At 42.0% G+C, this 55643-nt stretch overlaps 2 protein-coding genes across 2 annotated transcripts; both read right to left on the reverse strand.

The window, feature by feature from the left end:
* Nucleotides 1-6011: 6011 nt before the first annotated feature.
* Nucleotides 6012-20691, reverse strand: LOC124019120 (zinc finger and BTB domain-containing protein 20-like). Its single transcript, XM_046334495.1, has 6 exons — nucleotides 20161-20691; nucleotides 19630-19760; nucleotides 15475-15648; nucleotides 13128-13289; nucleotides 12694-12805; nucleotides 6012-7430 (listed from the first exon to the last, which is right to left on the reverse strand). The coding sequence occupies exons 1-6, from the start codon at nucleotides 20441-20443 to the stop codon at nucleotides 6472-6474; spliced, it is 1821 nt and encodes a 606-aa protein (XP_046190451.1). The 5' UTR covers nucleotides 20444-20691; the 3' UTR covers nucleotides 6012-6471.
* A 14334-nt stretch (nucleotides 20692-35025) lies between these two features.
* LOC124019118 (zinc finger protein 205-like) lies at nucleotides 35026-49259 on the reverse strand. Its single transcript, XM_046334494.1, has 7 exons — nucleotides 48780-49259; nucleotides 40643-40773; nucleotides 40309-40464; nucleotides 38384-38548; nucleotides 37941-38049; nucleotides 36640-36767; nucleotides 35026-36223 (listed from the first exon to the last, which is right to left on the reverse strand). The coding sequence occupies exons 1-7, from the start codon at nucleotides 49036-49038 to the stop codon at nucleotides 35345-35347; spliced, it is 1827 nt and encodes a 608-aa protein (XP_046190450.1). The 5' UTR covers nucleotides 49039-49259; the 3' UTR covers nucleotides 35026-35344.
* Nucleotides 49260-55643: the final 6384 nt, after the last annotated feature.

Here is a 55643-nt window from a genome sequence, read left to right on the forward strand (position 1 = left end):
GAAGCTCTCAACCTGCTCCACTACAGCCCCGTCGATGAGAATAGGGGATGTGCTCTGTCCTCCTCTTCCTGTAGTCCACAATAATATCCTTTTGTCTTGATCACGTTGAGGAAGAGGTTGTTGCCCTGCACCACACTGTCAGGTCCCTCACCTCCCTGTAGGCTGTCTCATAGTTGTCGGTGATCAGGCCTACCACTGTTGTGTCATCAGTAAACTTAATGATGGTGTTGGTATGAACAGGGAGTACAGGAAGGGACTGAGCACGCACCCCTGAGGGGCCCCCATGTTGAGGATCAGCGTGGCGGATGTGTTGTTACCTACCCTTACCACTTGGGGTAGCCCGTCAGGAAATCCAGGATCCAGTTGCAGAGGGAGGTGTTTAGTCCCAGGGTCCTTAGCTTAGTGATGAGCTTTGAGGGCACTATGGTGTTGAACGCTGAACTGTAGTCAATGAATAGCATTCTCACTTCGGTGTTCCTTTTGTCCATGTGGGAAATGGCAGTGTGGAGTGCAATAGTGTATCATCTGTGTACCTGTTGGTGGCTTATGCAAATTTGAGTAGGTCTAGGGTTTCTGGGATAATGGTGTTGATGTGAGCAATGACCAGCCTTTCAGCATTTCATGGCTACAGAGTGCTACGGGTCGGTAGTCATTTAGGAAGGTTACCTTAGTGTTCTTGGGCACAGGGACTATGGTGGTCTGCTTTTAACATATTGGTATTACAGACTCAGACAGGGAGAGGTTGAAAATGTCAGTGAAGACACTTGCCAGTTGGTCAGCGCATGCTCGGAGTGTACGTCCTGGTAATTAGTCTGGCCCAGCGGCCTTGTGAATGTTGACCTGTTTAAAGGTCTTACTCTCATCAGCTACGGAGAGCGTGATTACAGAGTTGTTCGGAGCAGCTGATGCTCTCATGCATGTTTCAGTGTTACTTGCCTCAAAGCGAGCATAGAAGTTATTTAGCTCGTCTGGTAGGCTTGTGTCAGTGGGCAGCTCTCAGCTGTGCTTCCCTTTGTAGTTTGTAATAGTTTGCAAGCCTTGTCACATCCGACGAGCGTCGGAGCCAGTGTAGTACGATTCGATCTTAGTCCTGTGTTGATGCTTTGCTGTTTGATGGTTCGTCGGAGGGCATAGCAGGATTTCTTATAAGCTTCCGGGTTAGAGTACCGCTCCTTGAAAGCGGCAGCTCTACCCTTTAGCTCAGTGCGAATGTTGCCTGTAATCCATGCCTTCTGGTTGGGGTATGTACGTACAGTCACTGTGGGGACGATGTCCTCGATGCACTTATTGATAAAGCCAGTGACTTATGTGGTGTACTCCTCAATGCCATTGGAAGAATCCCGGAACATATTCCAGTCTGTGCTAGCTAAACAGTCCTGAAGCATCTGCTTCATCTGACCACTTTTTTTATAGACCGAGTCACTGGTGCTTCCTGCTTTAATATTTGCTTGTAAAGAAGGAATCAGGAGGATAAAGAGTTATAGTCAGATTTGCAAAATGGAGTAATCAACAGTTGCTTCAAAACTGGGGATTTCGTGGCTAATTCAGGTAAAACAGTAATTCTGCCCATAGATTATGCATGTATGAACTACACATTGACACATGGACAAAAGTAGGTCCCTTCAAATTAGTGGATTCGGCTATTTCAGCCACATCCGTTGCTAACAGGTGTATAAAATCGATAGACAAACATTGACAGTGGAATGGCCTATACTGAAGATCTCAGTGACTTTCAACGTGGCACTGTCATTGTGGTACCGGAGCGCCAAATCTAGGTCCAAAAGACTTCTTAACTGCTTCTACCCCCAAGCCATAAGACTCCTGAACAGCTAATCAAATTGCTACCCAGACTATTTGCATTGTCCCCACCTCTTTTACGCTGCTGCTACTCTCTGTTTATTATCTATGCATAGTCCCGTTAACTCTACCTACATGTACATATTACCTCAAATACCTCTACTAACTGGTGCCAGCGCACATTGACTCTGTACCGGCAGCCCCTGTATATTGCCTCGCTATTGTTATTTTTTACTTATCTATTTTTACTTAACACTTATTTTTCTTAAAACTGCATTGTTGGTTAAGGGCTTGTAAGTAAGCATTTCACTGTAAGATGAATTCGGTGCATGTGACAAATTTGATTTGATTTGACACCACCTTTTTAACAATTCAGTTCGTCAAATGTCTGCCCTGCTACAGGTGCCCTGGTCAACTGTAAGTGCTGTTATTGTGAAATGGAAACATCTAGGAGCAACAATGGCTCAACCACAAAGTGGTAGGTCACACAAGTACACTGAATGGGAACGCCGAGTGCTGTTGCGCGTAGCACTGCCTCTGGAAGCAACGTCAGCACAATAATCTTGGTCGGAAGCTTCATGAAAATGGTTTCCATGGCCGAGCAGCCACACACAAGTCTAAGATCACCATGCTCGATGCAAAGCATTGGCTGGAGTGGTGTAATGCTTGCTGCCATTGGACTCTGGAGCAGTGAAAACGCATTCTCGAGTGATGAATCACGCTTCACCATCTGGCAGTTCGACGGAATAATCTGGGTTTGGCGGACGCCAGGAGAACGCTATCTGCCCGACTGCTTAGTGCCAACTGTAAAGTTTGGTGGAGGAGGAATAATGGACTGCCACTGCGAGGACAATCGGCTGTCCGTCCTGTCTCCCTGTAGCGCTATCTTAGGCGTCTCGCAGTACGGACATTGCAATTTATTGCCCTGAAAAACATCTGCAGTCCTCATGCCTCCTTGCAGCATGCCTAAGGCACTTTCAACCAGATGAGCAGGGACCCTGTGCATCTTTCTTTTGGTGTTTTTCAGTCAGTAGAAAGGTCTCTTTAGTGTCCTAAGTTTTCACAACTGTGACCTTAATTGCCTACCGTCTGTAAGCTGTTAGTGTCTCAATGACTGTTCCGTAGGTGCATGTTCATTCATTGTTTATGGTTCATTGAACAAGCATGGGAAACAGTGTTTAAACTCTTTACCATGAAGATCTGTGAAGTTATTTGGATTTTTAAGAATTATATTTGAAGAACAGGGTCCTGACAAAGGAACATTTATTTTTTTGCTAATTTTCTATTGTGATTTTTTTTGTTTGTCATTAATCTACACAAAATTTTACCAATGCTTACAAATTAATTAGTTAGTTGTTGCATAAGTATTCACCCCTTTTGTTAAGGCAAGCCTACATTAGTTTAGGAGTAAAATTTGTCTTTACAAATCACATAAGTTACATAGATTTACTGTGTGAAATAGGGTTTGACATGATTTCTGAATGACTACCCCTTCCTCTGCCCCCCATACATCTGTAAGGTCCCTCAGTCAACTATTGAATTTCAAGTACAGATTCAAATGCATTAAGGAAAGAAATTCCACAAATGAACTTTTAACAAGGTACACCTGTTAATTGAAATTCATTCCAGGTGGCTACATCATGAAGCTTGTTGAGAGGATGCCAAGTGTGCAAAGCTGTCATCAAGGCAAAGGGTGGCTACTTTGAGGAATCTCAAATATAAAATATATTTAGATGTGTTTAATACTTTTTTGGTTACTACATGATTCCATATGTGTGCTCAGTTGGTAGAGCATGGCGCTTGTAACGCCAGGGTAGTGGGTTCGATCCCCGGGACCACCCATACGTAGAATGTATGCACACATGACTGTAAGTCGCTTTGGATAAAAGCGTCTGCTAAATGGCATATATTATATTATTCTACAATGTAGAAAAATAGTAAAAATAAAGAAAAACCCTTGAATGAGTAGGTGTGTCTAAACTTTTGACTGGTACTGTATATTAGGTTATATTGTTCTTTAATCTTAACAATAAAAAATTTTTAAATCCACTTTGAGAGTATTTTGTGTAGGTTATTTAGAAACCCAAATACTTATGATACCCACTATGTCAGCTTAATAATGGTTCCCAGATATTCCCTGTGTATGTCTCAAGCCACACTGCTACGATTTCTTCACATTGTGGACACTCCTATGTCTGATAAGGTTAGTCAGGAAGGAGAAGCTCTTGTAACATAGTTTGCACTTGAAGGGCCTCTCATTGGTGTGAACGGTCTCGTGCATCTTCACATAGTTCGCCTCAGTGAAGCGCTTGCCGCTCGTGGGGCAGGCGTACAGTTTGTCAGCGTCTGTCCTAATGCTCAGCCTCCTACGTTGTGACCCAATGACACCAGAGGGGATAGAATCAGGAGCCACCACACTCAGGTGGTTAGTCTTTGAGCTCCCTCCTTGACTTCTAGTCAATGTTTGGAAGTTGCTGGGATTCTATACTGTGTTATCGGCTATGTACCTCTTGTGGTGAATACCCATCCTGACCCTGTCTGTATTGGTAACCCTGAGGTAACTGAGGAAGGCTAAACCCAGGTCTAGGCCCAGGGTTTCTATGAACCCAGTCACGAGGCATTAAAACATATCCTGAAGGAGAAGACAGACTTGCTGATAGACTACCACCAGGGGGGTCTCCCACCACTCTCTGTGAAGGTTGAAGCCCAGGGTGACCTGCTCTGTTCATCATGGATACTGTGGTGTTTGTATCATAAGAACAGGAGGGTCTATCTCTATCAGCCCCAGGTCCTGCTTCATCCCTGCAATGAGACTGTGAAGAGAAGGGTCTGGATTGCAGACTGGATCCCTGACTGGAGCCTCTGTCTCTGATGGCCAGCAGGACTGAGGTTGTTCAGTCCACCTGTCCACTGGTTGTGTTCTATGTAGTGGTGGAGTCTCTGTCCCTTGCGGTTGGTTCCTGGTTCCGACTCGGAAAGGAAAAGCAATGGCTCCTGATCCAGCGTCCTGATTTGGGGTCAGGGTTTGTGACCAGACACTTCGTAGGTCCAGTCTCTCCCACCAGCAACAACGGACTGCAGACTGTATACACAAATGGGCATTCCAATGTAAAAAGACCCATGAGCACTGACGTGACATTCATAAGAGCATGTCAAATTGAGTGTCAAATGAATGCTGAGAGTATATCTTTTTTAAATTAAGGCATATATGCATTTTTCAAAAAATGTCCATCGTTAAAAAATGGCAATGGGCAGAGGCTTTGATTTCTGGTCAAACAGATGGATAGAGGGTCTTAGACAACAATATCTACCAGAAAAAAAGTCTTCAGGTTTTAGAAATACATCAAGCCACAATCATGCTGAAGTAAAGACCCTGCTAACTAACTTCAACACTTATATTTTGTCTTGGATAACTTTTTCTGTACGTTTAAGAAACATTGCCTTGTAATTCCGTTTGCAAAACCCCACATATCTTTGGATATTTACTAATTTCTTTCCCTCATGAGAAGGATAATGAAAGTTCACAGAAGTTACAAGTAAAAGTAGACCTACCATTAGTTAGTGTTTTTACTGATATCAAGTTTATGAATTACAGGATTTAGACTTGTAATTGTGTTTCAAAAATGGTAATGGATTAACTGCAATTAAATTGGCTACAATTGGAAATCACAGTAGTCACACACTACAGTTAGGTCTCTTGCTACTGTTCTTCCATCCACTGGCATACTGTTTATTCTTTCTGTCATCTGGTGGTCAAAGCAAGACTGTGAAAACAGTCTGGACTAACCCACCCTCTCCTCTCCTGTCTCCTACTATACCCTCTTTCCATTTACTGTTACAAGCATCCTCACCCAGTGAGCACCAAGCAAAACCGGATGTCAGTGGATGTGGAAAACTAGTTGAAATTTTGTCAGTCTGCCCTTCTGAAATTGTTACCAAACAGTTGTGTTTCTGTAAAATATTTGGTGGAAATTGTTCAAATTAGTCCTTATGCATAGAGTTGTGTGTTTGTTCAACTTTGAAATCAGTGTTTTTTGTTTTGTAACATCTTGAAGTGGAATTGCCCAAATTGAACAGAAATACATAAAGGTGTATATAAGAAACATGACATTATAAAATGTTAACCAGTCAAGCCCATCTCTAACACTGATTCAAGTACCCAACAATATTGGAGTTTATTAAAAAATGTCCATATGTTTTGGTTCGACTGAGATAAGGGAAACTCAGTCCCTGCAATGATACAAAAATAACCAAGTCAGCACAGAGTCAATTTTGTATTTAATTTCAACAACACTCACAACTTTGAAGTACATGTATTGCACAAAACGATACGTGACAAGTAGAATAACTGTTCTCACTATGCTAACACTTCACCCTCGCTTTGATGAAATTAATTTTAGAATACTTTGGATAAAATTCAACATTACACACATCTTTACTACTTTATATCAAGTAAACATGAATTAAGGCACTATCCTCATGTCACTATAAACACCAGCATCAACTTAAAAAGGGACATACTTATCACTCTTAATCAGTGAAGCATTTTATCACACCAACCATCACCATATCTACTCTGCCTCATACTAATTCTTTCCCCGGTTCACTTCATCCAGTTGAAGTTCCCTATACATCCAAAACCAACTAAATTGACGACAAACAAATGAACTAGTTCTACATTACATGAGCCGTGTGCATTTTCTGCTGGTGTATCCTCAGGTAGCTTCTCTCTGAGAACCTCTTCCCACAATGCGTACAGGCGAATGGCCTCTCTCCTGTGTGGATCTTCAGGTGCATCTTCAGCTGGTGCTGGTGGGAGAACCTCTTCTCACACTGGGGACAATTGTAGGGTTTCTCCCCTGTGTGGACCCTCTGGTGCCTCTTCAGGCTGGACGAGTGGGAGAAATTGGCCCGGCATAGGTGGCAGCCGAATGGTTTCTCCCCCGTGTGCATCCTCTGGTGGATCTCCACCTGTTTAGGGAAACTGAAGGCTTTCCCACAGAACGAACACGGGAATCGCTTCTCTTTGGCGCTGCCACCTTTACTGATTCCATCTCTACTACTCTCATTTGTCAATGGGCTTGTGTAGCCATTTAGTGTTGAGGCACTGGCATTGTCTGAGTTCTGGTTTAACATTAGGAGAGTGTGAGGAGCATGAAGGCCAGGGAGTGTCTGTGTTGTCGCAGGGTCCATGTTCCAGTTGATAGATCCTATAGACGGCAGGCTGAAGGCAGCACCTGTTAGGGGGTTAACCTGAGGCACCACCAATGTCTCTGAATCACGACTATAGGAGCAGGATGGAGCATCGCTAGAGTCTGTGTCTGTTCTCTCCCTCCGCATACGGACACCTCCCTGTCCCCGCAGACCAAGTCTACGCCTCACCCTTGTCTCAATCAGTCTGTTGTCATGGAGACTAGGTTCAGTTGTTTTGTGTTGAACTCTCTGTTTCTGGTTAACAGTGTTGTTCCCCAGCCCAGAGTTGAGGATGCTGTCCCATCCACTGACCTCCACTATGTCATCTCTGGTCCTGGCCTGCTCAGTGATGTCATCCCCCGGGCCCTTGGCTGCACCAGTCTGGGTCTGCGAATCCAATATGGCCGCCCAGTCTCCTCTGTTATCCTCCAGCCAATCACCTGCAGGAAGGGGTTACAAAATAGACTTCTAAACATGGCAGAGATAACTCTACATATGGAGAAGAAGAAAAAGTTAATTACCTGGTCAAGTTCATACATTGTAACGTGTGTTTAAAAAAATATATTTTCTACATTGTAGAATAATAGTGAAGACATCAAAACCATGAAATATGGAATCATGTAGTAAACAAAAAAGTGTTTAACAAATCAAAATATATTTCAATAGCCACCCTTTGCCTTAATGACAGCTTTGCACACTCTTGGCAGTCCCTCAACCAGCTTCACTTGGAATGCTTTTCCAACAGTCTTGAAGGAGTTCCCACATATGCTGAGCACTTGTTGGCTTCTTTTCCTTCACTCTGCGGTACAACTCATCCCAAACCATCTCAATTGGGTTGAGGTGGGTGATTGTGGAGGTCAGGTCATCTGATGCAGCACTCAATCATTCTCCATCTTGGTCAAATAACCCTTATACAGCCTGGAGATGTGTTTTGGGTCATTGTCCTGTTGAAAAACAAATGATAGTCCCACTAAGCGCAAACCAGATGGGATGGCGTATTGCTGCAGAATGCTTTGGTACCCATGATGGTTAAGTGTGCCTTGAATTCTAAATAAATCACAGTGTCACCAGCAAAGCACCATTACACCTCCTCCTCCATGCTGAGAACCACACATGCTGAGATCATGCGTTCACCTACTCTGCGTTCCACAGAAAGATACAGCGGTTGGAACTAAAAATCAAACATTTTGACTCATCAGACCAAAGCAAAGATTTCCACAGGTCTAATGTCCATTGCTCGTGTTCCTTGGCCCAAGCAAGTATTTTCTTCTTATTGGTGTCCTTTAGTAGAGGTTTCTATACAGCAATTCGACAATGAAGGCTGATGTTGAGATGTGTCTGTTATTTGGGCTGCAATTTCTGAGGCTGATAACTAATGAACTTATCCTCTGCTGCAGAGGAGACTCTGGGTCTTCTATTCCTGTGGCGGTCCTCATGAAAGCCAGTTTCATCATAGCTCAATGGTTTTTGCGACTGCACTTGAAGAAACTTTAAAAGTTCTTGAAATGTTTCGCATTGACTGACCTTTGTCTGAAAGTAATGATGGACTGTCGTTTCTCTTTGCTTATTTGAACTGTTCGTGCCATAATATGGACTTGGTTTTAACCAAATAGGGCTATCTGCTGTATACCCCCCTACCTTGTCACAACACAACTGATTGGCTCAAACGCATTAAGGAAAGAAATTCCACAAATTAAATTTTAACAAGGCACACCTGTTAATTGAAATGCATTCTAGGTGACTACCTCATGAAGCTGGTTGAGAGAATTCCAAGAGTGTGCAAAGCGGTCATCAAGGCAAAGGGTAGGTATTTGAATAATCTCAAATATAAAATATATTTGGATTTGTTTAACACTTTTTTGGTTACTACATGATTCCATAGGTGTTATTTCATAGTTTTGATGTCTTTACTATTATTCTACAATGTAGAAAATGGTAAAAATAAAGAAAAACCCTGGAATTTTATTTTATCAGGCAAGTCAGTTAAGAACAAATTCTTATTTTCAATGACGGCCTAGGAACAGTGGGTTAACTGCCTGTTCAGGGGCAGAACAACAGATTTGTACCTTGTCAGCTCAGGGATTTGAACTTGCAACCTTCCGGTTACTAGTCCAACTCTCTAACCACTAGGCTACCCTGCCGCCAAATGAGTAAGTGTTCAAAAACTTTTCGCCGGTAGTGTACATTTGATTAATTCCATCTTATGGAATGAAAAAGGGTCATCACACAGTCATTTAAAAAAAATGCATCTCATTGATCTTTTAGATAGAAATTATTCACCAATATTAAATTGCCATTTAGAGCACAAAAAAATCAGATTTGCTTATATGAATAAATACATTTATAGCCTGTGTCAAAATTCAGCATTTTGACATTCCCCTTTGTACATTTTAACCCACATTTCTATAAGTTTTCACCCTCATTAAGCCCTAGTTATTGTTTTGCTTTGACAAAGTAATTACTGAAGATTATTATTTGTTTCATGTGATTTTTACCTTAATTTTAACGTAAATAAATATTATTTTCAAAAGACATTGAACATCTCGTCGTGAAATCATAGTGTAAAATCAGGTGAGCTGGTTATTCTCTTCATACTCTGAGCAAGTCGAGCATAACATGTAAACCCTGTTACCTATTGTTATGGGATTTTTATGAATAATGACTAAATGATGTATACATTTAACGTAGAACTGTAACTAATTGAATTCTATCCTGTCTGATGAAGAATGTTTGTACATAGCCAAAGAATAAGTGTTAACAGACAACTTGTGACCACAGTGAAACTAACAACAGGAGAGAGATGTCTGATCCCCATCCAGGGAGGGGAGAAACCGTTGGGCAGTAGATTGTGTAACATGTGGTAGCATATGATAAGCAATATGTATGTGTTGGAATGGAATTGAAAAGCAGCTTTGTCATTGTCAGAGAGGAGGGACATTTAGGACGCTATATGTGATATATAAACGAATGTACATGGGATTATGACCAGAGCTCTCGAGAATAAACCTAACTGACTATTGTGGACTGGTCTCTATCTGTTTCATTTCAACCAGAACCTTACAACTTCTGGGTCACAGACTGAGAATTTTAATTGAAGTTCAGCTTATGAACTATGAGAATGTATATTTCTCCTAACACCTATAGATAGACAAACATTTCTAGACAGTTTTTTTTTTAAAGCTTGCATTTAATTTCCCCTTCCTGCTGTACACAACAAGCGTCCATTACCCTAGGTTGAAGAACCACATCGGGGAGAAATGAGAATTTGGATCAGGAAAGTTTCCTCTCAAGACCTCTACAGGCCATAAAGCTGAATAAAATTATACTTTACCGGTTGTCTGTGTGGTTGGTCCTTTTGCAGGTAGGAATGTATATTGTTTGTATTTCCGTTTTTTATTTTCAATACTGATGCAATTTGCAGGTGACAAACACTTGCACAATGTGCCAGCGCCTAACCTAACGGCAAACACTACCAGCTGATTGCGATAAAACGTGCTTCATTCGACTATTGTCTACATATTGTGCATCACCTGCAATGTGTTAAACTGATTGAAAATACAAGCGACAGAACCTACCGGCACCACAAAAAGTTGGGTAAACAACACTTCCTTTTGGATACCTTATCTCCACCTCCTACTCCCAAAAGGACCAGCAGCATGAACAACCGGTAAAGTAAGTGTAAATATAATTTGATTCAACATTCTGCCTTGCAGAGACTATTTCTTTAAGACTTATATCCATGGAGTAACCATGGTAACTGTCTGATTTTAGGCAACCATTCCCTGTCAGGGGATTCATGGCTGATTTAAGATGAATTTATCAACCCTGTTACTGTATTTGGCACTTAATAGCCTTTTCTATTTGATTTAACCCTTGTCTTAATTGCAGAGAAAATCCCCTAAATTATATTTTTTCAACTTGAAATTGTATTACTTTTCCTAGAGTGACCCCAACATTAGAAAAAGTGAAACATTGCCTTTGTTCATATTTCCATGAAAGCTGTACACCACTAGGGTACAAAGATTGTCTTAGGATAATTTTTGACCTGGCAAGTTATAAAACCATTTACACACCAGAAAAATCACAAAGACACACACAATGAGAAATTGAGATTATGTGTGCTACTTATTGAACTCAGCCAGCAGCTCGTGAAGAGGAAGATCACCATGGTTGGCACAGTTAGAAAGAACAAGCCTGAGCTCCACCCCTGCAATCCTCACAACAAGGGGGAGAGAGGCCTTCTCGTCAAAGTTTGCCTTCACCCCCATCACCACTCTAGTTTCTTATCTCCCAAAGAGGAACAAGAATGTGGTCCTCCTGAGCACACTGCACAAAACAGCTGAGATCAGTAATCGTAAGGACAGGAACCAGCCATCATACTGGACTACAACCACCACAAAGGAGGCGTGGACAACCTGGACAAGGTGATTAGAACTTAAAGCTGCAGGAGGATGACTGCCCGCTGGCCCCTGGTCATCTTCCATAATATCATTGATGTGTCCTCATACAATGCCTTTGTGATATGGAGCAAGATCAACCCTACCTGGATGCCTAATAAGCAGAACAAGAGGAGTGAGCAGCTGGAAAAGGCACTTGTAACCCCACACATTCAAAGAAGGGAGCGCGTCCCCACACACCAGCCTCTGCTGCGCTTGTGAAAGCTGTTCAGGGGGCTGAATCTTGTCCTGATCCACCTGAGGCTGCAGCTGGGGCAGGCAAGAGGAGGAGATGCCAATTCTGCCACCCAAAGAAGGACTGTAAAACAAATACTATGTGCTGCACATGTGAGAAATACATCTGCAAAGTCCATGCACACACACTTGCATACTGTCCTACATGTGATAATTAGGGTTGATTGATTTATGTTCTTCACGGTTTTGTATCTATCTTATTTTATTCTTATTTATTGTTGTTGTTTATACACCTTGTGGGTGGGGGCAATAGTTAAAAAATGGGAGAAGACTAGTATTTTGTAGTTGAATTCCTCATTGTACAGTATATAAGAATATCACTATGTTGCCAAAAAGGTTCAAGATGTATTGTTGCCCTTCAATAAAATGCATTCAAAACTACTTTCTGCACATTTCTGCTACTTTCTTAGGCTATACAAGTGCTATCTCTTGTATGTATGTTTACACCTATGCAGTAACTTTAGCAATAATAATAATAAACCTCTACTTTAGTAAAGAAAACAAGTATGACAGGTGTGTTGTAATAAAAACGAGTTGTGTCCACTGATTAAATGCAGTCTTTCTGCATTGTCAACAGGGATAACTCAGATATTCACAAAGTTTGTGATGAAAGACAGGTTGTTTCTTCATGCAAAATAGATTTGGGGTTTAAAATTCAATAAAGATGCTTTATTTTAGGGGTTTAGTGAAGGCGGGTCATTTTTTACCCTTAGGACAAGGGGAGTATACAGAATGTTAAGACTACACAAGGGTTAACCTCTTGAGATGGGGACAAAGTGTTTTTTATTTAATTGAATATGTGCTCATTAGTTTTTACACCAAGTTACACTACTCAAAAGCCACCTAATTGGTGAAACGACCTAATAGCCAGAAGCATCACTATTCCCATTGAAGAGCTATTAAGAGGCAGTTAACCCACTGTTCCTAGGCCGTCATTGAAAATAAGAATTTGTTCTAAACTGACTTGCCTAGTTAAATAAAGGTCAAATAAAAATATGTATTTCTCCCTTACCTTGCTCCCCCATCTTTAGTCCACTCAGCAGGTCAGTGCTCTCTGGTGCATCTTCTGTTGTCTCCTCTTTGACCAGCATCAGATCAGGCTTCCCATCCTCCATGTCTACTGACTGTAAGAGGTACAGAAAAACATTGTGTTGGATCAAGAAATCTGATATGAGCATCTTCTGATTGGGAAATGAGGGACTGCTATGAGTACTATGCAAAAATGTTAGTTGATTTGATTACTTGACGGTCTTTAATGATTTGATCATTCAAAAGACATGGTCCCACACTTAAGACAAAAAGTGCAGATCTAGGATCTGTACATATAATCTTATTCATTATGACCCAAAAGGCAAAACTGATGCAGATTAGCACTCACACTGAGAAGCTTTGTGGATTCAGGCCCTGACCTAATACTATTCAGACTCTAGTTTACATTGGGCTCACCTCAGTGAGACTGTAAGTGGTCCTGTGCTGCTCAGCTGATTCCTCTGTGGGTTCAGGAGAAGGTGTAGTCTGGTTGTCCTCCATGACCATGTTCCCCTCAGGGTTCCCCAGACTCTCCTCACACCCCTCCTCCTTCACCAGCACCATCTCTGGACCCTCCTCCTGGAAGAGACAGGTGATACTCTCAGGTTACATACACACAGGACATTTCTGGAAGCATTTTAATTTATGTGACATTTGAGAAATGTACCAGACCCATATGCATTGGGTGCGTAACCTGATTAGGCCGGTCCACCCACAGTGCTCAGAATAACAGAAATCACATTTAGACTATGGTAATTCATCTCAATAGAACATCCTTCTTACCGAATTCCGATGCGCACTTTGAAGATGTTAGAACTGTCCACATGTACTTTTCTTTCAGCCAACAAGATGAGTAACCAACAGCAGAATCACTAGCCTATGTCAAGACTACACCCCACAGTAGAAAAGTGTAACTGTTCTATTGGTCAGCTTGTCGTTCTGTGCGAGTAAGAAATAGCCTATTCCAAACAGACTTTGGGACACTTGTGGGATGAAAGATCCCAAATTCATACAACCAGTACGCCTAGGCTACATAAGAAAAACATTCAATCGCAATGAGGCTGATACAACAGATCAGAACGTTTACCATAAAATGTTGATAAACTATTATTTCTTCACATTATAAGCACAGCAATGTACACAAGGCAGTGTGCAAATTGTCGTTCCATAATGCAATTAGCGGGACAACACAAGTCATCAAAAGTGCACCGCACATGAGCGCGTTACAACAGTTTTGAAGTCACTATTAAAAAGAGCTACTGTTTTAAATTCTCAACTGGTAATTGAAGCGAGCTTCCCATTCAGCGCATCACACACCACTTGCAATGTGTGCTGGAGGCATTATGCTGTTTGAAACATTAACGTTTTACTTCATATTATGAGGCAAGCTTTAGGTGTATTTAGTAAGAGTATATTGGTTATAAAGTGCTGTTGGGTTTATGCAGAATAGGGTGAGATCAGATGTGATGTATACTGAAGAGAGTCTCAATGAAAGTGTTAGAATGAAAAGTCCCATTTTGTGTTTATTAAACAAACAAGTGTTAAATACACCATATGAAAACCACACATACACGTCTCAACAAAAAATCTGCATGAACTTGACGAATTGCATTCATTTTCTTTTGAATGGAAGTAATGAAATAGGCATTTGTGACCACCATATAGCTTACTAAGTACAAACACAATACGGTAACAGATTTTTAGGCTAAAATATCACAATGTCTAGATGCAATATTCTACCCAGGAATATTCAACACTGAAATCTGTTACTCTCGGTATTCCAAATGCATCTGTGGATGTTTTATGCTGACAACAATGACAATTAATCTTTGTCTTTAATGCAGGATTTGATCTACATGTCAGAAGACCTTTCTCCCGTGTGGACCTTCAGGTGCATCTTCAGGTTACCAGCCTGGGCGAAGCGCATGTGACACTGGGTACAGCTGTAGGGTTTTTCCCCCGTGTGGACCCTTTGGTGCCTCTTCAGGGTGCAAGCCTGGGCGAAGCGCATGTGACACTGGGTACAGCTGAAGGGTTTCTCCCCCGTGTGGACCCTCTGGTGAATCTCCACCTTCTGGGGGCAGCTGAAGCCTTTGTTACAGAACATGCAGAGGAACCGTTTCTCTTTACTATTGCCCGATGTGGTGCCCCCTCCCTGAGCCTGAGCTCTAGCCCTTTTGTTTGAGTTCAATGCCTGATCAAAAAGGACGCGACCGTGTGAATCGGAAGGTGCTATCGACGTGGACACTGGGTCGCAATCCCTGAAAGTGAGCAAAGGGGAGTGGGTCACGACATTTCGATTTTTTTCTATGCTTTCACTATAGTCTAAGAAGTCACTGGTGTTGCCTTGCGAGTGTCCTTCTCTTAAATGAGTCTCGTCTGCATTCCATGTCAGAGGCGCATCACCCTCCACTTTTACAGTCACCTCATCTATGACTATAACCTCCTCTTTCTTATCTAGGGACCCTTCAGAGTAGACACTACCACTGTACCGGTCCATTTCCCCTCTCATTGGATTAGTCTGTGTATCTAAGCCCACAGGCATGTCACCAGGTATCATCTCTGTCGCTGTAGCATATGAACAGGACGGATCATTGCCAGCCTGTAACGCATCACCTGTGTCCTGATGGGATAGAACCGTCCTTGGGCTACCATAAAGTAAATACTCTGAGCGGGGAGCAGGAGGACAGCCCAGTTTCCCGAGCCCCATTAAAGTCTCGGTGTCTGTCTCTGACTTGAGGCCGGCGTTCAGCGTTCCACTGACCTCCGTGATGCTGCATCGGTTCCTGGGCTGCGCTGGGGCAGTGGTGGTGTCCTCCATGGCTACAGGGGGCGCCACTCCAGTCGCTGCTCCAGTCTGGATGTCTCTGCTGTGCCGCGGGTCCTCCTCTCCTTCAGACCTCTCCAGCTTGACCCCAGGACCTGCAGCATCTGCATCCTGACACAAGAAGTATGTGTTTTTTAATGGGCTTCACGCTTATATCATCAAATTCATGAGAACGTGGTCAAATAAGATAGTGTCTTCATAAAGTACAGTGGGGCAAAAAAGTATTTAGCCAGCCAAAAATGTTGCAAGTTCTCCCACTTAAAAAGGTGAGGCCTGTAATTTTCATCATAGGTACACTTCAACTATGACAGACAAAATGAGAAGAAAAAAATCCAGAAAATCACATTGTAGGATTTTTATGAATTTATTTGCAAATTATGGTGGAAAATAAGTATTTGGTCACCTACAAACAAGCAAGATTTCTGGCTCTCACAGACCTGTAACTTATTCTTTAAGAGGCTCCTCTGTCCTCCACTCATTACCTGTATTAATGGCACCTGTTTGAACTTGTTATCAGTATAAAAGACACCTATCCACAACCTCAAACAGTCACACTCCAAACTCCACTATGGCCAAGACCAAAGAGCTGTCAAAGGACACCAGAAACAAAATTGTAGACCTGCATCAGGCTGGAAAGACTGAATTTGCAATAGGTAAGCAGCTTGTTTTGAAGAAATCAACTGTGGGAGCAATTATTAGGAAATGGAAGACATACAAGACCACTGATAATCTCCCTCGAACTGGGGCTCAACGCAAGATCTCACCCTGTGGGGTCAAAATGATCACAAGAACGGTGAGCAAAAATCCCAGAACCACACGGGGGGAACTAGTGAATGATCTGCAGAGAGCTGGGACCAAAGTAACAAACGCCTACCATCAGTAACACACTACACCGCCAGGGACTCAAATCCTGCAGTGCCAGACATGTCCCCCTGCTTAAGCCAGTACATGTCCAGGCATGTTTGAAGTTTGCTAGAGAGCTTTTGGATGATCCAGAAGAAGATTGGGAGAATGTCATATGGTCAGATGAAACCAAAATATAACTTTTTGGTAAAAACTCAACTCGTTGTGTTTGGAGGACAAAGAATGCTGAGTTGCATCCAAAGAACACCATACCTACTGTGAAGCATGGGGTTGGAAACATCATGCTTTGGGGCTGTTTTTCTGCAAAGGGACCAGGACGACTGATCCGTGTAAAGGAAAGAATGAATGGGGCCATGTTTCATGAGATTTTGAGTGAAAACCTCCTTCCATCTGCAAGGGCATTGAATATGAAACGTGGCTGGGTCTTTTAGCATGACAATGATCCCAAACACACCGCCCGGTCAACGAAGGAGTGGCTTCGTAAGAAGCATTTCAAGGTCCTGGAGCGGCCTAGCCAGTCTCCAGATCTCAATCGCAAAGAAAATCTTTGGAGGGAGTTGAAAGTCCGTGTTGCCCAGCAACAGCCCCAAAACATCACTGCTCTAGAGGAGATCTGCATGGAGGAATGGGCCAAAATACCAGCAACAGTGTGTGAAAACCTTGTGAAGACTTACAGAAAACGTTTGACCCCATTGCCAACAAAGGGTATATAACAAAGTATTGAGATAAACTTTTGTTATTGACCAAATACTTATTTTCCACCATAATTTGCAAATAAATTCATTACAAATCCTACAATGGGATTTCATGGATTTTTTTTCTCATTTTGTCTGTCATAGTTGAAGTGTACCTATGATGAAAAATACAGGCCTCTCACCTTTTTAAGTGGGAGAACTTGAACAATTGGTGGCTGACTAAATACTTTTTTTTGCCCCACTGTATGTATACCTCTTGACTTATTCCACATGTTGTTGTTACAACCTGAATTCAAATGTATTAAATTGATTGTGTTTCCTCACCCATCTATACACAATACAACATGTTGACAAAGTGAAAACATATTTTCTAGAAATGTTAGCAAATTTATTGAAAATGAAATACAGAAATATCTCATTTGCATAGTTATTCACACCCATGAGTCAAAACATGTTAGAATCACCTTTGGCAGTGGTTACAGCTGTGAGTCTTTCTAGGTAAGTCTAAGAGCCTTGCACAGCTCGATTGTACTGTATAATATTTGCATATTATTCTTTTTGAAATTCTTCAAGCTGTCAAGTTGGTTGTTGATCATTGTTAGACAGACATTTTCAAGTCTTGCCATAGATTTTCAAGATGATTTAAGTCAAAACTGTAACTAGGCCACTCAGGAACATTCAATGTAATCTTGCTAAGCAACTCCAATGTATATTCGGCCTTGTGTTTTAAGTTATTGTCCTGCTGAAAGCTGAATTTGTCTCCCATTGTCTGTTGGAAAGCAGACTGAACCAGGTTTTCCACTAGGATTTTGCCTGTGCTTAGCTCTATACCGCTACTTTTTATCCTAAAAAAACTCCCTAGTCCTTGCCGATGACAAGCATACCCATATCATGATGCAGCCACCACCATGCTTGAAAATATGAAGAACGACACTCAGTGATGTGTAGTGTTTTCCCCAAACATAACGCTTTGTATTCAGGACATAAAGTTAATTTCTTTGCAGATATACAGTTCCTTCAGAAAGTATATAGACACCTTGACATTTTCCACTACAGCTTGTAGCGTCATACCCAAGAAGACTCAAGGCTGTAATCACTGCCAAAGGTGCTTCAAAGTACTGAGTAAAGGGTCTCAATACTTAAGTAAATGTGATCAGTTTAAAAAATATACATAAATTAGCAAAAATGGCTAAAATCCTGTTTCTGCTTTGTAATTATGGGGTATTGTGTGTAGATTGATGGGGTGGACAATTTAATCAATTTTTGAATAAAGCTGTAACCTAACAGTATGTGGAAAAAGTCAAGAGGTCTGAATACTTTCCGAAGGCACTGTGCGTTGGTGCCTTACTGCAAACAGGATGCATGTTTTGTTATATTTGTATTCTGTACAGGCTTCCTTCTTTTAACTCTGTCATTTACGTTAGTATTGTGGAGTAACTACAATGTTGTTGATTCATCCCCAGATTTCTCCTTTCACACCCATTAAACTCTGAACTGTTTTAAAAATCACAATTGGCCTGATGGTGAAATCCCTGACCAGTTTCCTTCCTCTCAGGCAACGGAGTTAAGAAGGTTGTCTGTATCTTTGCAGTGACTGGGTGTATTGATACACCATCTAAAGACTAATTAATTACTTCACCATGCTCAAAGGTGCACTTCTTTGCGAGGCATGGAAAAACCTCCCTGGTCTTTGTGGTTGAATATGTGCTTGATAATCACTGCTCGATTGAGGGACCTTAAAGATAATTTTATGTGTGGGAAACAGAAAAAGGCTAGTTATTCAAAAACCATGTTAACCTCTATTATTGAACACGGAATATGTCCACGCAACTTGTTAAGCACATTTGTACTCCTGAACTTATTTAGGCTTGCCATAACAAAAACTTTACTCAATACATTTCAGCTTTTAATTTTGTATTAATTACTAAAATATTCTACAAACAAAATTCCACTTTGACATTATGGGGTATTGTGTAGAGATCAAAATCTAAATGTAATACATTTTCAATTCAGGCTGTAAGTAGTAAGACACATCGGCGAAAGTTATTAAAGTCTCATTTGAACTACAACTCAGCAGCCTTGTTAGCGTGCCTGCTCAAGTTGAAGACTTACAGGACGATAAAACCTTTAAATTACAGTCCATTTGATGTGCTTTATATTAGATTACGCTGGAGCAATTTTACTGAACATTGCCAGCCAGTACTTTAAGAGAATGATAAACATTCAATTTTTCGGGCTTTGTGCTTCTTCTTGGTCGTCAAATACGTTGCAAACTGGCATAGGCTAAGTAAATCACCTCAGATACACATACATTTGATTGAGATATATATATATATATATCAATGTAAATTTTAAGCAAATTCGTAACCTACAAAACGAGGGACCATGGATAACAATGTTGAAGGGAAGTCTTTCAAGCTCCCCTAAGACAGATATCTGAAGTGAATAGCTGAGGGGAGCCTTTCTGAAACAAACGGGCCACATTTGATTTACAAAACGACTGTAATTTTTAATGCAACACTATTACACTAACCTCTATCATGATAACGTGCTGGGTTGAGGTTCCACTCCCCTCATCAACTGTGATTGGTTGGTCATCTCGCCATGCATTGGGTCCCACTGGCTTCACAAAATGTATTTGGCCTCCAGTGAGATGTCCGTCACCTGAAAGAGTGATTGAGGAGATGAGGTGGTTTGATTAGCGACTGTCTATGCTCAACAGTATATTCCCACTATTGACAGTTGACACTGTCTAGAATTGGCAAGAATATAAGTAATCACTTCTCATAACTGCTTTATATTCTATTTATTGATTAATGTATTATATTCCATGCATCACATTGTTTTCATTGAGTAAATAGGAAATACAGTATATCAAGACCTGGTTAGAATATGAAATTGTGTCTTTGCGCAAGATAGCTAAGTTTACTATTGCATACTATCCTACACATGACCAAGACCGAATTCAGGGTAACACTTCTGGACACAGAGGGGAACGGGCACTGAGCTACTGTATATATGAACAGCAACAGGCCGCACAGCCTCCGCCTTCTGCAAAAAGTACCTTTTGCCATTCCTCTGTATTGGTCGAGGATCTTGCCACTACTGGGACGACTGGCGAGGACGCGCTCTCGCATTGTCCTGTCGGCGCGCTCCCGTGCCACCTTCAGTTCCTGTAGCTGTAATTTCCTGCGCAATGCCCTGTTCTGTTTCTGGCTTTCAGAAATTTCCAAACGAAACACTGCATAGTCGTCATCTACGAGTTTACAGATCTCTGCCACGGCTGCATTCGCCAGCACCTCCATGATGGAGGCTATTTGCGTGTGAAAAACCATACAGTTAGCCATTGTTAGCAGCTAGCGTTACCTATAACGTCTATCAACCAAGTCCTGTCTCCAACGCGAATTAAAGACTACATGGCGTAAGTATGTGATGCTGTGTAGTTAAAATAATAATATTTTGTGTTCCATGGCGTTAATAAACGTCTAAATAACAACAATAAAAACGCTAACGTGGAAATTGTTCTTGGTCACTGTTCACTTCCGTTTACAGTGAAGAGAAATGTTATTGGTTAGCGTCGTAGCGCAAATGATGTGCCTAAATGAAAAGCGTATGCGTGCTGTTCTTCTTCGATGAGGTTTAACGGCGGTTGGCATCCAAATATGCTGCATTACCGCCACCTACTAGACCGGAGTACAACTCACTTATACTTTGCTTGAAAAAAATGTATAAATACCCTTTCACCCTTACACTCACCAAAAAATGTAATAAATATAACACCACCCTACTCCCCTATTTAAATATATTTAGTCCTTACCTCATGCCAACAACTGGAAATGATGGGACATCACTTAACGCACCATGTAACTCTTCTGATGTCAAGTCTCGCACACCCAAATACCTCTCTGCAGCTGCCACAAAACCTCAATTTTCTGCGGCTGACGTTCCATCCCTGCAGTACAGTTGATAACCATTGTTATACATGCTAAAAAAATCCAATCTTACTGAAACATATATCCCTAATTGGCCTAACCCTCTGTACTGGTACAGTTCTACTACTCACGCCACTCCTCTCAGGATCCCTCCCCCTTGACCCATCTTCCTCTACTTTCTTCATTGCCTCAGCATAAGACAACTTTTGCACTACTCTAACCCTGGAAACCCCAACCTGAGTCTCCTGCACGGGAGATTTCTGATCTCCAGCCCCAAAGGCATCCCTACAATTCACAGATACCCCTACTTTTCCCAATGCTACACATTCCTTTGTCTCATGCCCTTCTGCACACTTCTCACACCTAGGAACCTCCCTCCTACACACTGCTGCCACATGCCCATAAGCTTGACACCTGTAACATCTTAATGTAACATCACTTTGTCTGGCAAAGACTCAACATAAAAATTCAAAAGAACAGACAATGACTCTTCTGTTTCCCCACTTTCGCCACTCTGTCTGTGTTGCACCAAATGACGAGCATCACAAACACCGGGAATCTTCCCCTTCAGTTGGTCAACTTTTACATTTACTGCTACCCCGGTGATCACTCCTTTCAATGGTGCCCTTTTCTTGGGAGCGAAACAATTCACATTTCTGCCCCCATTCGTTTAACGGCGAGCGCCTTCTCCCTTTGACCAGCAGTAACACAAACAATTATCACAAGACCACTTCTGGTTACCCTCACTGATTCCACAGCACCCAACTCTGTTTTCACCCACCCTGAAACCACAAATGGATCAGCCAAAAGGCAAGGGTCCACTTTAAAAAAAACTTCACTCCTACTGGCACAGACTCATCTTTATTCTGACCCTCGGTGCAAGCCTCTGGGTCCGAGAACTTCACCACACCTACCACCTCTGATACTTTGACCTCATTCACTTCCATTTCTCCTCCTGTCTTCAGCTCTCTGCTTACACTTTCTACAATTCTTCTTTAACAAACCATCTCTTTTTTAACAAACCACCTTTTTTTCGCCATTTTTAACCGACTCAAGCTCACAGACTTCTTCCCTCTCTCTCTTAGACCTCCTCTGCCACTATTTTCCCCTCCATCCCTCCTCTGTATTCATCTCCTTCTGATAATACTGCACTTCTCCTGACATACATCTTGTTCTTGCTTTCTCTCAAGGGACGCCATTTAACTGGCTGTCACCATCTCCGTACAATCAGCACGAACCCCTCGGGATGTAGCGCACAACATTGCATCCCACTTATAAAGCAGCTGCTTCGTCTTGATGTTATTCTTTATCAAAAGCTACCATAACTCTTTTCTATTTCAAACAAGCGCGCTCTTCCAACCACCATCCCCTTGTCGATAGCTCACTCTGGACGTGTACTCTCGGCTACGTCACTTCCTTGGTTCCCCGCGCTGTTCTTTGAAATATGGTAGTGCTTATTACATTACACATCAAGGCCCTCACTGGCCAATCAGAACCTGTTCCATGGCTAAATATGTGGCTGCTTCAAGTTGTTTAAGGTCTTTCATATATTGATTTTTTGTTATCAGGGAGAGGCTATATATCTAGCTTATAAAAAAATATATATTTATATGTTTGGCTGGAATTATGTTGTTTGTAATCCCTTTAGCTTTGCTAACTAGCTTGCTGGCTAGTTACAAAGGTTAGCTGGCTAGTCAGTCAATCACGGACTACAAGAAGAAATCCAGCCCAGTCACGGACCAGGATGTCTTGCTCCCAGGCAGACGAAATAACTTTTTTTGCCCGCTTTGAGGACAATACAGTGCCACTGACACGGCCTGCAACGAAAACATGCGGACTCTCCTTCACTGCAGCTGAGGTGAGTAAGACATTTAAACGTGTTAACCCTCGCAAGGCTGCAGGCCCAGACGGCATCCCCAGCCGCGCCCTCAGAGCATGCGCAGACCAGCTGGCCGGTGTGTTTACGGACATATTCAATCAATCCCTATACCAGTCTGCTGTTCCCACATGCTTCAAGAGGGCCACCATTGTTCCTGTTCCCAAGAAAGCTAAGGTAACTGAGCTAAACGACTACCGCCCCGTAGCACTCACTTCCGTCATCATGAAGTGCTTTGAGAGACTAGTCAAGGACCATATCACCTCCACCCTACCTGACACCCTAGACCCACTTCAATTTGCTTATCGCCCAAATAGATCCACAGACGATGCAATCTCAACCACACTGCACACTGCCCTAACCCATCTGGACAAGAGGAATACCTATGTGAGAATGCTGTTCATCGACGACAGCTCGGCATTCAACACCATAGTACCCTCCAAGCTCATCATCAAGCTAGAGACCCTGGGTCTCGACCCCGCCCTGTGCAACTGGGTACTGGACTTCCTGACGGGCCGCCCCCAGGTGGTGAGGGTAGGCAACAACATCTCCTCCCCGCTGATCCTCAACACTGGGGCCCCACAAGGGTGCGTTCTGAGCCCTCTCCTGTACTCCCTGTTCACCCACGACTGCGTGGCCACGCACGCCTCCAACTCAATCAAGTTTGCGGACGACACAACAGTGGTAGGCTTGATTACCAACAACGATGAGACTGCCTACAGGGAGGAGATGAGGGCCTCAGAGTGTGGTGTCAGGAAAATAACCTCACACTCAACGTCAACAAAACTAAGGAGATGATTGTGGACTTCAGGAAACAGCAGAGGGAACACCCCCCTATCCACATCAATGGAACAGTAGTGGAGAGGGTAGCAAGTTTTAAGTTCCTCGGCATACACATCACAGACAAACTGAATTGGTTCATTCACACAGACAGCATCTTGAAGAAGGCGCAGCAGCGCCTCTTCAACCTCAGGAGGCTGAAGAAATTAGGCTTGTCACCAAAAGCACTCACAAACTCCTACAGATGCACAATCGAGAGCATCCTGGCGGGCTGTATCACCTCCTGTTACGGCAACTGCTCCGCCCTCAACCGTAAGGCTCTCCAGAGGGTAGTGAGGTCTGCACATCGCATCACCGGGGGCAAACTACCTGCCCTCCAGGACACCTACACCAACCGATGTTACAGGAAGGCCATAAAGATCATCAAGGACATCAACCACCCGAGCCACTGCCTGTTCACCCTGCTATCATCCAGAAGGCGAGGTCAGTACAGGTGCATCAAAGCTGGGACCGAGAGACTGAAAAACAGCTTCTATCTCAAGGCCATCAGACTGTTAAACAGCCACCACTAACATTGAGTGGCTGCTGCCAACACACTGACACTGACACTGACTCAACTCCAGCCACTTTAATAATGGGAATTGATGGGAAATGATGTAAATATATCACTAGCCACTTTAAACAATGCTACCTTATATAATGTTACTTACCCAACATTATTCATCTCATATGCATACGTATATACTGTACTCTATATCATCGACTGCATCCTTATGTAATACATGTATCACTAGCCACTTTAACTATGCCACTTTGTTTACATACTCATCTCATATGTATATACTGTACTCGATACCATCTACTGTATCTTGCCTATGCTGCTCTGTACCATCACTCATTCATATATTCTTATGTACATATTCTTAATCCCCTTACACTGTGTATAAGACAGTAGTTTTGGAATTGTTAGATTACTTGTTGGTTATTACTGCATTGTCGGAACTAGAAGCACAAGCATTTCGCTACACTCGCATTAACATCTGCTAACCATGTGAATGTGACAAATAAAATTAGATTTGATTTAGTTAACTACAGTAGTTGGCTACTACCATCAAGTTGTTGTGTTATATTAAGCCTGTTTCACTGTTTGCAGAATGCATACTGGCATTTGAATTTAGCACAGGAAAAGGGAATCTGGACACAATGTGGACACCGTAGACACATTTTAACGTTTGTGTGGATGCATGACGTTGTTGGAATTCCAAGATAGGAACTCAAGGATCAGAATACAAAAGCTGCATGAACTGTCAAGTCTAGACATGGCCTCAGAACTGACTGAAACGAATCCGTTCGTCCCCACTCAACTCTTGCTGTGCGACATAGTCCCAGTCAGTATTAGATAGAACAGATGGGAACAGAAGTCCTCGGGGGGCGGAGTGGTGTCACACTTTTACCCCATCACTAAACTAATTGCATTCTAAACTGATTTTTAAACTTTTACTGTGAAAAGTACACAAATGAAAATGTTTTTTAAAAAACATGTTTTGAGCAAAATAGTGTTTTTTAGACAACTGCAAATCCGTGATGTCATCGGCCTCCACCCTTGCTTGAGGAACATTTAGCAGATGCACGTATCCAGAGCGACTTAAAGGAGAAATTAGGGTTAAGGGCCTTGCTCAAGAGCACATTGGCAGACTTTTCACCTAGTCATCTCTGGGATTTGAACCAACAACCCGGTCCAAAGCTCCTAACCGCTAGGCTACCTGCCGCACCTGACAGCCATGTGTAGCTGGCAGCATGTATCTGAGACAAATAATTTGGCCAACAATCTCTCATGGCACCACATGTTCCATGACCGTAACATTCTTATTTACATTTTCAGTAATTGCCTGAGAACTTGTCCATGATACCCATTAAAATTCCTTCTCAGAGAGTATTCTTGAGTGACCCCTTCTACATGATCACTGACACCTTCAACTTTGAGGGTAGCTATGAAAACTAGGCATGATTATTCAGCATTTTACAGATAAGAAACTACCGGACATTCACCCCCCTTTAACTTCTTACGGCTAGGAGTTCACATAGCGGCACCCCTCGACAACATTCCTCTGAAAAGGCAGCATGCGAAATTCAAAAATATTTTTTGGAAATATGTAACTTTCATACATTAACAAGTGCAATACACCAAATGAAAAACTTCTTGTTAAAAAGGCTTTACAGCGAAAACACAACATAGGATTATGTTAGGTCAGAGCCAAGTCACAAAAACACACACAGCCATTTTTCCAGCCAAAGAAAGGAGTCACAAAAAGCAGAAATATAGATAAAATGAATCACTAACCTTTGATGGTCTTCATCAGATGACACTCATAGGACATCATATTACACAATACATGTATGTTTTGTTCGATAAAGTGCATATTTGTATCCAAAAATCTCAGTTTACATTGGCGCGTTACGTTCATTAATGTTTTACTTCCAAAACATCCAGTGATTTTGCAGAGAGCCACATCAATTTACAGAAATACTCATAATAAACATTGATACAAGATACAAGTGTTATTCACAGAATTAAAGATATACTTCTCCTGAATGCAACCGCTGTCAGATTTTTTAAAAACTGAAAAAGCAAAACATGCAATAATCTGAGTACGGCGCATGGCAGATATCCGCCATGTTGGAGTCAACAGAAGTCAGAAATAGCATTATAAATATTCACTTAGCTTTGATGATCTTCATCAGAATGCACTCCCAGGAATCCCAGTTCCACAATACATTTTTGATTTGTTCGATAAAGTTCATCTTTATGTCCAAATACCGCCTTTTTGTTAGCGTGTTCAATCCAGTAATCCAAATTCATGATGTGCGATCACTAGGAGCAGACGAAAAGTCAAAGTTCCGTTACAGTCCGTAGAAACATGTCAAAGGAAGTATAGAATCAATCTTTAGGATGTTTTTAACATAAATCTAAAATAAAGTTCCAACCGGAGAATTCCTTGTCTTCAGAAATGCAATGAACTCAAGCTAACTCTCACGTGAACGCATGTAACGAGCTCATGGCACTCTGCCAGACCACTGACTCAAAGAGCCCTCATTCCCTCCTCCTTCACCGTAGAAGCATCAAACAAGGTTCTAAAGACTATTGACATCTAGTGGAAGCCTTAGGAAGTGCAACTTGAGGTCATACAGGCACGTGGAGGCCACACACACTACTGAGCCTCATTTTGACTTGTTTTAAGGACATTACAAAGTTGGATCAGCGTGTAGTGTGGTTTTCCACTTTCATTTAGAGTGTGACTCTAAATCCAGACCTCCATGGGTTGATAAATTTGATTTCCATTGATAATTTTTGTGTGATTTTGTTGTCAGCACATTCAACTATGTAAAGACAAAAATATTTAATAAGAATATTTCATTCATTCAGATCTAGGATGTGTTATTTTAGTGTTCCCTTTTTTTTTGGAGCAGTGTATATATCCACAGTAAAACGAGTCCTATATCGACATAACCTGAAAGGCCGCTCAGCATGGAAGAAGCCACTGCTCCCAAACCTCCATAAAAATGCCAGACGACGGTTTGCAACTGCACATGGGGACAAAGATCGTACTTTTTGGAGAAATGTCCTCTGGTCTGGTGAAACAAAAATGTAACTGTTTGGCCATAATGACCATTATTATGTTTGGAGGAAAAAGGAGGAGGCTTCCAAGCCGAAGAACACCATCTCAACCATGAAGCACAGGGGTGGCAGCATCATGTTGTGGGGTTGCTTTGCTGCAGGAGGGAGTGGTGCACTTCACAAAATAGATGTCTTCATGAGGGAAGAAAATTATGTGGATATATTGAAGCAACATCTCAAGACATCAGTCAGTTAAAGCTTGGTCTCAAATGGGCCTTCCAAATGGACAATGACCCCAAGCATGCTTCCAAAGTTGTGGCAAAATGGCTTAAGGACAACAAAGTCAAGGTATTGGAGTGGCCACCACAAAGCCCTGACCTCAATCCTATAGAGAATTTGTGGGCAGAACTGAAAAAAACGTTTTAAAATGCTTGCGTGTGCGAGCATGGAGGCCTACAAACCAGACTCAGTTCCACCAGCTCTGTCAGGAGGAATGGGGCAAAATTCACCCAACTTATTGTGGGAAGCTTGTGGAAGGCTACCTGAAACGTTTGACCTGAGTTAAACCATTTAAAGGCAATGCTACCAAATACTAAACTTCTGACCCACTGGGAAAGTGGTGAAAGAAATAAAAGCTGAAATAAATAATTCCCTCTACTATTATTCCGATATTTCACATTCTTAAAATAATGTGGTGATCCTAACTGACCTAAGACAGGACATTTTTACGAGGATGAAATGTCAGGAATTGTGATAAACTGAGTTTAAATGTATTTGGCTAAATTTCTGACTTCAACTCTACCTCCATTTCTCGACGCCAAACCCACGACTGGTGTGTATAGCGAAATAGCTCTATTTTTATGTAATCTGACCATAACACCAGTTCCAATCCAAGTGCCAATTCCGTTTAGTAAACTCCAGCTGGTGCTATGGCCTGCCAGGAGGCTGAAACTTGGCTGAAAGTGGATCTTCCAGCAAGACAACCCCAAACACTCATCCAATTATTATTTTTGTCAAATATTTACCCAAAATACTCAAGTGTCAAAGTGGAAGAAAAATTATATATTTTTTTAATTAATGAAAAATACAACTATCTTAATTTGGTAAGTATTCACCCGCCCTGAGTAAGTACATGTTAAACACTATTGGCAGTGTTTACAGTCTTGTAAGGACTTTGTACACCTGGGTTGTGCAATATTGGCTCATTATTCTTTTTTAAATTCTTCAAGCTCTGTCAAGTTGGTTGATCATTGCGAGACAGCCATTTTCAAGTATTGTCAGATTTTCAAGCAGATTTAAGTCTAAACTGTAAGTAGGCCATTTAGGAACATTCAATGTCATCTTGGTAATTAACTCCAGTGCAGATTTGGCCTTGTGTTTTAGGTTATTGTCCTGCTGAAAGGTGAAATCTTCTCCTTGTTTATTTTTAATCTGGAAAAACTCCCCAGTCCCCATGTGTTGTGTTTACTTTGTATTCCGTAGAAAAACGTAGTTTCTTTGTCAATTTTGTTTTGAAGTATTACTTTCGTGTCTTGTTGCAAACAGGATGCATGTTTTGGAATATGTGTATTTTGTAAAGGCTTCTTTCTTGTCACTCAGTCATTTACGTGACTACTGTGGAGTCATTTCAATGTTGTTGATCCAATGTTGTTTTCTCCTGTCACACCTATTAAACTCTGTTTTAAAATCACAATTGGCTTCATGATGAAATTCCTGAGTGGTTCCCTTCCGCTCTGGCAACTGAGTTGTATCTTTGTAGTGACTGGGTGTATTGATACAACATGCAAAATGTAATTAATAACTTCACCATGCTCAAAAGGAGATTCAATGTTTACTTTAGTTTATTTTGACCCATCTACCAATAGGTGGCCTTCTTTGCGAGGCATTGGAAAACCCCACTAGTCGTTTTGGTTGAATCTGTGCTTGAATCTGTGCTTGAAATTCTCACAACTTCACTGAGGGACCTTAAAGATAATTGTCTGTGTGGGGTACAGTTAGAGGAAATTGTAGTTAAGATGATTAATTATGTATACATTATTGATTAGAACCATTTATTCTAATACTATTATGTTATGGTATGAAAAGTAAAAGTTATTGGTTAAGCTGTTACTGAAAATGTAAGCAGAATGAATTAATTGTCTGTGTCTCTTGGGAAGGCCAAAAGCGGAGTGATGCTATGGCTTTTCAGACAGATAAGAAATGTCTGGGAAAGGTTCCATTCCTAAAACAATGGGTTCTTGTGAGAATCGGAGAGAGGGTGGGAAACTGATGATGTCATGTTCAGTTTATAACCTGTGGAAATGTGTGTAAGCATTTAGTACTCTCTGGAATTAAACGCTCTTACCTGGCTTTTAAGACTGGTCTCAATCTACTTCATGCATAATTAAGGAACTTACAATTCATTAATGAATTAGAAATGAGTGCGAATTGGTTTTGGCAATAAAACATAAAGGAATTTAGAATTCCTCTATCAGGTAGTCATTCAAAAATCATGTTAAACACTATTATTGCACACAGGGAGTCCATGCATCTTATGTGATCTGCCAAGCAAATTTCTACTGCTTAACGTATTTAGGCTTGGCATAACAAAGTTGAATACTTATTGACTCAAGACATTTCAGCATTTCTTTTGTCATTTGTAAAAAATTCTGAAAACAAAATTCCACTGACATTATGGGGTATTATGTTTAGATCAGTGATACAAAATCTAAAATGAATCCATTTTAAATTCAGGCTGTTACGCAACAAAATGTGGAAGTCAAGGGTTGTAAATATTTTCTGAAGGCAAAAGTATTCACTGAGTGTACAAAACATTAAGGAACTAGATCTTTCCATGACATACTGTCCAGGTGAAAGCTATGATCCCTTATTGATGTCACTTGCTAAATCAAATCAAATTTGATTTGTCACATACATGGTTAGCAGATGTTTTTGCGAGTGTAGCGAAATGCTTGTGCTTCTAGTTCCGACAATGCTGTAATACCTAACAAGTAATCTAACAATTCCCCAACAACTACCTAATACACACAAATCTAAAGGGGTGAATGAGAGTATGTACATGTAAGTACACTGCTTTAAAATAACACATCCTAGATCTGAATGAATGAAATATTCTTATTAACTACTTTTTTCTTTACATAGTTGAATGTGCTGACAACAAAATCACACAAAAATTATCAATGGAAATCAAATTTATCAACCCATGGAGGTCTGGATTTGGAGTCACACTCAAAATTAAAGTGGAAAACCACACTACAGGCTGATCCAACTTTGTAATGTCCTTAAAACAAGTCAAAATGAGGCTCAGTAGTGTGTGTGGCCTCCACGTGCCTGTATGACCTCCCTACAACGCCTGGACATGCTCCTGATGAGGTGGCGGATGGTCTCCTGAGGGATCTCCTCCCAGACCTGGACTAAAGCATCCGCCAACTCCTGGACAGTCTGTGGTGCAACGTGGCGTTGGTGGATGGAGCGAGACATGATGTCCCAGATGTGCTCAATTGGATTCAGGTTTGGGGAACAGGCGGGCCAGTCCATAGCATCCATGCCTTCCTCTTGCAGGAACTGCTGACACACTCCAGCCACATGAGGTCTAGCATTGTCTTGCATTAGGAGGAACCCAGGGCCAGCCGCACCAGCATATGGTCTCACAAGGGGTCTGAGGATCTCATCTCGGTAGCTAATGGCAGTCAGGCTACCTCTGGCGAGCACATGGAGGGCTGTGCGGCCCCCCAAAGAAATGCCACCCCACACCATGACTGACCCATTGCCAAACCGGTCATGCTGGAGGATGTTGCAGGCAGCAGACTGTTCTCCACGGCGTCTCCAGACTCTGTCAAGTCTGTCACATGTGCTTAGTGTGAACCTACTTTCATCTGTGAAGAGCACAGGGCGCCAGTGGCGAATTTGCCAATCTTGGTGTTCTCTGGCAAATGCCAAACGTCCTGCACGGTGTTGGGCTGTAAGTACAACCCCCACCTGTGGACGTTGGGCCCTCATACCACCCTCATGGAGTCTGTTTCTGACCGTTTGAGCAGACATGCACATTTGCAATGCCAGCATTCAAAAGTGACCAAAGCATCAGCCAGGAAGCATAGGAACTGAGAAGTGGTCTGTGGTCACCACCTGCACCATCTGTTGTCTATTCCATTTACACAACAGCATGTGAAATGTATTGTCAATCAGTTTTGCTTCCTAAGTAGACAGTTTGATTTCACAGAAGTGTGATTGACTTGGAGTTACATTGTGTTGTTTAAGTGTTCTCTTTATTTTTTTGAGCAGTGTATATGGATGAGCAATGGCCGAGCGGCATAGGCAAGGTGCAATAGATGGTATAAAATACAGTATAAACATGTGATATAAGATATGTAAACATTATTAAAAGTGGCATTATTTAGAGTGGCATTATATAAAGTGACGAGTGATCCATTTATTAAAGTGGTCAGTGATTGGGTCTCAATGCAGGCAGCAACCTCTCTGAGTTAGTGATTGCAGTCTGATGGCCTTGAGATAGAAGCTGTTTTTCAGTCTCTTGGTCCCAGCTTTGAAGCACCTGTACTGACCTCGCCTTCTGGATGGTAGTGGTGTGAATAGGTAGTGGCTCAGGTGGTTGATGTCTTTGATTATCTTCTTGGCCTTCCTGTGACATCGGGTGCTGTAGGTGTCATGGAGGGCAGGTTGTTTGCCCCCGGTGATGCGTTGTGCAGACTGCACCACCCTCTGGAGAGCCTTGCAGTTGAGGGTGGTGCAGTTGCCATACCAGGCTGTGATACAGCCCGACAGGATGCTCCCAATAGTGCATCTGTAAAAGTTTGTCAGAGTTTTGGGTGACAAGCCAAATTTCTTCTGCCTCCTGAGGTTGAAGAGGCGCTGTTGCGCCTTCTTCACCACACTGTCTGTGTGGGTAGACCATTTCAGTTGGTCTGTGATGTGTATGCTGAGGAACTTAAAACCTTCCACCTTCTCCACTGCTGTCCCTTCGATGCGGATAGGGGGTGCTCCCTCTGCTGTTTCCTGAAGTCCACGATCATCTCTTTTGTTTTGTTGACGTTGAGTGGGGAGGTTGTTTTCTTGACACCACACTCCGAGTGCCCTCACCTCCTCCCTCTCTTGTCGTTGTTGGTAATCAAGCCCACTACTGTTGTGTCATCCGCAAACTTGATGATTGAGTTGGAGGCGTGCATGGCCACGCAGTCATGGGTGAACAGGGAGTACAGGAGTGTGGTGAGCACGCACCCTTGTGGGGCTCCATTGTTGAGGGTCTGCAAAGTGGAGATGTTGTTTCCTACCTTCACAACCTGGGGGCGGCCCATCAGAAAGTCTAGGACCCAATTGCACAGGGCCTCCAGCTTGATGATGAGCTTGCAGGGTACTATGGTGTTAAATGCTGTAGTCAATGACCGGCCACCCTATACCCACTTACCGGCCACCCTAGACCCACTACAATTTGCTTACCGCCCCAATAGATCCACAAACGATGCAATCGCCATCGCACTGCTTACTGCCCTAGAAGAATGCTGTTCATTGACTATTGCTTAGCATTCAACACCATAGTACCCCCTCCTGCCAGTTGAGGACTTGTGAGGCGTCTGTTTCTCAAACTAGACACTCTAATGTACTTGTCCTCTTGCTCGGTTGTGCATTGGGGCCTCCAACTCCTCTTTCTATTCTGGTTAGAGCCCGTTTGCGCTGTTCTGTGAAGGGAGTAGTACACAGCGCTGTATGAGATCTTCAGTTTCTTGCCAATTTCTCGCATGGAATAGCCTTCATTTCTCAAAACAAGAACAGACTGACGAGTTTCAGAAGAAAGTCTTTGTTTCTGGCCATTTTGAGCCTGTAATCGAACCCACAAATGCGAATGCTCCACATACTCAACTAGTCTAAAGGCCAGTTTAATTGCTTCTTTAATCAGCACAACAGTTTTCAGCTGTGCAAACATAACTGCAAAAGTGTTTTCTAATGATCAATTAGCCTTTTAACCAGAAGGGGACTAGGGTTCCAATTTTGGAACACCCCCCCCACGTTCAGCTGGAAGGTGGCGCATGGAACGCAAAAATATTCCTAAAAATATTTAACCTCCACACATTAACAAGTCCAATGGCTCAAATGAAAGATAAACACCTTGTTTATCTACCCAGCAAGTCAGATTTCTAAAATGTTTTACGGCGAAAACATAGCACATATTTATGTCAAACCACCACCGAAGACATGGCTAATTTGCATAGCCAATTTGAAAAAAATATGCAATCAACAAACGCAGGATTAAAAGAAAAATAATGCACTAACCTTTTGAAATCTTCATCAGATGACAGTAAAATAAGATGTTACACAGTACATTTGTTTTTTTCAATAATATGCTATATATATCCATAAATCTCTGTTTACAATGATGCATCGTTCAAAAAATGCTACTCAAATGTCCTGAGAAATGACGAAATGACTAAATATGCATGTTCTACATATATAGTTAGATACACCTCTTCTGAATGCAATCGCTGTGTTACATTTATTTTTAACGTTACAGGTTTCGTTCACTAGGCTATACTATGAGTCGGCGCTCAAAAAGTAGCATTATGGCTCCTCTATCTTGGAGTCCACATAAACCCAAATTTACCACATAAATATTCCCTTACCTTTGCTGTTCTTCCATCAGAAGACCTGGAAGGAATTATACTTACCAAAAACAGCGTTTAGTTTTGCAGTCTGTGTCTTTCGGTTCTCAAACACGACACATTTCGGTTGAAATGTAGCCAAAAGTCAAGTGGATGCGCACCAAAACGTCGAACTTACATATTATATGTCGATTAAACTTGTCAAACTAACTTCATAATCAAGCTTTAACATGTTATAAAGGTGTACAGCAATCGTAAGGACGAACAGAAACGCATGCATTGTATAATCAATCTCTGTATCAGTCGATTGTCTTAGAATAAAAAAGATGAGCTGGCGCACACCCAGAAAAATTATTTTATCAGTACTGGGACAACTGGCGAGGACGCGCTATCATGCCCCCTTCAGTTCCGGTACCTGTAGTTGCTGCCGCAATTCCCTGTTTTCATTCTAGCTTTGCGTTACTGTGCCTTCCGAAAGTATGCAGACCCCTTGACTTTTTCCAAATTTTGTTACATTTGAGCCTTATTCTAAAAGTGATTACATTGTTTTTTTCCCCCTCATCAATCTGCACACAATACCCGATAATAACAAAGCAAAAACAGTTTTTTAAATTATTGCTAGTTTATTAAAAATATAAAACTGAAATATCACATTTACATAAGTATTGACCCTTTACTCAGTACTTTGTTAAAGCACCTTTGGCAGCGATTTCAGCCTTGAGTCTTCTTGGGTATAATGCCACAAGCTTGGCACACTTGTATTTGGAGAGTTTCTCCCATTCCTCTCTGCAGATCTTCTCAAGCTCTGTCAGGTTGGATGGGGAGCGTAGCTGCACAGCTATTTTCAGGTCTCTCCAGAAATGGTCGATCGGGTTCAAGTCCGGGGTCTGGCCGGGCCACTCAAGGACATTCAGAGACTTGTCCTGAACCCACTCCTGCATTGTCTTGGCTGTGTGCTTAGGGTCATTGTCCTGTTGGAAAGTGAATTTTCACCCCAGTCTGAGGTCCTGAGCACTCTGGAGCAGGTTTTCATCAAGGATCTCTGTACTTTTCTCCGTTCAACTTTGCCTCGATCCTCACTAGTCTCACAGTCTCTGCCACTGAAAAACATCCCCACAGCATGATTCTGCCAGCACCATGCTTCACCGTAGGGATGGTGCCAGGTTTCCTCCAGACGCGCCGCTTGGCATTCAGGCCAAAGAGTTCAATCCTGGTTTCATCAGACCAGAGAATATTGAACTATACTTGTTCTAGCATAGGTTTACTATCTCTCTAAAAAACAGTTATTAACACAAGCCTGTTAAATAATTCAAAGTTAAAGGGGTATGTGGTTAATTACCCTCTTATCCCAAGACACTAATCATTATAACTATAATATGTCAGATAAAGAATGATTCCCAGATATCACCTAATGTACATCTCAAGACACACTGCTACGATTTCTTCCCATTGTGGACACTCCTATGTCTGATAAGGCTACTCAGGAAGGAGAAGCTCTTGTGACATAATTTGCAATTGAAGCTGTCCTTGGTGTGAACAGTCTGGTGCTGCTTCACATACCTTGCCTCAGCAAAGTGCTTCCCACACGTGGGGCAGGCATACGGCTTGTCGGCGTCCGACCTAATGCTCGGCCTCCCACATTGTGACCCAATGACACCAGAGGAGGTAGAAGCAAGAGTTTTTGAGCTCCCTCCTTGACCTCTAGCCATTGTTTGGGTGTTGTTGGAATTGTGTGCTGTGTTATAGGCTAGGTACCTCTTATGGTGAACGCCCATCCTGACCCTGTCTGTATTGGTGGGGTAAACCTGAGGTAAGTGAGGAAGGCTAGACCCAGGCCCAGGCCTTCTATGAACCAAGTCACCAGGCATTGGACGAGGCCCTGAAGGAGAAGACAGACTTGCTGATAGACTACCACCAGGGGGGGCTCCCATCACTCTCTGTGAAGGCTGAAGCCCAGGGTGACCTACTCTGTTCATCATGGATACTGTGGTGTTTGTATCATAGGAACAGGAGGGTTGATCTCTATCAGCCCCAGACTGCAGGCTGGATCCCTGACTGGAGCCTCTGTTTCTCTGATGACCAACAGGACTGAGGTGGCTCAGTCCACCTGTCCACTGGTTGTGTTCTGTGTAGTGGTTGTGGTGGAGTCCCTGTCCCTCACGGTTGGGTCCTAGTTCTGACTCAGGAAGGAAGAGTGATGGCTCCAGATCCAGGGTTTTGATCCGGGGCCAAGGTTTGTGACCACCCACCTCAGATGTCCAGTCTCTTCCGTCAGCAACACCAGACATCAGCTGGTCGTCATGGACTGCAGACTGTAAACACAAATTGTACAGAAAAGCATAAAGATTTATATAAGAAACTCTTTGCTGTAAACACAGAAGAATGACATGATATTATTAAATGTTAACCACTGTCAAGTACCTAACAATACGGAGCCATTGGAGTTTACTTTGAAACAATGTCCATAAGTGTTGATTCAAAAAAGGAAATATGCTTTGGTTCGACTGAGATGAGGGAAACTCAGTCTCTGCAATAATACAAAAATAACCAAGTCAGTCACCATAGCTACCCCCCCCCCCCGCATACAGACACCTCCCTGTCCCCGCAGACCAAATCTACGCCTCACCCTGCTCTCAGCCAGACTGTTGTCATGGAGACTAGGTTCAGTTGTTTTGTGTTAACACTTGTTCCCCAGCCCAGAGTTGAGGACGCTGTCCCACCCACTGACCTCCACTATGTCACCTCTGGTCCTGGCCTGCTCGGTAATGTTGTCCCCTGGGCCCTTGCCTGCACCCGTCTGGATCTGGAAATCTAAGACGGCTGCCCAGTCTCCTCTGTTAGCCTCCAGCCAGCCACCTGCAGGAGGTTAGAAAATGGACGTTACAAACATGGCAGAGAAAACGCTACAGATGGAGTTTTTCTTTATCAATTACCTGGTCAAGTTCATTTTTAAGGATAGGTGTTCCGCTAGCGACCCACCTCGACAACATCCATTGAAATTGCAGAGCGCCAAATTCAAAATACAGAAATACTCATAATAAACATTCATAAAAGATACAAGTGTTATACATCGGCTTAAAGATGAACTTCTTGTTAATCCAGCCACTGTGTCAGATTTCAAAAAGGCTTTACGGCGAAAGCATACCATGCGATTATCTGCATACAAACATTTTCAAGCCAAGTAGAGGAGTCACAAAAGTCAGAAATAGCAATAGAATTACTCACTTACCTTTGATGATCTTCATCTGGTTGCAGTCCCTGTTACACAATAAATGTTTGTTTTGTTCGATAAAGTCCCTCATTATATCCCAAAAACTCTGTTTTGTTGGCGCGTTTTATTCAGTAATCCACCGACTTGAAGGAGGTCACAACATGCAGATGAATACATCCTTATAGTACCTGTAAAGTTTGTTGAAACATGTCAAACGATGTTTATAATTAATTGTTAGACAATAGGTTGTCTATTGTCTAAATAATTGATAATATTTAAACCGTACAATAGCGTATTCAATAGAAAGGAAAAACAATAAAGGGCGCGCAATCGGTCACACGCAAACCAGCGCTGCTTCATTCTACAGTCCACTAACAAAATGGTCTCATTCTTCCTCATTTTTCAGAATACAAGGGTGAAACAATGTCTAAAGACTGTTGACATCTAGTGGAAGCCATAGGAACTGCAATCTGGGTCCTAACCCATTACATACTGTATAGGCATTCAATTGAAAAGTACCCACATCAAAAAAATCCCACTTCCTGGATGGATTTCCCCCAGGTTTTCGCTTGCCATATCAGTTTTGCTATACTCACAGACATTATTTTAACAGTTTTGGAAACTTTAGAGTGTTTTATATCCAATACTACCAATTATATGCATATCCTAGCTTCTGGGCCTGAGTAACAGGCAGTTTACTTTGGGCACCTCATTCATCCAAACTTCCAAATACTGCCCCCTATCCCCAAATAGTTTTAAGATGTGTGTTTTTGTATGCAAACATAAGATGCTCTATGCTATAATTATTTCTCCCTTACCTTGCTCCCCCATCTTTAGGCCACTCAGGTCAATGCTCTCTGGTTCGTCTTCTATAGTCTCTTCTTTGACCAGCAGCAGATTAGGCTTCCCATCCTCCATGTCTACTGACTGTAAGAGATACAGAGTGAGAGGATGTTGGATCAAGAAATCTGATATGAGCACCCTGCTATGGAGCACCTTCTGATTGGGCAATGAGGGATTGCTTTGAGTACTTTGGAAACTTGTTAGTTGATTAAATTACTTGACACTTTTTCATGGTTTGATAATTCAAACGTATGGTCTCACACTTAAGACAACATTCATCTAGACCTAGGACCGTACCTAGAAAGAGTCTCAAAGTAAAAGTGCTGATCGAAGATCAGGTCCTTCTCTGTCTACATAGTCTAATTCATTAGGATCTGAAAGGAAAAACCATTCAGACAGTAGTTTACAGTGGGCTCACCTCAGTGAGACTGTGTGTGGTCCTGTGCAGCTCAGCTGGTTCCTCTGTGGATTCAGGAGGAGGTGTAGTCTGGTTGTCCTCCATGACCATGTTCCCGTCAGTGCTCCCCAGACCCTCCTCACAACCATCCTCCTTCACCAGCAGCACCTTTGGACCCTCCTCCTCCTGGAAGAGACAGGTGATACAGATTACACAGACATACACTCCCTCAGGTACGTACACACACACAGATAAACACACTTACAACATGGAGTGTTTACCTATCCCCACTACGTTTGAGTCATATACTGTAGATACAGAATGACTTTATTGTTGTTAAACCCATCATGGAGGACATAAATATGATGTGGGTAAATATGAGTCAGCTATGATAAGTCAAAAGTCATCATATGACAAACTTGACTAAACTATATAAAATTGTACAGTAAGTGTTAGTGTGTAAGTGTATTTAAGTGTATATTGGTTATAAAGTGCTGTTGGGTTCATACAGAATAGGGTGATATCAGATGTGATGTATACTAAAGAGAGTCTCAATGAAAGTCGTACAATGAAAAGTCCCATTTTGTGTTTATTAAACATAAACCAGTTTTAAATACACTATATATGAAAACCACATATACTCATCAACAAAAAATGGATAACTTGCATACATTTTCTAATTAAAAATGTATTGGAACAACATTTTGTAGTTTAACAGAAGTAATGAAATAGACATTTGTGAACATCATTTCATCTACACAGTACAAACACAATATGTATCAGACTTTAGGCTTATATATGCCTTATATATCACACAATGTCTGGATGCAATATTCTACACTGAAATCTGTTATTCCAAATATATCTGTGGACCTGTTCTGCTGACAACCATGAAAATATACAATTGTCTTTCATGCAGTGTTTGATGTAAATGTCAGAAGCTATTGAGTAGAATGGTTTTTCTGCAGGTGTATCCTGAGGTAGCTCCTCTCTGAGAACCTCTTCCCGCAGTGCGTACAGGCAAACGGCCTCTCTCGCGTGTGGACCATATGATGCCTCTTCAGCTGGTCCTGACGGGAGAACCGCTTCTCACACTGGGGGCAGCTGTAGGGTTTCTCCCCTGAGTGGACCCTCTGGTGCCTCTTCAGGTCACCAGCCTGGGCGAAGCGCACGTGACACTGGGTACAGCTGAAGGGTTTCTCCCCAGTGTGGACCCTCTTGTGGATTTCCACCTTCTGCGGGCAGCTGAAGCCTTTGTTACAGAACATGCAGAGGAACCGTTTCTCTTTACTATTGCCTGATGTGGCTCCCCCTCCCTGAGCCTGGGCTCTAGCTCTGTCGTTTGAGTTTAATACCTGATCGAAAAGGATGTGGCTGTGTGAATCGGAAGGTGCCATCAACGTGGACACTGGGTCGCGATCCTTGAACACATGAAAAGGGGAGTGGGTGGCGACATTTTGATTTGTCTCTAAGCTTTCCCTGTAGTCTAAGAAATCTCTGCCCTGCGAGTGTCTGTCTCCTAGATGACCATTCCATGTGGGAGGTACGTTGCCCTCCAATTTTACAGTCACTTCATCTACGACTAAACCCTCACCTATCTTATCTAGACAACCTTCAGAGTATACACTACTACTGTACCGGTTCCATTTCCCTCTAGACAGATCAGTCTGGGTTTCTAATCCCAAGGGCATGTTGCCAGGGTCCATCTCTGTAGCGTAAGAACTAGACAAATCATCAACGCCAGTGTCTAACGCGTCACCATCTCCACGGGAATGACCCATCCTCTGGTGAAATACTGGTAGGTACTCTGAACCGGAAGCAGCTGGACAGCTCAGTCTCTCTGGTTCTGATCTGTGTTCAGATCCTGTGTGTAAGAGCCTGTGTGTTACAGTTAAAGTCTCGGTGTCCGTCTCTGACTTGAGGACGGCGTTCGGCGTTCCACTGACCTCCAAGATGCTGTGTCTGGTCCTGGCCTGGGGCGCGGCGGTAAGGTCCTCCGGGGCTCCAGCCACTGTTTCAGTCTGGATGTCTCTGCTGTGCCGTGAGTCCTTCTCTCCTTCAGATCTCTCTTGCTTGACTCCAGGACCTGCAGCCTCTGCAGACTGACAAGAAGAGAGGAGGTTATTATCGGTACATGAGTTGAATTGGATAACAATGTGGTAGTGAAGTATCAAAATCCCCTATGGCAAATAGATTAATAGCTGAGGGGAGCCTTTCTGAAATAAAAAACGGGCCACATTTGATGTACTGTCATTGTTAATGTTACATTATGACATTAACCTCTATCACAATAACGTGCTGGGTTGAGGTTCCACTCCCCTCATCAACAGTGATTGGTTGGTCATCTCTCCATGTGTTGTGTTCTGCTGGCTTCACAAAGCTCCTATGGCCTCCAGTGAGATGTGCTTCACCTGAGAGAGTGATTGGGGGAAACGGGTAGTTAAGTTAGGTACTGTCAATGCTCAATGCTATATTGTACACTTGACACTGTCTACACGTGGCAAGGATGTCCCTTCTCATAACTTCTTGACATACTATTTATTTATTGATTGATTGATTGATTGATTATGTTTCATGCATTACATTATAGAATATAATATTGTGTTATATTGTGTCTCTGTGTTAGAATAATTCATTCTTAATTGACCTGCCTGGTAAATACATTTTTTGCAAGATAGCAAAGCAATCAGGGGAAGTGCTACATCAGGCCCAGACACAGGCATAAGTGACATAAGCGGTCACTTAGGGGCCCCATCCACTAGTGCCCCACCCCATAATGTCAAAGTGGAATTATGTTTTGGGGATTTTTTAAAAACAAATTAAATTTAAAAAGTAAAGTAATAAGTATTCAAGCATAAATAAGTTCAGGATAAACATTTCCTTAACAAGTCACATAATAAGTTGCATGGACTCACACTGTGTGAAATAATAGTGTTTAACATGACTCATCTCTGTACCCCACACATACAACTATCTGTAAAGTCTCAGTCGAAGCAGTGAATTTAAAACACAGATTCAATACCTCGCAAAGAAGGGCACTTATTGGTAGAAGGGTAAAAAAAACTAAACAGGCATTGAATATCCCTTTGAAGATGGTGATGTTATTAATTACACTTTGAATGGTGTAGAAATACACCCAATCACAACAAAGATACAGGTGTCCTTACTCACTCGGTTGCCAGAGAGGAAGAAAACCGCGTATGGTTTAATGGCTGTGATAGGAAAAACTGAGGATGGACCAACAACATTGTAGTTACTCCACAATACTAACATAAATGACAAGAGTGAAAAGAAGGAAGCTTGTACAGAATCAAAAATATGCATCATGCAAAAAAAATGTGGCAGAGCAATTAGGTTTTTGTACCACTCCATATTTTCAAGCATAGTGGTGTCTGAATCATGTTATGGGAATTATTGTAATCGTTAAGGACAGGGGATTTTTTTGTTGTTAATAAACTTAATGGAGCTAAGCACAGGCAAAAACCTACAGGAAAATCTGGTTCAGTCTGATTTCCAACAGACACAGGGAGATTAATTCACCTTTCAGCAGGACAATAACCTTAAACACAAGGACAAATCTGCACTGGAGTTGCTTACCAAGTAGACAGTGAATGTTCCTGATTGGCTGTGTTTAATTTTCTTAAATCTATGGAACTGAAAATGGTTGTCTAGCAACAACCTATTTGACAGAGATTGAACCATTTTTAATAATTAGCTAATGTTGCACAATCCAGGTGAGGAATGCTTTTAGAGACTAACCCAGAAAGACTCACAGCTGTCATCGCTGCCAAAGGTAAGTCTACAAAGTATTGACTCAGGGGTGTGAATACTTATGTAAATTAGATATTTTTGTATTTCATTTTCAATAAATTTGCAAAAAATTCCAAAAACATGTTTTCACTTTGTCATTATGAGGTAGTGTGTAGATCAGTGAGAAACAATTATAATTAAATCCATTTTGAATTAATGCTGTAACACAACAAAATGTGGAATAAGCCAAGTGGTATGAATACTTGAAGGCACTCACCGGCAAGTTTATTAGTTATACTACCTCATTCACGAAAATGTGACAACCGAAGGCAGGCTTCATCAGCGCCGCACACACCACTTGGAGGCAGTATGCATTTTGAAAAAAAATTTGGTACCCAATGGCAACATGTGTAGAACTTCAGGAAATTAACTCTAAAACATTCTCTACCTTTTGCGTAGGGCCCCCAAAAGGTTAGGGCCAGCCCCAGCGAGACAGTATTTGCCCCAGTACTTTTCAATCTCAAAGCAGCAGCAGCAAATGTGTTTACCAGACATATTCATTAGTTAATGTCATAGAAAAATGCTTTGCAACGGAAAAGAAAGCAGCCGTTTCTGATTGGACAAGTTTACATAGCACCTCCCCCAATTTCAGCCTGTTTTCCTCCGTTTTGTCTAGTGACGCGGTAGCCCCATGCTTGCTGTGACAGGTGGATTCACTTGTCAGTCACAGTGGTCTCCTAGCTACAGCCTCCAAAGCCTTATCAACCACTAGTTTGGTTGCACCAGCACCTGGTCAAAGACAGTACAGTATGAAGATAGGCAGAAACTGCTTCTCCAATAGAAATCCCTGATCACGCATGTAGGCGAGGTCATTGCAACGTTGGCTAGCTTTACTCATGCGCAGAAACATGTAATTGGGTCTAACATGTGCATGCCGTCAGATCAAAGACACTACTTCAATCTAAAGTTGTTTTTGTTCTCTCATCGACTTCTCAAACCCCGGCCTGGTCTGTTTGGTCTGCTTCGCAAGGGTTCCCGGAAGTCTCGCAATGTTGCGTCTCGGTTTAGAACCTCTGTGACCTCGTTGTTTGGCTGTTCTTGCTATCAGGGATCCTTGGGACGTCCCTACCCCATTGAAGTTGAAAGGTAAAATGGTTAGGGGTTTAGGGTAGGTATGTCCCAAGGATTTTGGATAGAACTAACAATTGTTTGACTTGCACTTTGCCTCTTTCTTCGCTCACATTCTGTGGGATCTGAATTTGTGTTTTTGTTAGCTAGTGTAAGTCTTCTTCTGCCTGCCACATGAGAGAGCGAACACACATTTTAATGGAAAACAGAGTATGTGTTAATAAAAGCAGTTAAAGCAGTTTATTTTAAATGGCGCCAGAAGAAATGGCAGCAGTTTTTACAGGCGCCCAACCAATTGTGCTATTGTGTTTTTTGTGTGTGTTATTTGTTACTTATTTTGTTCATAATGTTTCTGCAACCGTATCTTACGGCAAAAAAGAGCTTCTGGATATCAGGACGGCGATCACTCACATCGGATTAGACAAATATTTTTTCTACAACAAAGACCACGCACAAGACATTCTCCAAACACCCCACAGGACCGACATCCCTGTTATTTGCAAGAGGAAGCGACGCAGGTACAGAGGATAAAGAGCCGGATGCCTGGTCAGGACCCGGAGAAGGCGACTGGGAAAGCTGCCATTACCGTCAATACTACTCGCCAACGTGCAATCATTGGACAATAAATTAGACGAGGTACGATCACGAATATCCTACCAACGAGACTTCAAAAACTGTAATATCCTATGTTTCACGGAATCGTGGCTGAATGATGACATGGCTATTCAGCTAGCGGGATATATGCTGCACCGGCAAGATAGAACAACACACTCCGGTAAGACGAGGGGGGCGGTCTGTGCATATTTGTAAACAACAGCTGGTGCACGAAATCTAAGGAAGTCCCTAGATTTTGCTCGCCTGAAGTAGAGTATATTGTGACAAATTGCAGGCCACTACTTGCCTAGAGAGTTTTCAGCTATACTTTTTGTGGCTGTTTATTTACCACCATTAACAGATGCTGGCACTAAGACCGCACTCAGTCAGCTGTATAAGGAAATAAGCAAGCACCACAGGAAGCACCAGTGACTCTGTCTATAGAAAAGTGGTCAGATGAAGCAGATGTTAAACTACAGGACTTTTTTGCTATCACAGACTGCAACATGTTCTGGGATTCTTCCGATGGCATTGAGCAGTACACCACATCAGTCACTGGCTTTATCAACAAGTGCATCGAGGACATCGTCCCCACAGTGACTGTACATACCCCAACCAGAAGCCATGGATTACAGGCAACATTCGCAATGAGCTAAAGGGTAGAGCTGCCGCTTTCAAAGTGCATCACTATAACCCGGAAGCTTACAAGAAATCCTGCTATGCCCTGCAACGAACCATCAAACAGGCAAAGCGTCAATACAGGGCTAAGATTGAATCATACTACACCGGCTCCGACACTCGTCTTGTGTGGCAGGGCTTGCAAACTATTACAGACTACAAAGGGAAGCACAGCTGGGAGCTGCCCAGTGACATGAGCCTACCAGACGAGCTAAATCACTTCTATGCTCGCTTCGAGGCAACCAAGACTGAGGCATGCATGAGAGCATCAGCTGTTCCGGACGACTGTGCGATCACGCTCTCCGTAGCCGACATGAGTAAGACCATTAAACAGGTCAACATACACAAGGCTGTGGGGCCAGACGGATTACCAGGACGTGTGCTCTGGGCATGGGCTGACCAACTGGCAGGTGTCTTCACTGACAATTTCAACATGTCCCTGGTTGAGTCTGTAATACCAACATGTTTCAAGCAGACCACCATAGTCCCTGAGCCCAAGAACACAAAGGCAATCTGCCTAAATGACTACAGACCCGTAGCACTCATGTCCGTAGCCATGAAGTGCTTTGAAAGGTTGGTAATGTTGGTAATCAACACCATTATCCCAGAAATCCTAGACCCACTCCAATTTACATACCGCCCAAACAGATCCACAGATGATGCAATCTCTATTGCACTCCACACTGGCCTTTCCCACCTGGACAAATGAACACCTGCGTGAGAATGCTATTCATTGACTACAGCTCAGCGTTCAACACCACAGTACCCTCAAAGTTCTTCACTAAGCTAAGGATCCTGGGACTAAACACCTCCCTCTGCAACTGGATCCTGTACTTCCTGATGGGCCGCCCCCAGGTGGTGAGGGTAGGTATCAACACATCTGCCACTCTGATCCTCAACACTGGAGCTCCACAGGGGTGCGTGCTCAGTCCCCTCCTGTACTCCCTGTTCACCCACGACTGCATGGGCAGGCACGACTACAACACCATCATCAAGTTTGCAGACGACACAACAGTGGTAGGCCTGATCACTGACAACGATGAGACAGCCTTTAGGGAGGAGGTCAGAGACCTGGCCGGGTGGTGCAAGAATAACAACCTATCCCTCAACGTAACCAAGACTAAGGAGATGATTGTGGACTACAGGAAAAGGAGAACCGAGCACGCCCCCATTCTCATCAATGGTGCTGTAGTGGAGCAGGTTGAGAGCTTCAAGTTCCTCTGTGTCCACATCAACAACAAACTAGAATGATCCAAGCACACCAAGACAGTCGTGAAGAGGGCACGACAAAGCCTATTCCCCCTTAGGAAACTAAAAAGATTTGGCATACGTCTTCAGATCCTCAAAAGTTTCTACAGATGCAACATCGAGAGCATGGTTGCATCACTGCCTGGTACGGCAATTGCTCGGCCTCTGACCGCAAGGCAATACAGAAGGTAGTGCGTACGGCCCAGTACATCCCTGGGGCTAAGCTGCCTGCCATCCAGGACCTCTACACCAGGCGGAATCAGAGGAAGGCCCTAAAAATTGTCAAAGACCCCAGCCACCCCAGTCATAGACTGTTCTCTCTATTACCGCTTGAAAAGCGGTACCCGAGTGCCAAGTCCAGGACAAAAAGGCTTCTTGACAGTTTTTACCCCAAAGCCATAAGACTCCTGAACAGGTAATCAAATGGCTACCCAGACTATTTGCATTGTGTGCCACCCCCCAACCCCTCTTTTTACACTGCTGCTACTCTGTTTATCATATATGCATAGTCACTTTAACTATACATTCATGTACATACTACCTCAATTGGGCCGACCAACCAGTGCTCCCGCACATTGGCTAACCGGGTTATCTGCATTGTGTCCCGCCACCCACCAAGCCCTCTTTTACGCTACTGCTACTCTCTGTTCATCATATATGCATAGTCACTTTAGCCATATCTATATGTACATACTACCTCAATCAGTCTGACTAACCGGTGTCTGTATGTAACCTCGCTACTGTATATAGCCTGTCTTTTTACTGTTGTTTTATTTCTTTACTTACCTATTGTTCACCTTATACCTTTTCTGCGCTAATGGTTAGAGCCTGTAAGTAAGCATTTCACTGTAAAGTTTACACCCGTTGTATTCGGCGCACGTGACAAGTAAACTTTAATTTGATTTGATAAAGCCCTTAACCAACAATGCAGTTAAGAAAAAGTGTTAAGTTAAAAAAAAATTTGCAAGGCAATATATAGGGGGTACCGGTACAGAGTCAATGTGCAGGGGTACAGGTCAGTCGAAGTAATATGTACATGTAGGTAGAATTAAAGTGACTATGCATAGATAATAAACAGAGTAGCAGCAGGGTAGCAGAGAGGAGGAGGGGACAATGCAAATAGTATAGGTTGCCATTTGATTACCTGTTTGAGAGTCTTATGGCTTGGGGGTAGAAGCTGTTAAGAAAACTTTTGGACCTAGACTTGGCGCTCCAGTACCGCTTGCTGTGCGGTAGCAGAGAGGACAGTCGATGACTAGGGTGACCATTTTTAAGGCCTTCCTCTGACACCGCCTGGTATAGTGGTCCTGGAAGGCAGGAAGCTTGGCCCCAGTGATGTACTGGGCTGTTAGCACTACCCTCTGTAGTGCCTTGCGGCCGGAGGCTGAGCAGTTGCCATACCAGGCAGTGATGCAACCAGTGCTCTCAATGGTGCAGCTGTAGAACCTTTTGAGGATCCATGCCAAATCTTTTCAGTCTCCTAAGGGGGAATAGGCTTTGTTCCAGAAACAGCCTACCCGACCGCTTGGAGGAGTCCGCATGGTCCTAAAGCACTCTGTTGCCTGGTTTTGTATCACATTCCAATGATAAAACTGGGGGGGGCGTCTCCACATTTCAGAATGTGGAGAGGACGTGTCCCCCCGCCCCCAGTGAAAGTTGCGTCCCCTGATTTAGACTCACGGAATAAATCAGTTTGGCACAGGATAAAGATGAAATGATCTGCTGCTGCTACCCAAGGCTTAGGGATACTGTAGTTTCTGAAAAGGTTAGTCAGCCAGTTTGCATATCATTTTATTTCAACTGCTGATGATTATTCAAATGTTTCCATAGCAAATTTCCCGGCCTTAAAAGTAAAAAACCTACAAATCCCACCACAGAGCAGTCTACACAGACAATGTGAACACATTTGTCCAACCATAACAGATGCATAGCTAATGCAGAAAGAGAAAGTTGATGGATTCTAGCACCACCATAACTTTCGCAAATACAGAGATTGACGCCCCATTCTTTTTTTTTTGGTTCCGTTCCACTGTTCAGACCAGCAAACTACATTTCTGAACCGGTTTGAACCAAAGAAAAATACCGGATTATATAGTTCCTTTCTAAACCTATGAAATATAATTTTGTTATTTTGCGGTTTTCTGTTCTGTTCCCTGATCTGGTTCCAACTTACTGATATGAACTGGTAATGCAGGTATGGTTAGAAGAGTGCAATAGATTAAGTGATATTCAATAAATTATACTTAATGAAAAGGGGGATATTATTTTAAATTAAACTTTAGAAAGTAGTTGATATAATGCTTGAATATATGGATTTTACAGGCAATCAGTTCCTACAGTGAGCACCAGGAAACCAACCTCTGGTGGGACAGATGGAGTCCAGGACAAAAACACAAGGTTAGTGGTTGTATGACTTACACATAAAAACTGTGACAAAGTCTATTGTGTATAGTGTTAAATGTAACCCTGCCTTACATACATAATGAATAATTGCAGAAGAGCAATGTAATTAGATGAACAACTAGGTTTTCACATTAAATTAAGACTTTCAAACCTGACTGCTTAACATTGTGTATAGAGTGAAATTAATATTTAAAGACATTGTAACCGTTCTTTGCACAACGCTCAGCCCTGCTACAGTAGTTCACTAAAATACAGAGCATGGTGTCCATTAAAGTTGTCTTCTCTGGCTCTTTTGATATCTGATTCAGAATGAATAATAACAAGGTTTGTGGTAGTATTAAAGGTTTTGATCCACCTTAGGCCAGGAGTGTTTCCAATTCACATGACCCCAAATAAATCCAAGCCCTATAGTCATAACACCGATGAAAAGGGAAGCTATCTATAACAATACTTTGTCATAGCCGAGGAATAGGACCGAGAGTTTTACCTAACCAGGAAAAACTCTAAACAACCAACCCGTCTATTGCATACTATCCGAAAACTGACCAAGTCGCAATTCTGGGTAACATCTGAACACGTGCGCAGAGGGGAACTGGGCAATTTATGCAAAATGTACCTCTTGCCATTCCTCTGTATCGGTCGAGGATCTTGACACTACTGGGACGACTGGCGAGGACGCGCTCCCGTGCCACCTTTAGTTCCAATAGCTGTAGTTTTCTCCGCAATCCCCTGTTTTCTTTCTGGCTTTGAGTTATTTCCAAACGAAACACTGCATAGTCGTCGTCTACGAGTTTACAGATCTCTGCCACGGCTGCATTCGCTAGCACCTCCATGATGGAGGCTATTTGAGTGTGAAAAACCATACAGTTAGCCATTATTGTTAGCGGCTACCTAGCTAGCTAAATAACATCTATCAACCAAGTCCTGTCTCCAACGCGAATTAAAAACTACCTGATGTAAGTATGTAATGCTGTGCTGTTAAATTAGTCATATTTTGAGTTCCATGGTGTTAATACATTTCTAAATAACAATAAAACCGCTAACGTGGAAATGGTTATTGGTCACTGTTTACTTCTGTTTACTACTACTACTTCTTCTTTGATGAAGTTTAACGGCGGTTGACTTTCAGTAAATGTTGCCTTACCGCCACCTACTAGACTGGAGTATAACTGCCTTATACTTTGCTTTAAACAATTGTTTAATAAGAATAATAAGAAATACCCTACGATCTAACACTACACCCACACAAAAATTAAATTACTTTAAAAAAAACATACTCCACTATTTAAAATCGATTTAGTCCTACTCCAGGCCAACAGGCTGAAAGGATGGGACACCACCACTTAACACATCCTGTAACTCTTCTGATGTCAAGTCTCGCACACCCAAATACCTCCATTCAGCTGCCACCACAAAAATCCAATATTACTGAAACATATCACTTGTTGGTTTATCACTCTGTACTGGTACAGATCTACAACTCACACGCCTCCTCTCAGGATCCCTCCCCCTTGACTCATCGTCCTCTATGTTCTTCATTGCCTCAGCTAATGACAACTTCTGCACTACTCTGACCCTGGAAACCTCAACCTGCCTCTCTCACACTAGACATTTCTGATCCCTAGCCCCATGGGCACCCCTACAATTAACACATACCAGTACTTTCCCCAATGATACACATTCCTTTGTCTCATGCCATTCCGCACACCTAGGAACCTCCCTACACACGGCTGCCAAATGCCCATAAGCTTGACACCTGTAATAACGTAATGTATTAGGCACAAAAACTCATGCAGGATAACTTGCAACATCACTTTGTTGGGCAAAGACTCAGTATCAAAACGCAAAAGAACAGAAAATGACTTATGTTTATCTACTCACACCACCCTGTGTGCGTTGCAACAAGCAACAAGCATCACAAACACTGGGATTTTTTTTACATTTCACCTTTATTTAACCAGGTAGGCCAGTTGAGAACAAGTTCTCATTTACAACTGCAACCTGGCCAAGATAAAGCAAAGCAGTGTGACAAAATCAACAGAGTTACACATGGGATAAACAAACATACAGAGAATAACAAAATAGAAGGAAAAAAAATCTATGTACAGTGTGTGGAAATTATAGAAGAGTAGGGAGGTAGGCAATAAATAGGCCATAGAGGCAAAATAATTGCAATTTAGTATTAACACTGGAGTGATAGATGTGCATATGATGATGTGCAAGTAGAGATACTGGGGTGCAAGAGGGTAAGTAATAATATGGGAATGAGGTAGTTGAGTGTGCTATTTACAGATTGGCTGTGTACAGGTACAGTAAGCTGCTCTGACAGCTGATGCTTAAAGTTAGAGGGAGATATAAGACTCCAGCTTCAGTGATTTTTGCAATTCGTTCCAGTCATTGGCAGCAGAGAACTGGAAGGAAAGGCGGCCAAAGGAAGTGTTGGCTTTGGGGATGACCAGTGAAATATACCTGCTGGAGCGTGTGCCTCGGGTGGGTGTTGCTATGGTGACCAGTGAGCTGAGATAAGGCGGGGCTTTACCTAGCAAAGACTTATAGTTGACCTGGAGCCAGTGGGTTTGGCGTGGAATATGTAGTGAATCTTCCCCTTCAGTTGGTCAGCTTTCATATTTACCGCTACCCCAGTAATCACTCCTTTCAATGGCACCCTTTTCTTGAGAGTAAACCATTCACATCTTTTGCCCCCATTCGTTTAACATGAAGTGCCTGCTCCCTCTGAGCAGCAGAAACACAAGCCACTTCTGGTTACCCTCACCGATTCCACATCACCCAACTCTGTTCTCACCCACCCTGAAACCACAAATGGGTCAGCCAAAAGGCAAGGGTCCACTTTTCCCAAAAACTTCACTCCTACTGTCACAGCCTCATCTTTATCCTGACCCTAAGTGCAAGCCTCAGGCTCTGAGAACTTCACCACACCTACCACCTCCGATACTTCGACCTCATTCACTTCCATTTCTCCTCACTCTGCTTACACTTTCTACCATTATTCTTTAACAAACCATCTCCCTTTATTCCCACACATTTTTAACAACTCAAGCTCACCCTCTTCCTCCCTCTCTTTCTGACCTCCTCTGCCTCCATTCCTCCTTCGTATTCCAAGTATATGTCTCCTTATGATATTAAGGCACTTCTCCTGACATACATCTTGTTCTTGCATTGTTAAGGGACGCCATTTAACTGGCTGTCACAATCTCCGTGCAATCAGCACGAACCCCTCAGGGATGTAGCGCTCAACAGTGCATCCCACTTGTAAAACAGCTGGCTCGTTTTGATGTTCTTGTTTATCAAAAGCTAACCGCAACACTTTTCCATTTCAAACAAGCGCGCTCCCGGATTCCTCGATTCGCAGACCCTGCGCTCTCGCTTTGACCCACATTCAAGTGTCTAATTCAGTTTACACGGAACATAAATAAACAACATTATTTGTTGGCGTCAAAGCTCAAGGGGTGTGGTTAAATTAAACATTTAGGCGCGCTGTTGTTTGAATTACCGTACTGCTTTTACGGGTGCGTTCGTAAATTCACTCTATCTACTCCGATTTCAGAGAACTATGTCTGTCTGAGTGTACAGAGTGCACAGAATAACTGATTAATTTACTAACGCGCAACACCTGTTGAATATGACTGGTGTCATTAAACGTCGGCAAAAAAACAATTATTAAATTGTTGCCAGCAGCACAGTTAGTCACCAATACAGCCTGTTTCTAATGACAAGTTAACAGGGGGTTACTTTTTTATTTCACCTTTATTTAACCAGGTAGGCAAGTTGAGAACAAGTTCTCATTTACAATGGCGACCTGTCCAAGATAAAGCAAAGCAGTTCGACTTTGCAATTCGTTCCAGTCATTTGCAGCAGAGAAATGGAAGGAGAGGCGGCCAAAGAAAGAATTGGTTTTGGGGGGTGACCAGAGAGATATACCTGCTGGAGCGCGTGGAACAGGTGGTTGATGCTATGGTGACCAGGGGGGACTTTAAGGGGGGACTTTACCTAGTAGGGTCTTGTAGATGACATGGAGCCAGTGGGTTTGGCGACGAGTATGAAGCGAGGGCCAGCCAACGAGAGTGTACAGGTCGCAATAATGAGGGGTATGTGGTTAATTACCCTCCTAAACAGAAGTTAAAGGCCCATTGCAGTCAAAAACGTGATTTACCTGTGTTTTATATACATTTCCACACTGAAGTTGAAATAATACTGTGTAGTTACATACAGACTTGAAATCATCGGCCACTCTAACAAATGGATCACTCGTCACTTTATTAATGGCACTTTAATAATGATGTTACATAACTTGCATTACTCATCCCAGATGTATATACTGTATTTTGAACCATCTATTGCATCTTGCCTATGCCCCTCGGCCATTGATCATCCATATATTTATATGTATATATTCTATATTCCATTCCTTTACTTAGATTTGTGTGTATTGGGTAGTTGTTGTGGAATTGTTAGATTACTTGTTGACATTGTTGCACTGTCGGTATTAGAAGCACAAGCATTTCGCTACCTCGCAATAACACCTGCATGTGACCAATAAAATTTGGTCACATGCACATGAAAATGAAAATTATGATAATGCCCTTTGTGTTAGAGCTGTTTGAAAATTTCAGTCTGTTTTGATGGGATGGAATTTTGGCATTCCATGGTGACATTGCCATGCTGTAAATTAGTTAATAGATCATTTTCAATTAAAAGTAACAGTACAGGGCGTCCCGAGTGGTGCAGTGGTCTAAGGCTGCATCACAGTGCTAGAGGTGTTACTACAGACCCGGGTTCATTCCCGGGCTAGCTAAGCAAACAACATTTATCTTGCTTCACCAGAGATTAGGCTTTTGGAAAGGGCTTGTCATCAGCGCTATAGATGACATGCAAATCAAACAATATTTGGATATAGCCATCTAGTTTATCTCCTGAAAGTTAGCTTGTTAACCAGCCATATTGACGAGCTGTTATTAACTTGCTAGCCAATTTGAGGTGGTCCATCATAAGATGTAGCTTATATAATGTCTGTCAGCAGCAATCGTGATTAAACACTTCTAGAAACAATGTTGAATAGGGGCTCATGTTAGCTAACTTCCCTAGGTAGGCCTACATTGCTTGGGTCTACTTATCACTATATGTTTAGCCAACAGTACAACGTTTTACATGGAATAATCAGAAATGTGTAGGTCTGACAATTATCTTCAAGAGGTGATGCAATAGTTAACATTTATTTAACAATCCATTAAACGGCATGCAGCAGGAACATTTGAAAGCCCTACACCTTTAAAATAAAAATAATAAAACAACCTATAGACCAGGAAAGAGAGTTCCAAACCTCTCTGCCAATAACAGCTAATTTTCTGTTTTCCTCTACCCACTCAGACCACTCTAACAGTCCTAGCAAAATTATTGAGAAATTGTTCTTTGCTAAAAAGTTGTTTATTTTTTTGACAGTTTTAATGTAAAACAATCACAGTAAGGTACCTAATTGTTACCCAGGAATGATTTGATACTGAGATAAAAACGGCAGCATTGGACCTGTAAAAGAATGTACACTCCCCAGTTTGTAGCGACAAGTCAGTCTAGAATATCAAGTACAGGTGCAAATGCGTTTTTGTTTAATATTTTTTAAAGTTTGTAGTCAAGGACTTGATAAGCTTGTGAGCTCTGTTTTTTTTCAATAAACAGTTAAAAGGGACTTGACTTAAAGCATGTTTTGGTCATTGTTGCAGGTAGCCTAGCGGTTAAGAGCATTGGACCAGTAACCGAAAGGAATCCCAGAGCAGACTAGGTGAAAAAAAATATGTTGATGTGCCCTTGAGCAAGGCACTTAACCCTAATTGCTCCAGTAAGTCGCTCTTGATAACAGCGCCTGCTAATTCAGTGGTTCCCAAACTGCGGGGTTCACTCAGTCCGGCTTTCAACTTACATTTGAAAGTTGTAATAATAGAATGCACAAGGTGAAAAACCTAATCTTATCCGAGTTCTTGACTCCAAATATCTAGAACACCTAACCTTAGACATATATTCCTTATCTCACAAACATAATTGCTATCCGTAGGAGGCCATCTATCTAGATTATCATGTAATACTGTATTTAAAATCTCCACTCCATATTACTTTGCCAATGGAAATTTAGACATAATTTTACTTATTTTCCTCTCAATATCTCTAAATAAAATTCAGTTACTTTACTTGTTATTGGAAGCATAAGTATTTACAACAATGAATTGAACGTGGTTGACATCTACCAATAGTATAATCCATCTCCCTGTATTATCTGCTTCATGACTCAATATATGACCCTAAAGTTGCCATTTAAAATAGCGCCACCTGCTGACTGATTATTACCAAATGAAAACCAAATATCATTCCCCCATTGACACTTCCAAAACACAGTATCTGTGGAACAGGCATAAGTTTCTTGAATTAAATACAAATCGCCTCTCTTACAATACAAAAATAAAGATTTCCTTTTCAAAATATTACGGATTCCCCTGGCATTAATAGAAAAACCATAAATTTACATTTACTATCACAGTGACTATATGAAGAATATTAAACTGGTATACGTTCACATGAATCAGGGTCTCACAAAAAGAAAAGTTCTTACTAGTTGCAAATTAAAACAGACCTTTGCACCACGCAAGTGGTTGACCTAAATTATATATATATATGTGTATATATATGTATATGTATATATATATATATATATATATATGTATATATATATGTATATATATGTGTATATATATGTATACGTATATATATATGTATGTATATGTATGAATGTATATATATGTGTATATATATGTATACGTATATATATATATATGTATATATGTATATATATGTATGTATATGTATATATGTATGTATATGTATGAATGTATATATGTATATATGTATATATATGTATGTATATGTATAAATGTATATATGTATATATATGTATGTATATATGTATATATGTATATATATATATGTATGTATATATGTATGTATATATGTATACAATTGCAAATAACATTGAGGTGTACGTAATAAGCTCAGCCTCCCACGTTGTGGGAAACATTTGAACGGTAGTGTATATCTGTCAGATGTAAAGCAAGGACGGTGGCATGTTAACCTCACGTTAGCTAGATCCCATTAGGTAGCTAGCTATAGCCTACAGATGTAACTCTGAGGTGTAGCCTACTTAATTGCGCTAACAGCCATTTTGCACTGTTTCGCTATGGATTTAGTCATCAATCTAGTAAGAGGGCAATATTTCCCCCCTCCTAGAAAGCTTTGACCTTTGCCTTTCCCCTGGAATTGCTTATTTATGTCTGAGAAAAAAACACTAACCCATATGATCTAGTACACAATAAGTATAATAAAACATATACAAATATGATTTGAAAAAATAATTAATTGTGAATTGAATAAGCCTTTTCATACTTTATAATATGTCCATATATAGTTATAATCTGTTTAA

The sequence above is a fragment of the Oncorhynchus gorbuscha genome, unplaced genomic scaffold (genome assembly GCF_021184085.1).
Source record: "Oncorhynchus gorbuscha isolate QuinsamMale2020 ecotype Even-year unplaced genomic scaffold, OgorEven_v1.0 Un_scaffold_7:::fragment_4:::debris, whole genome shotgun sequence".
In the NCBI taxonomy this organism is placed as follows: Eukaryota; Metazoa; Chordata; class Actinopteri; order Salmoniformes; family Salmonidae; genus Oncorhynchus; species Oncorhynchus gorbuscha.

Bases quoted from the DNA above. Each gene is read 5' to 3' on its own strand.
- LOC124019118 (XM_046334494.1), bottom strand. From the start codon at position 49,038: ATGGCTAACTGTATGGTTTTTCACACTCAAATAGCCTCCATCATGGAG. The intron at 38,050-38,383 runs GTGAGCCCACTG...TATCTCTTACAG, and splicing joins CCACACACAGTCTCACTGAG to TCAGTAGACATGGAGGATGG. The intron at 36,224-36,639 runs GTCAGTGGGTGG...TTGTGTTTACAG, and splicing joins CCAGAGGTGACATAGTGGAG to TCTGCAGTCCATGACGACCA.
- LOC124019120 (XM_046334495.1), bottom strand. From the start codon at position 20,443: ATGGCTAACTGTATGGTTTTTCACACGCAAATAGCCTCCATCATGGAG. The intron at 13,290-15,474 runs GTCAGTGGAACG...TGTCTCTTCCAG, and splicing joins ACCGATGCAGCATCACGGAG to GAGGAGGGTCCAGAGATGGT. The intron at 12,806-13,127 runs GTGAGCCCAATG...TACCTCTTACAG, and splicing joins CCACTTACAGTCTCACTGAG to TCAGTAGACATGGAGGATGG.